General features: G+C 41.0%; 3 protein-coding genes and 1 pseudogene across 3 annotated transcripts; 2 read left to right on the top strand and 2 right to left on the bottom strand.

Moving 5' to 3' along the window:
• The first annotated feature begins 2,550 nt into the window (after positions 1-2,550).
• On the top strand, positions 2,551-9,213 carry LOC132027547 (bromodomain-containing protein 8-like). Its single transcript, XM_059416349.1, has 6 exons — positions 2,551-2,556; positions 2,626-2,777; positions 5,893-5,982; positions 6,080-6,148; positions 7,944-8,121; positions 8,866-9,213. Exons 1-6 carry the CDS (start codon positions 2,551-2,553, stop codon positions 8,914-8,916), a joined length of 546 nt encoding a protein of 181 aa, XP_059272332.1. The 3' UTR covers positions 8,917-9,213.
• An 822-nt stretch (positions 9,214-10,035) lies between these two features.
• NME5 (NME/NM23 family member 5) lies at positions 10,036-33,668 on the top strand. Its single transcript, XM_059416605.1, has 6 exons — positions 10,036-10,087; positions 11,136-11,310; positions 19,033-19,238; positions 20,156-20,256; positions 28,648-28,766; positions 33,475-33,668. The coding sequence occupies exons 2-6, from the start codon at positions 11,182-11,184 to the stop codon at positions 33,553-33,555; spliced, it is 636 nt and encodes a 211-aa protein (XP_059272588.1). The 5' UTR covers positions 10,036-10,087; positions 11,136-11,181; the 3' UTR covers positions 33,556-33,668.
• Positions 33,669-34,294: 626 nt separating this feature from the next.
• Positions 34,295-49,554, bottom strand: LOC132027546 (high mobility group protein B1-like; annotated as a pseudogene).
• Positions 49,555-55,018: 5,464 nt separating this feature from the next.
• Positions 55,019-59,376, bottom strand: WNT8A (Wnt family member 8A). The gene is made up of 6 exons (XM_059416348.1): positions 59,309-59,376; positions 59,175-59,208; positions 58,809-58,947; positions 57,525-57,650; positions 56,682-56,824; positions 55,019-55,564 (listed from the first exon to the last, which is right to left on the bottom strand). The coding sequence occupies exons 1-6, from the start codon at positions 59,374-59,376 to the stop codon at positions 55,019-55,021; spliced, it is 1,056 nt and encodes a 351-aa protein (XP_059272331.1).
• Between the last annotated feature and the right edge of the window lie 1,572 nt (positions 59,377-60,948).

The raw sequence follows: 60,948 nt of genomic DNA, 5'->3' as shown, positions 1-60,948 counted from the left end.
TACTGTACTCATTCTGAGAAGTGAGTTGGCTATGACTGGAAGAATGCCACAGATGATTTTAAAGTATGTTTTGAGGATTCAGTGGTTGATTAAAAATGTCTATACACTTAGCAAAATATCTCTTATCCCTCAAATGTATTGTCTTCCAGTTGAGATTAGGGGTGATTGGGGATAGAAGAATTTTGTTCAACCAGCTATGTTCCTATTCCTTTCTTCTGGAGTATGAGGAAACTCAAGAAAAAATTACTGGGTAATACCTCTGTTACACTGTTTGACATGAGGTTTTTTCATTTTATTCCTAATGACAAACATTTCATCTCCTGATGTCTCTCCTTTCAGTTAGCTTTTATTCTTTGTAATGGTGAGTAGAAAGAAGTTTCTGATCCCTCAACTTTGTACTGAAGATTGGAGATGAAAATGCCTTAGAAACAGCGGTATGAGTGAATTTAATGCATTCTTCTGTGTATTTACAGATGGGGCGTGAGTGGGTTTGGTTCGATTCGGAGCAAGACTGTCCCAATGACTCTGAGCTGAGCAACGACTGCAGGTCCCTCTTCAGCTCATGGGATTCCAGTCTGGATCTCGATGTGGGCAGCTGGAGAGAAACTGAGGAGCCAGGGGATGAGGAACTAGAGGAAAGCAGCCCAGGGAGAGAACCTAGTGAGCTGCTTATGGGGGACGGAGGCAGTGAGGAATCTCAGGAAGAGGCAGAGGAAGTCAGCCGTCAGAATCTCCTCCACTTTCTGTCTGAGGTAATGGGGAACCGTTATTTCCAAAGTTGGGAGAGTCTCAGCTTCCTAAGAGAATGCTTGCCCAGATAGACATTTCTACCACTCTTAATATTGTTTACTAAAATGCAAGCTCCAAAGTGGCAGGAACTAAGTTAATTGTTATGTCTCTAGGACTTCATGCTAATACACAATATGTGCTGAATATGTACTTTTTGACCGAATGTTCTAAGATCCCAGTCATAAGGAGCCCAAGGTCATAGGAAGTGGACTGCCCTATGAATATCTGTTGCAATTCATTTTTCAGAGTCATGGGAGGTGACACCCGAGCTCTTGGAAGGTTATAACATTATGACTTCAAGGCAGTATTTTACAGTGCCCTTATTACCCTGGTTTAGGGCTGAAGGCCAGAGATAAACCGAATTGGATAGTTTATATTTATGTGGCAACTTCACACATTCAGGAGAACCTAGGTTAAGATAAATCCATATTATGTGTTGCTACTTCTTTCTGCAAAGTCTGTGGAGGAAAAATTTTCAAGTTTTCTGGACTACCACTCCCAGTTGATCAGAGTTGACACTTGACATGAAAAATTAGAGCACAAGCTCTTTGAAGAGGCAAGAAATATATCTATCTTGTTTACTATTAGGTTCCTAGCAACTAGTTCAGTATCTGGGTATCTGAGTTATTTTATACATCTTATTTATTTATTTTTTTAAAAGATTTTATTTATTTATTTGAGAGAGAGCACAAGTCGGGGGTGTGTCAGAGAGGGAGAAGCAGACTCCACTAAACAGGGAGCCTAATGTGGGGCTCAATCTTAAAACCCTGGGATCATGACCTGAGCTGAAGGCAGACGCCCGATCCACTGAGCTACCCAGGAACCCCTTTTTTATACATTTTAATTGATGGAATGAATGAATTAATCTGTTTGCATCTCAAACTGAGTCATAGTGGTAATATAATCATGTAATGTTATTGATATATAAATAATGGTTTCCAGTGGTGTTCTTATGCATACTATGATTGCAGGTAGCTTATTTAATGGAGCCATTGTGCATTAGCAGCAAAGAATCAAGTGAAGGTTGCTGTCTTTCATCTGGTACCAGACAACAAAGGGGAAGGGAAATGGAAGCTATTGAGAAAGAAGAGTCATGCAGAGAGCCTGAACAGTCTTCAGCAAGAGTAGACCCCTTGGTATTTGAGAAGTCTCTGGGAGAAAATGGAAGGCCAGAGGTGGCTTCAGCACCCTCAGATATTTGTGTAATTCAGCCACTAACCACGGAGAGTGAAGAGGTGAGTGAGTAACTTAAACCAGCTGGCTGATTGGTCCTCTACCCAGGGAGGCAGAACACATAGTTACTGCATGCAGGCTAACCCCAGAAAGTTTGGGTTCCTGGGGGCAAATCCAGGTTTCAGTGCCCTTAACTATAAATGTTTTTTCACTGTAAATGGAATAGTGGTGCTCTCTCTACCTTAGATTTGCTGTGAAGTTGAAGTGAGACATTTCATGTAAAACACTTCGCTTAGTGCCTGGCTCACAGTGAGCAATCGATACACTTTAGAATGTCATTATGTTGAATATTAGGCTAGCAACTCCAGGGCCACAAGTCATACTGACAGTTTTAAAAGGATACAACATCCATCTAGAAATTAGTTTATTGGTCTTTTATTTTTTCTTGGATACAGAATCATAGTTCTCTGGCCAAATTGTTAACAAGAATTCATTGACTAAGGTCTGGTTAAGTTATCTTTCTCCAATCTCTTGTATAGCTTTATGTAATTGACCCTTTCTACCTTAAAGTCAGCCTTCATTTACCCCATGCAAGTAAAATTACCTTGCAGATAGTAAATCTCTTTCTGAAGATTTCTTTGTTTCTTGGCATTCCCCGGGGAGGTTCAGGAAGAATCCAAAGAGGAGGACCAGGGTGAAGGGTATGTGTCAGGGGTGGAAGACCAGCCCTCTTCAGGTGAGTGTGATGATGGCTTCAGCATTCAGGAGACTCCTCTGGTGGATATCCTTTTCAGCCGTGCTACCTCTTCAAAGTTGTAAGTATGGATTTTTATCCAAGATTGTTAAGATTCACACTTTTACTTCTGTTTATGCCTACTTGAATTCATTACCATGAACATGGATTACTTTTGTAAATTAATAAAAAGAAATTAAAATTTGGAGAACACTAGGAATAGAACTAAATATAACTTTATTGTATAAATAGAAGTCTATGTTTTCCTCTTATGAAACAAATCTGTTTCAGGCGTCTGGCTGGCTCAGTCAGTAGAGTGTGTGACTCTTGATCTTGGGGTTGTAAGTATAAGCCCCATGTTAGGCAAAGAGCCTACTTTAAAAAAAAAAGTTTCATTGACATTGAGAATCTCATTCATAAATAACCTTTCTCTATTTTTTTAAAAAGATTTTATTTATTTATTCGAGAGAGAGAGAGCATGCGTATGTGTGAGGCAGGGAGGATCAAAGGGAGAGGAAGAGAGAAACCTTATCAGACTGCGCTCAGCACAGAGCCTGATGTGGGGCCTGGTCTCACAATCCTGAGATCATGACCAGAGCCAAAACCAAGAGTTGGACGCTTAACCAACTGTGCCACCCAGGTGCCTCAATAAACTTTCTCTTTAATTACTGTATTTATTCAGGAAACATTGCCATTCAGATTGTCCCTCAAGTCTAATACTGAAACTGTACTTCTTTCAAAAATACTTAAACAACTCCTTGTAACTTGTAATTAAAAATTATTTTGAAGTATTGATCTCCTTTGTTTCCTTTTTTTTTTTTTTAAAGATTTTATTTATTTATTTGACAGAGAGAGAAAGATCACAAGTAGGCAGAGAGAGAGTGGAAAGCAGACTTCCCACCGAGCAGAGAGCCCGATGTGGGGCTCGATCCCAGGACCCTGAGACCATGACCTGAGCCGAAGGCAGCGGCTTAACCCACTGAGCCACCCAGGCGCCCCTCCTTTGTTTCTTTTTCACAGATCCTAGGAAATTGTTTGTATAATTGTCTTCTTATAAATAATTATGAAGCTAAAGAGTACACTGTGGAAACTTAATTTTTTTTTTTTTTAGTAAAGGGAATTTTTTTTTTTAAGATTTTATTTATTTATTTGACAGATAGAGATCACAAGTGGCAGAGAGGCAGGCAGAGAGAGAAGAGGAAGCAGGGGCTCCCTGCCAAGCAGAGAGCCTGATGTGGGACTTAATCCCAGGACCCTGAGATCATGACCTGAGCCGAAGGCAGAGGCTTAACCCACTGAGCCACCCAGGTGCCCAGGAATTTCTCTTTAAATCAGAAAAAAAAAAAAAAAAGTTTTTGTTATGGTAGTAAATAGTTCCTTTTCTGGGCCTGGTCTTGTAACTATATACTGAGAGAAGATAGCATGACGTATTGTTTTTTTAAGTAGCAGATTTCAAAATTCTGTTATGCAAGTAGAACATAGCTTAATACCTACGTTGTTGAAGAATTGCTTCCTTTGCTTTTCTGTAATGCCCTGTGTAAGTATGAACAGAGGGCATATATGATGACTTTCCAGAAAACAGGAAATCTCTAATCTGGGACATTTTATCTCATGACATTTTAGTACCTTGAATGGCAAAATCCATGTTCTTATTTTAGGATTTAGGATAAACATGGAATATTTATTAGAAAGCAACAGATAATAGAAATTGAGTCTCCTTGGCCAAATGACTTAAGGGAAATAGAAAGCTGAGATTTTGTGTTATAATCAGGCAAGCTTAAAACTACTTTGAAAGATAGACGTTCTCCAGGCTCCTCTTTTCTTGGTTCCCCTTAGTTGGTACTAACTCTCAGGAAAAAATAGAAGTAGAACCTGTGGAGCACCACTCTAAGCCTGCAGGTGCTTTCCGTTCCCATGTTTTCCTTGTTGCCTGGCATGCATTTCCAAATAGGTGGAAATAAAGGTAAGCTAGGGATTATTTCTTAAAATATTGCAAAGGTGATAAATTATGATCATATAATGGAAAGTTATAAGGCAGTACCTTTCATATAATGGAAACTTTCATATACCTTTCATATAATGGAAACTTTAAGGCAGTATTTTTCATATAATGGAAACTTAATACCGTTTGTGTGGATATATGAACAAAAATGCCCTGGTACCAAGGAACTGTTCCTCATTCTGGTCAACTGACCAGAAACAAAGGAAGAGGTTTGTTTTGGTCTTTAAATGCCTTGTTCTGATAGGGTTCTGGATATAAGGACAGTTGATTTTTGTGTATATAATTTAGATGCAGATGAGATACCATATCCTGAAACTGCATAGTTGTTTGGAATTGTTCAACTTGGAGAAAGATAAAATGAGATGTGAGTTGTGCTTGAATGGACACACACCGTATGGTATATAAAACACAAAGAGGGTATGAAACTTTAGGTGTAAGAAGAACCCATTTTGAGAGATTAATGCAATATATTAAGTAGGAAGTATAACATAATGTTAAACTTTGGAATAAAGAGAAAACTTGTCAACTGGGAAGATTATAAGATGAAATAAAACATTGGACAGTAGCACCTAGAAGAAAAAATAACTAGACCATTTAGCCCAGAGAAGGAAGGACCATGAGGAAAAATGAATTTTTTTTTAGGTATTTTGTTAGTGAAAAGGAGAAATATGTAAATTGTATAGAATTCAGATGAAACATAAGGGAATTCCCTAAGATGTATAACCAAGTATTTCCTTCTCAGGAAATGTAGGAAAAATACTTATTACTGTAGCATGTTTCTGCATAAACATAGGACCAGATTCATTTCCAAAATACTTAATACTATGAAATACGTGAGCACTTACTATGTACCCCACACTTGGGGAGCATCAGTGAACAAAGACTACTTTCATACACCATTTTTTAGAGTCACAAGTGCTGAAGAGCAAATCAGCAAGAGTCCAAAAGACAGAAGCAACTGTAGATTGATAGTAGAAAATAACTATTTCATTAGGTAATAGTGACTGATAAGAGAATATTTGTAGTGTTTGGGTTCTCTTATGGAAGGATTAAATATGTTTTAATTTCTGGTGTTAGTTCCTTCCCATATTAAGTAGGAGCACTATATAATGAGGAAATCTCTTTACCTACCTGGGAGAAACAGAATACCATATGTGAAGTTACTGTTTCCTTTCTGTCCTGTTTTATCGTATAGGTGTGATATAGGCCAGAGTGACCCTGTTCAGGATCACTTGTTATTTAAGAAGACTCTCCTGCCAGTCTGGAAGATGATTGCCAGTCACAGGTAGGTCTCTAAGCCACTCTTGGCCTTCACAGTCCCTCCTCTCATTTGAATGACTTTCCAGAGTTTCTTCATTCTCTCAGAGTTTGTTCCTTAACAGGTTCAGCAGTCCTTTTCTGAAGCCTGTGTCAGAAAGGCAGGCCCCAGGATACAAGGACGTGGTGAAAAGGTCAGTGGAAAAGGGGTCAAGAACAGTTGGTTGCTTCTATATCTGTCTTTTCCAAACTTTATTTCTGATTCACCCATCTTTCTTTCTTCCTTTCTTCCTTCCTTCCTTCCTTTCTTTTGATTTTATTTTTAAGTAATCTCCTCACCCAACATAAGGCTCAAACTCACAACCCCAAGATCAAGAGTCACATGCTCCACCAATTGAGTCAGCTAGGTGCCCTGATCATTTCTTTATTTCTTTTTTTTTTTTTTTAAAGATTTTATTTATTTATTTGACAGAGAGAAATCACAAGTAGATGGAGAGGCAGGCAGAGAGAGAGAGAGGGAAACAGGCTCCCTGCTGAGCAGAGAGCCCGATGTGGGACTCGATCCCAGGACCCTGAGATCATGACCTGAGCCGAAGGCAGCGGCTTAACCCACTGAGCCACCCAGGCGCCCTCATTTCTTTATTTCATTTAGATTACTTACAAACTCAAGATATATTTTATATATGAACAAGTTTGTAAAGTAATGGTAAGCTTGGTCTTCGTTTGAGAAAGAATGCAGGGAACAAAAGGATAATAATAGGCTTTTTTTTTTAGTATTGATTTTTTAAAAATATTTTATTTATTTATTTGACAGAGAGAGAGATCACAAGTGCACAGAGACACAGGCAGAGAGAGAGGGGGAAGCAGGCTCCCCACTAAACAGAGAGCCCGATGCGGGGCTCAATCCCAGGACCTTGAGATCATGACCTGAGCCGAAGACAGAGGCTTAACCCACTGAGCCACCCAGGCGCCCCTTAGTATTGATTTTTAAGTAACATCCATTCATTGTAATCTCCCATAGCCTTTGATAGCTTTTGGTAATATCTTTTGGACCAAAGCTTTAAAAAGAACACTATAATATTCATCAAGCCGTTATAAGTATGCTAAGGCAAAGATGGTAATACAAATGGCAATTATAAACATTGAAAGCACTATTTTGGATTTTTATAGCATAATTCATTAAAAATGCTGTCATAAACCAGTGTTTTAATAGAGTATAAAAGATCAGGAAAGCACCTTTGGACAATGAAAGATTCATTCTATACGTGAGGAAAGGAAGGCTCAGAGGTGCTCATGACTTGGGGTGATCAACAGTGAAGAGCAGAGCTAGAACTAAACCCTAGATTCTTAACCTCCTAGTTCAGTCCTCTTTCTACACTGTTATGTCTTCCCTTATATACGGACTCTCTGTGTCTCATTAGTTATTTATCTAAACATTCACTTGATTCACACTCTTTTCTAAAAAAGAAGAAAAAAATTCTTAGCTTTTGAGTATATAGTAAGAGCAGCAGATTAAACAACTTGTATAGGACTACACATTGAATAGTCAGTAACTCCTCTGTGACAGACTAATCATGGGTCTCCTTACAACTTTGGTATGTGGGGCCAGTGCCCCTCCTACAGGGGTAGAGTATAGTGGCCTCTGGCCTCCAGAGCTTGTGGCCTCTGGAGTCAGGCTGCTTCTAAATTGGAATTCAAGCTGTGTGACTTTGAGCAAGTACTTAACCTCTTTAGCATTGATTCCCCACTGCCAGTTGGTGATAATAAAGGTACCTAGCTTTTATAAGTTTACTGAGAGGGTCAAGTGAATTAATATACAAAGTACCTTGTACTTGGCAAGGTAAGCACTTGGCCTATTGTAAAAAACCAAATGTTAGCTGCTGTTGCTATTTTATTATTTGGTGGGAATTAAGAGCTGGTTCTCTAAGAGAGCATGTTAGGTCCCACATAAAGGTTTGATTTCCTTTGGTTTCTTTTGGACATCTGCAGACCCATGGACCTAACTAGCCTGAAAAGGAATCTGTCTAAGGGACGTATTCGTACCATGGCTCAGTTCCAGCGGGACCTGATGCTGATGTTCCAGAATGCTGTGATGTACAATGACTCTGATCATCATGTGTACCATATGGCTGTGGAGATGCAGCGAGAAGTCTTAGAGCAGATTCAGGTACTGTATGTAGCGAGCTGTAAGAAAAAGGAGTACAACCTCTGGGATCTGATTTCAGAAAGTCTGTGAGAATAAGAGCGATATTAAGGTGACCTTGTGTTCTCAGAGTTTATGTTTTGTTTTGTTTTTTTAAAGATTTTATTTATTTGACAGAGATCACAAGTAGGCAGAGAGGCAGGCAGAGAGAGGGGGAAGCAGGGTCCCGGCTGAGCAGAGAACCCAATGCAGGGCTCAATCCCAGGACCTTGAGATCATGACCTGAGCTGAAGGCAGAGGCTTAACCCACTGAGTCACCCAGGCGCCCTCAGAGTTTATGTTTAGACATGGTTAAAGGCCCTGAGGTATTGACATTGTACCTACTGCTTTGGAAAACTCTAAGCCTCTGTAGGACCAGCTTTCATAGATAGTGAAGTAAACTAGTATAGGAAGATAGGCAGCAGTGGAAGAGTCTCAAGAGAGATGGGGATAGATAAGTAACTGGAGCTCCTGTTTCCAAGGCCTCAAGTCAGAGGGTTTAACATGCAGACCAAAGCTATACCTTTTGATATTAATGTATGTTCACACTGTCCCATCTACAGGGGTAAGACATGGTAGGCAGAAGACATTTGGGAGTTTCTTTTCTAGGAAGGAGCATATTTAAAAGGAAAAAAAGCATAGTCAAACCTCATTGCAGAAAAAGAAAATTGCGTTCAAATCTTCGTAGTTTTTAAGATTCATAGCTTGCTATCTGCCTTGACTCTGTAGGTGCTGAGTATTTGGTTAGACAAAAGAAGAGACTTAAATAGTTTGGAATGAGAACCAGCCAGCTATGTGGATGATGGAAAACGTCTGGATAACCAGGAGCTGCTGTCCTGACCTTTTCTGGATTTGGGACCTTTTACTGAGACTCAGAGAAGATCCCAGTACTTGTTTACCAGTTTTCTGTTGCTTTTCTAGTAAGAAAAATGTGTTAACTCACAACCAAGAAGACAAAGGTGTCTGTGGACATAATATAAAACGGGGAAAGCTGAAATCTGGGGTTATGCCATAAATGTTCCTCACTTCTTTGTTCCAAAGGCTTGATTTAGATGTAACTAAATTAAGCCTCTTATAACTGCTCTATAAATAAATGTTATTTCACAAGTTGAAGATTGCTTTTTTTTTTTTTCAAAGATTTTATTTATTTATTTGACAGAGAGAGATCACAAGTAGGCAGAGAGGCAGGCAGAGAGAGAGAGAGGAGGAAGCAGGCTCCCTGCTGAGCAGAGAGCCCGATGCGGGACTCGGGACTTGATCCCAGGACCCTGAGATCATGACCTGAGCCGAAGGCAGCGGCTTAACCCACTGAGCCACCCAGGCGCCCCCCTGAAGATTGCTTTTTTAATGATTACAGAATCTGGGAATAAAGGGGACATCTTGTGTAATGACCGTAAGGTATTTGACGTGGGTTTCTTTTTTTTTTTTTTAAAGATTTTATTTCTTTGACAGACAGAGATCACAAGTAGGCAGAGAAGCAGACAGAGAGAGAGGGAGAAGCAGGCTCCCCGCTGAGCAGAGAGCCCGATGTGGGGCTCGATCCCAGGACCCTGGAATCATGACCTGAGCCAAAGGCAGAGGCTTTAACCCACTGAGCCACCCAGGCGCCCCTTGATGTGGTTTCTTATATATGCTATCTGAAACGGGATGGTGGGGGATGAGGGGAAAGTGTCTACAATTTGTCTCATTATTTATAAAGATATAATTTAAGCGTCCTTTAAATGGCTAGGAGGGTAAAATAAGATGAAAATGTTGGAAAATGTCTAGTGCTCGAAGATTGGCAGGGGGAATAAAGACAGGTGTAGGCTTGCTCCTTCCCTTGATTAAAAAGAACCACCCAGAGTCTGTTACGCACTGTGCTGGGATTGGCCCTCTGCAGCCGCCGTCCCTGAACTGTGCTTTTGGTCTCCTAGCAACAAGCGGCGGTTGCCGGGCAGCAGTTGGCTTGGGGGTGAGTGCGCAAGTGAGGGCTGTACTCGGGACTGCGAGTGAGCCTGGAAAGGCCCTGGGACCTGGGGTTCCTGCTTTCTAACCAGGCCTGATCCTGTGTGTGGACTTCCAGGAGGGGTGGGGACCGGAGGCGGCTTACCTGCCCTGGGTGGAGAGTTGCTGCAGAGAGGCTCACCCGGTCTTCAAGACCTTCAGACTACCCCTTGGCCTCTGGACCTCAGTGAGAGTGCTTAGGAAAACCAAGGGCACGAATTAGAGGTAGAGTAGAGGGGCGCCTGGGTGGCTCAGTCCTTAAGCATCTGCCTTGGGTTCAGGTCATAATCCCAGGCTCTGGGCTCAGGGGAGAGTCCGCTTCTCCTTTTCCCACACCCATGCTTGTGTTTCGTGTCTCACTGTGTGTCTCTCCGGCAAATAAATATCTTAAGAAAAAAAAAAAAAAAAAAGACATAGGGATCAAGCCCCCACATCGGGCTCTCTGTTCCACAGGAAGCCTGCTTCCTCCTCTCTCTCTGCCTGCTTGTGATCTCTGCCTATCAAATAAAATCTTAAAAAAAAAAAAAAGACATAAGTAGAAATTATGTTGTTCTTAAAGTTCATTTATGAACCTAAAACCTAACCCCTAACCTGGGGCTCAAACCCAGGAGACCCAGAGGTCAAGAGTTACGTGCTCCTTGGACTGAGCCAGCCAGGCACTCAGAAGTGATATTATTGAGACACTGCTCATAGAAAAAGATTCAGCAGTTTGTAACTATAAGTTAATAACATCAAGCGCCTAGTAATATATATTTTTAAAATATTTTATTTATTCATTTGACAGACAGAGATCACAAGTAGGCAGAGAGGCAGGCAGAGAGAGAAAGGGGAAACCAGGCTCCCCACTGAGCAGAGAGCCCGACGCAGAGCTCCATCCCAGGACTCTGGGATCACGACCTGAGCCGAAGGCAGAGGCTTTAACCCACTGAGCCACTCAGGCGCCCCAAGCGCCTAGTAATATTGTTTTTAATCATGGTTACATTAAATTTGGGGTGGGACGATGCATGTCGTTGCAGTTGATACCTGTGGAGAATCTACTAAATTGTACCCTGAAAAGACAGAATGGAGATGTCAATGCCCCCACCTCAGATATATGTAGAAAAAACTCTGGCTATTATCAAACCGGATATTGTGGACAAAGAGGAGGAGATACAAGATATCATTTTCAGATCTGGATTCACCATTGTTCAGGTAACTCAGGGCATGATGATCATGTTTCTTTTTCTCTCTTTGCTCATGAAGAAAAAAAAATGGGGGCGCTTGGGTAGTTTAGTGGTTGGGCATCTGCCTTAGGCTCAGGTAGTGATACCAAGTCTTGGGATCTGGCTGCATTGGGGCTCCCTGCTAAGCAGGGACCCTGTTTCTCCCTTTCCCACTCCCTCTGCTTGTGTTCTCTCTCTCTCTGTCTCTGTCAAATAAATCTCTTTTAAAAAAATTTTTTTTAGGGGCACCTGGGTGGCTCAGTGGTTTTAAGCCTCTGCCTTCAGCTCAGGTCATGATCCCAGGGTCCTGAGATCTAGCCCCACATCGGGCTCTCTGTTCACTGGGGAGCCTGCTTCCTCCTCTCTCTGCCTGCGTCTCTGCCTACTTGTGATTTCTGTCTGTCAAATAAATAAATAAAATATTTAAAAAAATTTTTTTAAATGCTTAAATATGTTAACCTATTTAGTGTCTTAGTACTGAGTACTAAACTTAGGTTTATTTTAACTTTACGTATTTATTTTTAAAGATTTTATTTATGTGTCAGGGTGAGAACAAGCAGGGTGAGCAGCAGACAGGAAGCAGGCTCAGGAAGCAGGCTTCCTGCAGAATAGGGAGCCAGATGTGGGACTCTATCCCAGGACCCCAGGATCATGACCTGAGCCAAGGGCAGCTGCTTAACCCACTGAACCATCCAGGCATCCCTTATTTTAATTTAATTTAATTTTTTTTTAAGATTTTATTTATTTATTTGACAGAGAGAGATCACAGTAGGCAGAGAGGCAGGCAGAGAGAGAAGGAAGGGAAGCAGGGCCCCTGCTGAGCAGAGAGCCCGACGCGGGACTCGATCCCAGGACCCTGAGATCATGACCTGAGCCGAAGGCAGTGGCTTAACCCACTGAGCCACCCAGGCGCCCCCTTATTTTAATTTTAAAGTGTAAAAGTTATATGTGTTAGTTTTAATTTTTTTCATACTTCAAAAGGATATAAAATGAGAATTAAAATTCCTTTTCCCCCTCTGCTCTAACACTCAAGTCTCAGTCTCCAAGGAAAGGCATCTTCTTAATGCTTTCTGTTCTTACAGGATTTTTTTTTTTTTTTAAGATTTTATTTATTTACTTGACAAACAGAGATCACAAGTAGGCAGAGAGGCAGGCAGGGGGCAGGGGGTGGGGGAAGCAGGCTCCCTCCTGAGCAGGGAACCTGATGCAGCGCTTGATCCCAGGACCCTAGGATCATGACCCAGGTGGAAGGCAGAGTCTTTAACCCTCTGAGCCACCCAGGCGCCCCTTTGCGGGATTTTTCTAAGCATTTACAAACATTTCCTCCCCCATGAAATAGGACAGTCCTCTTCCCTTGACTTCTTTACAGAGTTGCTCTGATAGCATTCCATGTTAGTATGTATGGCTGAATTGCTCTCATTCTTCTTCGGTTCTGTGTAATATTCCCCTCTGAATGAATGACAATTTATTTACTTGTTCCTCAACTGATGGACTTTAGACTGTTGGTATTATTTTTCAATTACTAAAAACATTTAATGTTTTAAAGCCTTATTCTGCAGTTGGTAGAGGTTTGAAAATGTATGTAAAAAGAGCCTTGTTAAAGATTATCAAATATAATGAAATATTATAAATACTTTTTGTATCATCCCTATTTGAAATTACAGGGTTTTTCATTCTCATATTTGTATAGTGTCATATTGTCTATTTTGTCAGTGCTTTTAAAAAGAAAACGGGGGTGCCTGGGTGGGTCAGTTGGTTAAGTGTCATGGTCTCAGGGTCCTGGGATCAAGTTCAGAATTGGGCTCCCTGCTCAGCAGGGAGTCTGCTTCTCCCTCTCCCTCTGCCCCTTCCTCCTGCTCACATTTTCTCTCTCCCTCTCTTCCTCTCTCTCTCTCTCTCAAAAATAAATAATAAAAAAAAAAAAAACGTTGTCTTCAGGAAAAATAAGGGATTTCAGCTGAACTTAGAAGGATAGGTAAAGGCTCAGAGTAAGAATGATAACAAGAAAGTTTAAGGAAGTAGTGCAGGAATGTATAATGAAATATTTAAAAGACTCAGATAAAGAACATTTTAATAAGTTTTTAAAAAGATTATAAGATTTTAAAAATATTATATTTATTTATTTGACAGAGGGAGAAAGCGAGAGAGGGAACACAGCAGGGAAGTGCGAGAGGGAGAAGCAGGCTTCCTGCTGAGCAGAGAGCCCAATTCGAGGCTAGAGCCCCAGGACCTGAGCCTCATGAGCTGAAGGCAGGTGCCTAACCAACTGAGCCACCCAGGTGCCCCTTTAATTAATATTGCTAGGATTTTTACCCTTAATCAGGGTAAACTCCAAACAGATCTAAGATTTAAATATTTTTAAATTAAATGATATAAATTCTAGGGGCACCTGGGTGGCTCAGTTGGTTAAGCCTCTGCCTTCTGCTCAGGTCATGATCCCAGGGTCCTGGGATCAAGGCCTGCATTGGGCTTCTTGCTCGGCAGGGAGCCTGCTTCTCTCTCTGCCTCTGCCTGCCACTGTGCCTGCTTGTGTGCTCACACACTCTCTCTTGCTCTGACAAATAAATAAATAAAATCTTTAATACTTAAAAAAAGGAAAAAATGATATAAATTCTAGAAGAAAAGGTGCATGAATTTCTTTTATTCTTGGAGTGGGACAGCTGTTTTTTACTGTGACTTATCTCGGAGCCATAAAAGAAAAGGTTGACAAGTCTGTAAACATAAAAAACTTAGCATAGCCAAGTAAATATCATAAAGTTAAAATGTGAAAGCACATGACAAACATGGAAAGAAAGATTCTCAATTCATAACACAAAGGGCTAATCTCCTTTAAATATATAAAGAGTTCCTAGAAAAAGATTTTAAAAATCCATTGAAAATGGGTAGAACAGGGTTGCTTGGGTGGCACAGTTGGTAGGGCATCTGTCTTTGGCTGGGGTCATGATCCCAGGGTCCTGGGATTACCTCCCCCTATCCCCCATTGGACTCCTTCCCAGCTGAGGGGGAGGCCTGCTTGTGTTCCCTCTCTCTCTGTCTGTTTCTGTCATATAACCCCTCTCTTTCTCTCTGTCTCTGTCATAGAAATACATACATACATACATCTATCTTTAAAAAAAAAAAAAAGAAAGAAAAAGAAAAATTTAAAGAAAATGAAACAACACTAAGGTGTGCCTGGCTGGCTCAGTTGGTGGAGCATGCAACTCCTGATCTTAGGGTTGTGAATTCAAGCCCCACATTTGTTGTAGAGATTGCTTAAACATAAAATCTTAAAAAAAAAAACCCAAACACTAAAATACTATCTAGCAAAATCATAAAGGTAAACCCTTATGGAAGGGAATCTTGCAGTTATCAAACAGTATTATAAATGCATCTACCCTTTGACTCAGCAATTTTTTTTTAAGATTTTATCTGGTAGAGATCACAAGTAGGCAGAGAGGAGGGTGGGGGAAGCAGGCTCCCTGCTGAGCAGAGAGCCCCGATGCAGGCTCCATCACAGGACTCGGATCATGACCTGAGCCAAAGGCAGAAGCTTTAACCCACTGAACCACCCAGGTGCCCCTAACTCAGCAATTCTAATGATGGAATTCCTCCTGTGACCCATGTATTATGAAGTGTCATATATACAGATTATTTTTTGCAGCATTTTTTTCCACTTTTAAAAATTTAAATTCAATTAATTAACATAGAATGTATTATTGGTTTCAGAGGAGGTAGAGGTCAGTGATTCATCACTTTTATGTAATACCCAGTGTTCATTATATCACATGCCCTTCTTAATGTCTGTCACCCAGAGCATTATTCATTTTTGAGCAAAAGATTGAAAACAACCTAGCATTCAGAGATGGTTTGAATAAGGACTCCTGAGTGGCTCAGTTGGTTGAGCATGTATCTCTTGATCTTGGGGTTGTAAGTTCAAGTCCCACCTTGGGTGCAAAGATTACTTGAGAAAAAAAATCTTGGGATACCTGGGTGGCTCAGTCAGTTAAGTTTCAGCTTGGGTCATGATGGTGAGGTCCTGGGATCAAGTCTCACATCTGACTCCTTGCCGAGTAAGAAGCCTGTTTCTCCCTCTGTCTGCCTCTCCCCCTGCTTGTGGTCTCTCTCTCTCACAAAAATAAATACTTAAATATCTTTTTAAAAAACCTTAAGAAAAGAATTAGTTAAATAAACTGATGAAGCCATAAAATTGAATACTCTGCAACTAATTGTAAAATGAAAAAAGAGGAACCTCTTCATGTCCTGTTATGGAAAAAAAAAAGGTGACAGAACTGTGTACAGCAATCTTTTATGATAGAGAAAAGCAACATATTCATAGTCATGTTTGCCAGTATTTGCAAATGAAACACTGGGAAATTAAAAAATGGTTGCCTATTGGAGAGCAAGGAAAATCAGGGTGGATTAGGACAGGGATAGGAATGTAATTGTTCAGTATATACTTAAAAAAAAGATTTTATTTATTTATTTGACAGAGATCACAAGTAGGCAGAGAGATAGAGGGGAAGCAGACTCCCCGCTGAGTAGAGCGCCCCATTCGGGGCTCGATCCCAGGACCCTGAGATCACAACCTGAGCCGAAGACAGAGGCCCAACCCACTGAGCCACCTAGGTGCCCCCATAGTATATACTTTTTTATAGTGCTTTGAATATTTTATCCCCGTAAGTATACAACCCATTACATTTGGGGGAAAAAACAATTAAATGAAGTATACAAATAAGACGAAGCTATTCTATTTAAATTTTTTTAGAAGTCCATCTTTTTAAAATAATTAGTGAAAACCTTAAGTAGTTCATGTTAAATATGCCTAAGAATCACAAATACTGACACATCTTAATTTTAAATAATAGAAAAATAGGATTATATTGAATGAGATGGTTTTGTAACTTCTCAAATTTCTTTTTCTTGATTATATGAATTTCATTATAAGAACAGATACAAGCACTGTTTTGCAGTAGCTGGTCCTTGAATGTTAATTAGCATAAATCCTAATGTTTAGGGGCACTTGGGTAGCTCAGTGGGTTAAAGCCTCTGCCTTTGGCTCAGGTCATGATCCCAGAGTTCTGGGATCGAGCCCCACATCAGGCTCTCTGCTCAGCAGGGAGCCTGCTTCCTCCTCTCTCTCTGCCTGCCTCTCTGCCTACTTGTGATCTCTGTCTGTCAAATAAATAAATAAAATCTTAAAAAAAAAAATACTAATGCTTAACACTTTCCCAAGTCAGCAGTAAATTTCGTACCAAAGAAAGTTTTGGTATGTTGCATGCTTCTTTTTTGTTTTAATTGTGATAAAAATATACACAACATAAATTTTACCATTTTTAAGGGTATAGTTGAGCAGTATTAAATACATTCCCTTTATTGTGCAGCCATCACCACCATCCATCTCTAGAACGTTTTCATCATCTGGAACTGAAACTCTGTTTTTAGTACTCACTAACTGTTTACCCCTCTTCCCAGTCTCTGGGAACCACTATTCTGCTTTTTCTGTCTCTCTGACTTTAACTATTCCAGATATCTCATGTAAGTGGAATTGTACAATATTCTTTGTATCATATACTTTTAAAATGGGCTTTTTGTAGTTGGAAGTCTATTTCTTAGGCTTTCTTGTTGCTTCTAGAGAAAACCTGAAAAATGACGCATCCTTTCAATAGGTGGCAGTATTTCCTTTGTTACAAACTAATGGTTGCCTTTTCTGATACAGCTTAGCTTTGTGAAAATATTCACCTGAATTCCAAAAAAATTTTACTTGATCTAATTTTTTTAAAGATTTTATTTATTTATTTGACATAGAGAGAGACAGAGATCACAAGCAGGCAGAGAGGCAGGCAGAAGCAGAGAGAGAAGCAGTCCCAGCACTGAGCAGGGAGCCTGATACGGGGCTCGATTCCAGGACCCCAGCCGAAGGCAGCGGCCTAACCCATTTAGCCACCCAGGTGCCCCTACTTGATCTAATTTTTTAAAAGATTTTATTTTTAGGGATGCCTGGATGTCTCAGTGGGTTAAGCTTCTGCCTTCAGCTCAGGTCATGATCCAGGGTCCTAGGGTGGAGTCCCACATCAAGGTCGAGCTCAAGCTCCTTGCTCAGTGGGGAGCCTGCTTCTTCCTCTGCCTGCCCTCCCCTTGCTTGTGCGCATGCTCTCGCTCCCTCTCCTAATTTTAAAGAAAACAATGGAATTACTGATTCATTATCAAAATTTTTTAAAGATTTTATTTATTTGAGAGAGAAAGGGAGACCGAATGAGCAGGGTGGGGGGAAGCAGACTTTCTGCTGAACGTCAACCCTCACCCCCACCCCTGCCAGAGTGGGGGGAACTTGATGCCAGGACTCTGAGATCATGATTAGAAATGAAGTCAAACACTTAAGGGACTGAGCCACCCAGGTACCCCTCATCAATTTTAGTGTAAAAGGAGCTCTTAATTTTTATAATTATTCTCCATTAGACAGCATATCTGTAGCAGGTGGCTTCCTTTCCTTGTTAAGGGGCATGTGATAAGGGCTTACATTATAACAGATGAAATTTTTATTTTTATTTATTTTTTTTTTCAAAGATTTTGTTTATTTATCTGACACAGAGAGAGAGATCACAAGTAGAGAAGCAGGCAGAGAGAGGGGAAGCAGGCTCCCTGTTGAGCAGAGAGCCTGATGCGGGGCCTGATCCCAGGACCCTGAGATCATGACCTAAGCTGAAAGCAGAGGCTTTAACCCTCTGAGCCATTCAGGCACCACGACATTATTGCAATATTATTAACTCTTTTCTCTATGCTGTACTTTTAATCTCTCTGACTTACTACTCATTTTGTAAGTAGAAGTTCCTACCTCTTAATTCCCTTCATCTTTTTACCCCTGCCTCCTCCTAACATTACCTCTGCCAACTGTTTTCTGTGTTTAAGAGTTTGTTCATTCGTTTTGTTAGATTCCACATATCAGTGAAATCATGGTTATTGTCTTTCTCTGACTTATTTCATTTGCTGTAATGCCCCCTAGGTCTGTCCATACTGTCACAAATGGCAAAATCTCATTCCTTTCTATGGCTGGGTAATATTCCATTGTGTATATATATACCACATCTTTATCCACTTATCTGTAGATTGATCCTTGGGTTGCTTCCATGTCTCAGCTACTGTTTTTTTTTTTTAATTCAAGTTTTATTTATTTATTTGACAGAAGAGAGAGACAGTGAGAAAGGGAACACAAGCAGAGGGATTGGAAGAGGGAGAAGCAGGCCTCCCACTGAGCAGGGAACCCAACATGGGGCTCGATCCCAGGACCTGAGGATCATGCCCTGAGCTGAAAGCAGATGCTCAATGACTGAGCCACCCAGGCACCCCTCAGCTATTGTTAATAATGGTACCATAAATGTAGGGGTGCATATATCTTTTTGAATTAGTGCTTTTGTTTCTTTGGGTAGATACCCAGTAGTGGAATTACTGGATCATTTGGTATTTCTATTTTTAGTTTTTTGATGAAACTCTATACTGGTTTCCACAGTGGCTGCATGAGTCTATATTCACATCAACAGTGCATGACAGTTGGTTAAATACCTTTGAGAAGTTTATTTATAATCTACATTTAACTTTATCTTTCCATTTCTTCATAATAAAAAAATCTCAATTTTATTGAGATCAAATTTGTATTAATTTCAAGTTATTAATTATTTAATGACTTATTACTGAACTGTCATTTGAAATACTTTTGTTGACTTTGTTTCTCTTATAGAGAAGAAAACTGCATCTCAGCCCTGAGCACTGTAGTAACTTTTATGTGGAACAGTATGGGAAGATGTTTTTCCCCAATTTAACAGCTTACATGAGTTCTGGACCACTTGTTGTCATGATATTAGCTAGACATAAAGCCATCTCTTACTGGAAAGAACTTTTGGGACCAAGTAATACCTTAGTAGCTAAAGAGACTCACCCAGACAGGTAACTTTCCTAGGGGGAAAAGTGGAATCCAAGTATAAAAATGAGAAGAAAACAACAACTACAACAACAACAACAAAACCCAAAGTGATTTCATTGTAATAAGAATATCTTTACAGTTGAAATTTTCCTAAGACAACTTTTTTGTATTTTTTGGTTGGGATGGGGTGGGGTCAGTTTTACATTTTAGCTATTTAAGTGTCCATCTTAATAGCAAATATCCCAAAAGGTCTCAGGGAATGTTGATTTGTATTTGATTAGACTAATTCTTCTCCTCCTTGAATTAAACTGCCACCTAAGTAGGATTTTTCATAAGAATATTGGCATGGCTTTTTAAAATAATATTGTTTATAGAAGGCCAGAGAAACAATATTTTTAGCATTATCATTAAAGTTTGGAAATTCAAGGACATTGAATTCTTGCATTTTTTAATATACTTTGCCTTTTCACTTCTCACAAAACAACACCTCTTCTTCACCCAGAGAACTCCTATTTCCCGGTGTATCCTATTGCAGATTTTTTTTTTTATTTTTTTTATTTTTTTTTAAAGATTTTATTTATTTATTTGACAGAGAGAAATTACAAGTACACTGAGAGGCAGGCAGAGAGAGAGAGAGAAGGAAGCAGGCTCCCTGCTGAGCAGAGAGCCCGATGCGGGACTCGATCCCAGGACCCTGAGATCATGACCTGAGCCGAAGGCAGCGGCTTAACCCACTGAGCCACCCAGGCGCCCCTCCTATTGCAGATTTAAATATATTTGACCCTCATCTAGGTAGATTTAAGCTAAAATTCAAAATAGATTAAAACCTCCACATGTGAGAAGTGGCAATGCTTTTGTAAAATTCCTAAGTAGAATGCATATGTAAAGAGTAAGGAAAGGATATCACACTGAATGGTCATCATCTCTAACTTACTTTTAGCCTAAGGGCAATTTATGGCACAGATGACCTAAGGAATGCACTTCATGGGAGCAATGATTTTGCTGCAGCAGAAAGAGAAATTCGATTCATGTTTCCTGAAGGTGAGTTGCTGATGAGTAATTTAGTCAAGTGCTTCTCACTATTGTTTGCTTTTTCTTTTATTTGGGTGATGCACCTGGGAAGGAAGATAACAGGGTTTTTCTCCAGTATATTTTGTCATATTTTGAAGTTACAGTTACTTACAAACTTGAGGCCAAGAATGGAAAATTCATTATTTTCCTTAGAACTAACTTGTGTCCTGTAGGGCATCTGTTGAGAGGAGTTTACTTTTTTCTTTCTTTTCTCTTAGACTAGCCATGTTTAGGGTTTCTCTTCTCCTTTGTTGCAATTCCTTAGGTGCTCCCTAATGCACCAGTAAAGTTTGTTACCCATGAAAAAAAGACTCTCCCTTGGAAATTATGATAGATTTCCCACTTTTTCTAATACTTTACTGTTTGCCTAATGAATGCTTACGCAGTTATGAAATTCATAGGTCTCAGACTGGTTTTTTGTTTCCATCCTGTTATGGAAGTCATAAACCTTTTAGAACTGGGCATAGTAAGGAACAGCATTGAGGTTTCTAGTTTGTTATCAATATTTTTAGATCCAGAAGAAAATTTGGTGATTTCTGATGTAAAGAAAAAGATGCAAAGCATTGGGAAGCTTTGAATTTTTTTTTTTGGCCTGTTATTTTTCTTTTGAGTCATTTAGGCTTATTCTTCAGTATTTTCTACTGATGACTTATTCAAAGAAAACTGAAATCTGTCTTGGAGATTTAAAAGTCCTGACTTTTTTTTTTTTTTTTTAAGATTTTATTTATTGAGAGAGAGAGCATGAGCCTGGAGGAAGAGAGGGGAGGACAGAGAGAGCAAGAGCGGAGAAGGAGGGAGAAGCAGTCTCCCCGCTGAGTGGGAAGCCTGCCAGATCATGACCTGAGCTGAAGGCAGATGATTAACAGACTGAGCCACCGAGGCACCCCTAAAAGTCCTGATTCTTTATTTTTTTTTTTAAGATTTTATTTATTTATTTGACAGACAGATCACAAGCAGGAAGAGAGGCAGGCAGAGAGAGGTGTGGGGGAAGCAGACTGCCTGCCGAGCCTCTAGAGAGCCTGACACAGGGCTCGATCCCAGGACCCTGGGATCATGACCCCAGCTGAAGGCAGAGGCTTTAACCCACTCAGGTGCCCCAAAAGTCCTGATTCTTAAATAAAAACTGAGTTTTGTTTTGTTTTTTAAAAAACTGATTTAAAGGTTTTTTTTTTTAATTTTCATTTTTAAATTTTTAAGAAATCTTTGTACCCAGTGTGGGGCTTGAAGTCATGAACCTAAGATCAAGAGTTGCATGCTCCACCCACCTAGTTAGCCAGGTACCCCACAAAAACTGTTTTATAGCTATTTGTACACAAAAGGATTTACCTACTTAAATATTTTATTTGTACTGATCTAATTTCTTTTTTTTTAAATTTTATTTATTTATTTGACAGACAGAGATTACAAGTAGGCAGAGAGGCAGTCAGAGAGAAGAGGAAGCAGGCTCCCCGCTGAGCAGAGAGCCCGATGCGGGGCTGATCCCAGGACCCTGGGATCATGACCTGAGCCAAAGGCAGAGGCTTTAACCCACTGAGCCACCCAGGCGCCCCATTATTGATCTTATTTCTATCACCTATCCCTTCCACTAGATTTTCTTTAGAATTGTTTATTGTGGAAATTTCAAATGTAATCGAAAGTAGATAGAATAGTATAATGTACTCCTGATGAACCTATCACCCAACTTAAATAATTGTGATCAGTCCTATTATATCATCTATAACCTCTGCTTCTATTTCTAATGCTTCCATATTATTTTAAAGTACATCTCAAACATGAAATGTGTTTTTAATGTGATAGTACTTTAGATTTAGTCCTCTTAGTGAATTATATTTTTCCTCTGACTCCAGACATCTAACTTCTTTCTGTTTTTTTCTCTTCTCATCAGTAAAATACAAATATTAGTAGTGCCTGTCTAGCTAGGGATATTGTTAGGGTGAATATATAAATGCATGTAAAATTCTTAGAGTGTTTGGCGCATATGTGCTCCACTATTAACTGCTATTACTGTTTTATTTTCTCTAGTTTTTGTTCGTTTGTTTTGTTTTGTTTTAGAAGCTTTTCTTACTCATAGGGTTATATACCTAAGCTATTCTCTTAGATTACCTTTGCTTTTACCTATTGATTTGTCTTCTAGACATGAGTTTAAGAGACATAATTAGACATTTGAGAAGCAGAAGTTGTGGGATAAATATAAATGATTAATTACCTACCACACTGCAGATCTTCTACTATGATAATATAAAGATTTTTGAGTAAATTCTCACAGTTTAGGATATGAGCTCTCTCTTGCTTAGAGGTCAGTCAAGAACTAAGTGTAAAACCCTATAGGATGTTTCACTCAAAAAAGTCACAAAGATATTTAGAGTTCCTAACCCTTGAAAAATGTAGCACCCTTACCTCTCCCTTTCAAAAGAGATGGCTAATTCAAAGCTTTGCTATATTTTATTCCTTCAACAAATTTATTGAATTGCCTACTATGTGCCAGAAATACAAAGATGAATATTTTAACAAAAGAAGTACAATTCTTATACACTGAAAGGCATAAAACATTACTGAGAGAACTGAAAGGCTATCTAAAATAAATAGTTGTCCCAGGGGTGCCTGGGTGTCTCAGTCGGTTAAGTGACTGCCTTCAGCTCAGGTCATGATCCCAGAGTCCTGGGATGGAGTCCCGCATCGGGCTCCCAGCTCCATGGGGAGTCTGCTTCTCTTCTCACCTTCTCCTCGCTCATGCTCTCTTTCACTGTTGCTCTCTCAAATAAATAAATGAAATAAAAAATAAAATAAAATAAATAGTTGTCCCAGTCCCATGTTGATGGATCAGAACAGTCAGTATTGTCAGGATGGTGGTTCTCTCCGAATTGATCAATTAATTTAATGCACTTCCTATCAAAATCCATACATTCTTTTATGTAGAAGTTGGCAAGCTGATTCTAAAATTTATCTGAAATTGAAATAGATTTAGGCAAGGTAAAACAATTTTTAAAATGAAGAAATAGGTTGGAGAACTTCCACTAATCTTATTTCAAAATTTACTATGAGACCACAGTAATTAAGACAATATAGTACTAGACATATAGATCAATGAAACACAATTGAGAATCTAGAAATAAATCCTTATATTTATAGTCAGTTGACTTTCAACAAAAGTGCCTAGACAATTTGATGGAGAGAGGGTGGTCTTGTCAACAAATGGTGCTAGGACAACTGAATGTCCACATGTAAAAAGAGAGAAAGAACATAGATCCTTGTTTCACACCCCCATACAAAACGTAGCAACAATGGATCATAGACCTAAACATGAGAGTTAAAAATAGCTAGAAGAAAACATGGAAAATCTTTATGATCTTGAGTTGGACAAAGGGTATGCATATGATATCAAAAGCGAGATGAATAAAAGATAATATTGGGGGCGCCTGGGTGGCTCAGTGGATTAAGCTGCTGCCTTCGGCTCAGGTCATGATCTCAGGGTTCTGGGATAGAGTCCCGCATCGGGCTCTCTGCTCAGCAGGGAGCCTGCTTCCCTCTCTCTCTCTCTCTCTCTGTCTACTTGTGATTTCTCTCTGTCAAATAAATAAATCTTTAAAAAAAAAAAGATAATATTTGTAAGTTAGACTACATCAAAATAAAAAGTTTTTATATTTCAAAAGCCATCATTAAAAGTATTGAAAAGATTAGCCACAGACTGGTAGGAAATATTTGCAAATCATATAAAATAAAGGACTTTTATAGGATTTATAAAGAACTCTTATAATTAATTCAATTTTTAAAAGGCAAATAATTAAAAAGCAGGCAAAAGATTTGAATAAGCATTTCATAAAAGATACACAAATGACTAATGAGCACATGAGAAAGTGTTAAAACATAATCACTGGGGAAATGCAAATTAAAATCACAGTGAAGGGGCGCCTGGGTGGCTTAGTGGATTAAACCGCTGCCTTCGGCTCAGGTCATGATCTCGGGGTCCTGGGATCGAGTCCCGCATCGGGCTCTCTGCTCAGCGGAGAGCCTGCTTCCCTCTATCTCTCTCTCTGCCTGCCTCTCCATCTACTTGTGATCTCTCTCTGTCAAATAAATAAATAAAATCTTTAAAAAATAAAATAAAATAAAATAAAATCACAGTGAAATACCACTGCATACCCACTACAATGAATTATAATCAATGGCAAGGATAAAGAGATACTGGGATCCTCACACATTATTGTAAAATGATAAAGCCACTTTGGAAAACAGTTCGTGGTTTTTTATTTTTTTTTTTAAAGATTTTATTTATTTATCAGAGAGAGAGAGGGGGAGAGAGTGAGCACAGGCAGACAGAATGGCAGGCAGAGGCAGAGGGAGAAGCAGGCTCCCTGCCGAGCAAGGAGCCCAATGTGGGACTTGATCCCAGGATGCTGGGATCATGACCTGAGCTGAAGGCAGCTGCTTAACCAACTGAGCCACCCAGGCGTCCCTTGTGGTTTTTTAGAATGTTAAACATATGCTTACCATGTAACTCTGTTGCATTTCCGCTCCTCTTAGAATTTACCCATCCAAGAGAAATGACAACATAAATCTACATAAAGACACATGTGAATGTTTATAGCAGCATTATTTAGTATAGCCAAAAACTGGAAACTCAACTATCTATTAATGGTTAAACAAAATCTTGGATAGCCATACTATAGAATACTATTCAGCAATTAAAAAAAAAACTACTGATACATGCTCTACAGCATGGACGAAACTCAAAACAATGCTGAAAGAGTCCAGGCACAAAAGACAACATACATGATCTGTTTATATGAAATATCCAGGAAAGGCAAATTTTTAGAAATAGAAGCTCAGTGCTTGCCAAGGGCTGGGGTGAGAATGGGAAATTGCAAATAGGCACAAGGGAACATTTTGGGGTAGTAAAGTGTTCTAAAACTGGATTGCACATACACACACATACACTAAAAATTTATTGTATACTTCAGTGGGTAAATTTTATTATATGTGAATAGGCCTCAATAAATTTTCTTAGTAAAATTACAAAAAATAGATGAGGTCCCTTCTCCCTTGGAGTTTACATCTAATGTTCAGAAGATAGCCATTAAACAATAATTACCCAAATAATTGCACAGTTACAATGACTGTATAATTAGTTACTATATGGTAAGTGCTATTCAAAGCAATTTTAGGGTATTATAAGAAACTATGATAAGAAAGGCCCAACTGACAAAGTGACATGAGATCCAGGGAAGAACATTCTAGCATATTGAACAGCATGTCTCAAGTCATGAGCAAGAGAGAATGTGACACATTGTATAAACAAAGATCAGGGGAAGATAAATATGAGGTTGGAGATGTAAGTAGAAATTGCATGGTATAGGGGCATGATAAAAATGACTTACCTGGGCGCCTGGGTGGCTCAGTGGGTTAAAGCCTCTGCCTTCGGCTCAGGTCATGATCCTAGGGTCCTGGGATCGAGCCCTGCATTGGGCTCTCTGCTCAGCAGGGAGCCTGCTTCCTCCTCTCTCTCTCTGCCTGACTCTCTGCCTACTTGTGATTTCTCTCGGTCAAATAAATAAAATCTTTAAAAAAAAAAAAAAAGAAATTGCATGGTATAGATTCCTGTGGGACTGTAAATGCAATGAGGAACCAATGACTTTTTAAGGATGGGAATGGCAATAATCAATTTTCATTTTTATTTTTATTATTTTTAAAAAATATGTTATTTATTTATTTGACAGAGATCACAAGTAGATGGAGAGGCAGGCAGAGAGAGAGAGGAGGAAGCAGGCTCCCTGCTGAGCAGAGAGGCTGATATGGGACTTGATCCCAGGACCCTGGGAACATGACCTGAGCTGAAGGCAGAGGCTTTAACCCACTGAGCCACCCAGGCACCCCTTTATTTTGATTTTTTTTTTAAGATTTTATTTATTTGACAGACAGAGATCACAAGTAGGCAGAGAGGCAGGCAGAGAGAGAGAGGAGGAAGCAGGCTCACTGTCGAGCAGAGCGCCCTATGTGGGGCTTAATCCCAGGACCCTGGGATGATGACCTGAGCTGAAGGCAGAGGCTTTAACCCACTGAGCCACCCAGGTGCCCCTCATTTTTATTTTTTTAAAGATTGTATTTATTTGAGAGAGGGAGAGAGCACAAGCGAGGGGAGGGGCAGAGGGAGGGAGAGAAGCAGATTCCCTGATAAGTGGAAAACCCAACACTGCTTGACAGGGGGCTTAGTTCCAGAACCCTGGGATCATGACCTGAGCTGAAGGCAGACGCTTAATCTACTGAGCTAGCCAGACACCTCTCAATTTTCATTTTTAAATATTACAAAGAGCCTGGGTCCAGGGTACAGTAAACATGGTCAGTGTGGTCTTAACTTTCAAGGAACTTACAGAGTAGAAGAGACAGATGACAAATATTTGTGTAACCAAAATAAAACAAAATTATTACAGTGATCAGTACAAAAAAGAGTGCTGTAATGAAACTAATAGGAAGGGAAACTTACTCAAGTCCTTTAAGACATCTAACTTTTTCTGGCATCCTGATGAAGGACTCTCTCATTGTTAGTTGTCTCATTGGGACTGAGCCCATATACTAATCACACAGAAATCTGTCTTCCCACCTCTGTTTCCTTGGGCCAGTGATGATTTATATCTGAAGACATGAGACCAGCAGCTTCACATTCTCATCTTTATCAAAAGTTGCCCATTGATGACATATAAAAATGAAAATAGTCTGTCAGCTAGGTCCTGCTCACTCCTTTTGTCCTTCTCCCTTCTATCCCACTTGGGCCTCTTGTCCCATGAGCAAGTGGTCTATTTCCCTGCCTTCCATAGAAGTGCGTCTTTCTTCCAAAGAGCAGTCCCTTTGCCCTGGAAAACTCATCTATTAATAAAGCTATTTAAAGGAAAAAAAAAGTTGCCCATTGAATGAGGTCAACCTCAAAAGACTTACTAAGACTTATAAAATACATTCTTCCTGGTATAAAATAAATTCTTTGTTGTACTGCAAGTCTGGTTGACACACATTAGTATTTGAATAAGACTAAAATTTGAATAAGACTAAAATTTTCCTCGATCTTAAAAAATTTATTTAAAAACCTGAAAAATAAGAGCAGGAATGTGGCACACAAAAACAGTTTTTATGTGTATATTCAGTAGTTTATAAGGGAGCGAGAACTATGTGTTATTCACTGTTGTATCTATGCCACTTTGTAAAGTGCCTGCCGTTATGTCGGGAAGAATTAATTTGTTGAATTAATTGCCTAGATTTTACATGTTCTTCATATATATATTTATTTATTTATTTGTTTGTAAGTGGCAAGGATCAGCGATCCACTAAAAGTAGATAGATTTATTTATTTATTTATTTATTTATTAGATTAACATATAATGTATTCTTTGTTTCAGGGGTACAAGTCTGTGAATCATTGGTCTTACAAATTCACAGTGCTCACCATAGCACATGTTCTCCCCAATGTCCGTAACCCAGCTACCCCTATCCTCCTTCCCCCACCCCCAGCAATCCTCAGTTTGTTTCCTGAGATTAAGCATCTCTTATGGGGAGGGTATGCTCTGCCTCTCAAATTCTTCATTCATATTTTTCTTTTTCATGACATTGTCCATTGTAATATTTACTGTAAAAAATATGGAAATGCAAATGCAGACAAGGATGTAGTAGAAAACATAATCAGAATCCTATACACGATCAACCTTAGCGGAGTTTTTTGGGTTTTTAAATTTTTTTGCTTTTTTAAAAAGATTTTATTTATTTATTTGAAAGACAGAGATCACAAGTAGGCAGAGAGAAAGGCAGGCGTAGAGGGGTGGGGAAGCAGGCTCCCTGTCAAGAAGAGAGCCCAGGGGCACCTGGGTGGCTCAGTGGGTTAAGCCGCTGCCTTTGGCTCAGGTCACGCTCTCAGGGTCCTGGGATGGAGTCCTGCATCGGGGGGCTCTTTGCTCCTTCCTCCTCTTTCTCTACCTGCCTCTCTGCCTACTTGTGATCTCTCTCTGTCAAATAAATAAATAAAATCTTTTTAAAAAAAATAAAAAAAAGAAGAGAGCCCGATGTGGGGCTGGATTCCAGGACCCTGAGATCATAACCTGAGCTGAAGGCAGAGGCTTAACCCACTGAGCCACCCAGGCGCCCCAACCTTAGCATTTTGATATATATTTTTTTGCCAGTCTTATGTGGTCTTATTATTTCTCTGTGTGTGCTTGTGTGTTTTTGAACACACTGTGTATGCTATGTATCTAGTTCTGTTTCCCTTTTGTTAAAAAAACAAAACACAAACCTTTATAAGTATCATGCCACTAAAATTTCTTTCTTTGTAATGATTATATTTCATCATTTGTGTTAGTTTTAATGGGAATACATTTGTATTTGCAGTGATTATTGAACCCATTCCAGTTGGACAAGCTGCTAAGGATTATTTAAATTTATATGTAACACCAACTCTGCTTGAAGGACTCACAGCACTTTGTAAGGAGAAACCAGCAGATCCTTTTGTAAGAAATCTTTTTATTCACAATAAAGAAATTGTCTATAGTTTTCATATTTAAAACATTGTATTTTTTTCACAGAAGACGTATTTGTTTACATCCCTAGATACTTCAATATTGCTCAGTCAGGTGGAAGAATAGTTGGGTGGGAAGAACTAGGATGGTATCTAGGGCCAAATGTCTTCCTTGTTTCTTCCTTATCGGTACTCCCACTCATTTGAAGACTCAGAGATAATCAAGGAAGTTTGTTTCATTCATTTTTTTAAGTAACCTATATACCCACCATGGGGCTTGAACTCACAACCCCCAAGATTGAGAGTGGCATATTTTTCCCACTGAGCCAGCCAGTCACCTCAGGGAAGGTTATTTTAATATCAGCCCTGACAAAATAGTATCTCCAGCCTGTGTTACCATTCTGAAAGGGAATCCCCTTTGGAAGACAAAAGATTTAATCTCTCATACTAACTTTGTCACTTTTACCAAAAACAAAAGATAAGGTTATTATTATTATTTTTTATATTATGTAATCTCTACGGCCAATGTGGCGCTTGAACTCATGATCCCTGAGACAAAGAGTCACACACTCTACTGACTTGAGTCAGCTAGGTGCCCCTAGCTGATTATTTCTTTAATAACTCCTTTTCATTGTGACAATAACATAGTTTACTTAGTAGGAAACCTGATATTACCGAAAAATATAAAGATGATAGGGGCGCCTGGGTGGCTCAGTTGGTTGGACGACTGCCTTCAGCTCAGGTCATGATCCTGGAGTCCCGGGACCCCGAGTCCCGCATCAGGTTCCCCGCTCCATGGGGAGTCTGCTTCTCCCTCTGACCTCCTCGCTCATGCTCTCTCTCACTCAAATAAATAAATAAAATCTTTTAAAATAAATATATAAAGATGATAAAAAGATACCCCTGGTTCCATTTCTAAACATGGTCTTTGAAGTCATCTTGCCTAGATTCAACTCTGACTCCAGACATCTAACCTCTGAGTTTTTCTCATCAGTAAAATGCAAATAGATTAGTACCTGCCTATGTAGTAGGAGTATTGTTAGGATTAAATGTATAAATTTATGTAAGGGCACTTGGGTGGCTTAGTTGTTTAGGCATCTGACTCTTGATAATAACTCTGCTCTTCATCTCAGGGTTGTGAGTTCAAACACCTCTGGAGCCTACTTAAAAAAACACACACACGGGCGCCTGGGTGGCTCAGTGGGTTAAGCCGCTGCCTTCGGCTCAGGTCATGATCTCAGGGTCCTGGGATTGAGTCCCGCATCGGGCTCTCTACTCAGCAGGGAGCCTGCTTCCTCCTCTCTCTCTCTGCCTACTTGTAATCTCTCTCTGTCAAATAAATAAATAAAATCTTTAAAAAAAAAAAACACACACACACACCAAGAGATATGAATGCATGTAAAATTCTTAGAGTGTCTGTTGCATATGTGCTCAAATATTAACTGCTATTATTTTGTCTTTTCCAGTCCTGTTTTTTCTTTTTTCTTTTTTTTTTTTTTTAAAGATTTTTATTTATTTATTGAGAGAGAGGTAGTGAGAGAGAGTATGAGCGAGGAGAAATCAAAGGGAGAAGCAGACTCCCCATGGAGCTGGGAGCCCGATGCGGGACTCGATCCCAGTACTCCGGGATCTGACCTGAGCCGAAGGCAGTCGTCCAACCAACTGAGCCACCCAGGCGTCCCAGTGTTTTTTCTTGACTCAGGTTTTATTTTTTTATTTCTATTACTATATATAAACATATATCCCATAAATATTACTATATTTAAATATATATTTTATAGAGATTATTTTAATAGCTAAGTGATTTCTTTTATTACCCTTATCATACTTCTTTTGCTATTTGAGTTGTTTGCTATCATAAATAGTGTAACAGAAACATCTTTGAGTATAAGGCTTTTCACACAGAGATTATATCATTTGGAAAGAGATCAAAAAGTACAGGGGTGCCTGACTGGCTTACTATTAGAGCACATGACTTAATCTCAGGGTTGTGAGTTGAAGTCTCAGCTTGGGCATGGAGCCTACTTAATAAAATAAAAAATAAAAAAAATTAAAAGGTAGAATTATAATTCAAAACATGAAAATCTAAAAAAACGTTGCCCTTGGGACCCCTGGGTGGCTCAGTCAGTTGGGCATCTGCCTTTGGCTCAGGTCATGATCCCAGGGCCCTGGGGTCGAGTCCCACATTGCGCTCCTTGCTTGGTGGGGAGCCTGCTTCTCCCTCTGCCTGCCGCTCCCTCTGCTTATGTTCTCTCTATCTCTCTGACAAATAAATAAATAAAATCTTTTAAAAACATGTTGCCCTTAACTTTCTTTTCTAATTAATTTTTTTGAGTAGGTAATATTTAGAACAGTTTTTTTAGTAAGCAATATTTAAATATGGTATGAAATTCAAAAGTTACAAGAAGATATATCATGAAAATAACTCTCATTCTTATTTCTGTTCCTCAGTCATTCAGTTATACTTCCTGGAGTCATTCACTCTTAGCAGTCTCTGTATATCCTTTCAGCAGAGAAAATCTGTACATATATAAGCATATATATTTTTACTTAAAAACATGTACATTTACAAATGCTAGCTACTAAATATGCCATTTAATTCTTTTTACCTTATTTACACAATATATATTATGAATTATTAAATAACACCACAACCAAAATTGCCCTGTTTTAAAAGAACAGCTCATGGCATTCTCTTGAATTGATGTTTTACAGTTTATTAATTAGTCACATATAGATGGTAGTTTATGTTGTTTCTATGCTTTTATTACTATGACCTGCCAACAGTGAATATCTTCATTCATATGTCTGTATACAATATATCTATGAATAAATTCCTACAAATGGAAATACTAGTAAAAAAATAATTTTTTTTAAAAGAATGTTTTGATGTGTTTGATGTGTGCGTTTTAAATTTGGGTAAGGGGGTGCCTGGGTGGTTCAGTGGGTTAAGCCTCTGCCTTCTGCTTGGGTCATGATCTCAGGGTTCTGAGATCGAGCCCCACATTGGGTGCTCTGCTCAGCAGGGAGCCTGCTTCCTCCTCTCTCTCTGCCTGCTGCTCTGCCTACTTGTGGTTTCTCTCTGTCAAATAAATAAATAAAAATCTTTTAAAGAAATTTAAATTTGGTAAGTATTGCCGAATTTTGTAGTGGTTATACCATTTATACTCTGATTAAAAGTAGCTGAGAGGGCACTCCTGGATGTCTCAGTCAGTGGAACATGTGACTCTTGAGCTCCAGGTCACAACTTCAAGCCCCACATTGAGTGTAGAGTTTACTTAAAAAAAAAAAAAGGTGGGGTGCCTGGCTGGCTCAATCAGAAGAGCATGCGACTCTTGATCTTGAGGTCATAAGTGTGAGCCCCACCTTGGACATAGAGATTATGTAAATAAATGAAAAACTTTAAAAAAAAAAAGGAAGAAGAAAGTCAGAAAATTCTCCAAATTTATTTTTCGTTTTCATGATTGTTTTGTATATTCAGAGCCTCTTGATATTCCATTAAGTTTGAGGACTGACTTTAACATTTTTGCAGAAACATTTTTGGGAATTTTGTAAGGATTAGATTGAATCTGTAGCTCACTTTAGGTAGTAATGACATGTTAACAGTATTAAGTCTTCCAGGGTACCTAGCTGACTTGGTCGGTGGAGCATGGGATGTTTGATCTCAGCTTTGTGGGTTTGACCCCCATGTTGGGTGTAGAGATTACTTAAAAAATAAAACCTTTAAAAAAAGAAAAAAAATAGTATTAAGTCTTTGTATCCATGAACACCGGTTATCTTTACATTTACTCGGGACTTTAAATTTCTTTCAGCAACATTTTATAGTTTTCAGTATGCAAGTTAGTTAAATGTACTCCTAAATTTTTTTTTAATGCTACTGGGATGGAAATGATTTCTTATTTTCCTTTTGGGTTGTTTATTGCTGATATATAGAAACACAAAAGATTTTTTAAAAATTTTTATTTTTTTTAACATGTATTATTAGCCCCAGGGGTACAGGTCTGTGAATCGCCAGGTTTACACACTTCACAGCACTCACCATAGCACTTACCTTCCCCAGTGTCCATAACCCAACCACTCTCTCCCTACCCTCCCCCAACCCTCAGTTTGTTTTGTGAGATTAAGAGTCTCTTATGGTTTAGAAACACAAAGAATTTTATGTTAATCTTTTAACCTACAACTTTGCTGAATTCATTAGTTATAATAGCTTTCCTTGGGATTTTCTTTAAAATAGGATCATGTCAACTGTAAAAGGAGATAGTTTGACTTCTTTTCCAATTTGGATCTATACTTGACAATCTTGCATAATGTAAAACTTAGTGTTTCAGTTTTTTGTTTTTTACAGTTTATTTATTTATTTGACAGATGGAGATTACAAGTAGGAAGAGAGGCAGGCAGAGAGAGAGAGAGAGAGAGAGAGAGAGAGAGGAGGAAGCAGGCTCCCTGCTGAGCAGAGAGCCCTATGCTGGGCTGGATTCCAGGACCCTGGGATCATGACCTGAGCCGAAGGCAGAGGCTTTAACCCACTGAGCCACCCAGGCGCCCCTGTAAACTGAATTTTAAATTGATATATATTTATACTACTTATAGTGTGAGTTTGTATATACAGTGTATATTTATATCATTCATAATATATATTTATAATCTATAGTATATGTATTTAAATGTTTATTACAAGTTTTTTTTTCTGTTTTCCATAGAATTGGCTAGCTGATTGGCTACTGAAAAATAATCCCAACAAGCCCAAGCTGTGTCACAATCTGTCTGCAGAAGAACCTTGAAGTTCCTCAAAGAACAAATCACTATCTTACTGTGAAAGACATGCTTCTACTTTAAAACAAACCTTCCTAAGGGGTTTAAATAACTATGTGCGAAATGAGTTGTTTTTAGAAATATTTTAAACAAATGACCGTGTTTTATGCATAAGATAGCATTACCTAAGGTAAAATATAGCTTTAGGGTATAATTTTTGTTCTCTAATAAGAAAATTGATTTTATTTAGAAGTATTTAAAATGTTAATGAAACAAATGTATGTTTTTTTTGTGATCATAAATGGGCATCCAGTTAGGAGAACGGTTAATTTATATAAGACACATTAGAAACAACTGAAGATGAAAAGACTATGTGCCAAGAAAAACCTGCTTTCAATTCCTGGGCCTCTTGACACACAGGCAAAGGTAGTGGCCACTGAAATGCCACTAGGACAGGGTAGCTGAAGACACATTTGATGGTGTGTTTACTATATAGAAAAAGACACTACAGTTGAAAAACAAGTCTCACACAGTTCCATTTCAGTTTTTTTTCTTCAAAAGGAGTGAGTTGTGTATAGGGAGGTTAAATATTTTAGAGATGAGAAAAAAATTAGAACCCACTTTATCATCATCATCTTCATCTTTATCATCCTCCTCTACTTCTCCAACTTCTCATCCTCTTTTTCTTGTTTTCAGCTTTGAGGACTTTTTTTTTTCTTGCCACATAGACTTATTTTCGTATTTTGGTATTTCAGCAATTTATCTATTTTACCTGTTTTTCCTTGGCTTAGCAGCCTTCTTTTCCTAAGGCTTCTTGTCATCTACAGCAGTGTTACTCCATGTCTCTCCCAGTACATCACCAGTGCATAAGCCAGGATGTTCTCCTTGGATCTGGGGGCAATAATCAACAAGAAAAAGACTCAAGGTAGCCTCTGCGGTACATCAGGATTCTTGGACTTTGTTTTTATTTCCCCTTTAGGAGGAATGTAGGTTTCCTTGTCTGCATTTGCCATGTCTTCAAAATTACCTTTCTCTTCTGTAGACATGGTCTTTTACCTCTCTGAGCTCTTTTGGTAGAACTCTGAGAAGGTGACTAAAGCATCTGGTTGCTTCTTGTGGTCCTCCTGGAAAGTTTGCACAAAGAGTGCCTATAATGGCATTTTGCTTCTTGCTCTCTTAGGATCTTCTTTGCCTGTGTATAGTTATTTTTTTCAGTGTGACCCAGAGTTACCCAGTGCACTTCTGGCTCCCACCTGCCCTAGTCCTGTCTCTTTGGAGCTCAGAATACTGTAACAGCTGTTGTCAGCTTAGGGTATAACTTTAACAGTGATGTAATATTAAGTAATAGAAGACTGATAAAAGATGTTGCTGTATTATTTTTTTTAAGTTAGCAAAGTAAGACATGGAATTTTTTTTTTTTTGTAGGTCCTACATGGGGCTTGAACTCATGACCCCAAGTCACATGTTCTACCAAATGAGCCAGCCAAGCACTCCAAGACACAGAATTTTATTTTATTTTATTTTTTTTAAAGATTTTATTTATTTATTTGACAGAGAGAGATTACAAGTAGGCAGAGAGGCAGGCAGAGAGAGAGAGGAGGAAGCAGGATCCCGGCTGAGCAGAGAGCCCGATGCGGGACTCGATCCCAGGACCCTGAGATCATGACCTGAGCCGAAGGCAGCAGCTTAACCCACTGAGCCACCCAGGCGCCCGAAGACACAGAATTTTAGTTTTGATGTTTTCCTAAGCATATATTATATATCTAGATGCATTTATAATACACAGTTCAGACAGTTTAGTTTAAAAAGTTTAAGTATATATAAGTTTAAGAAGCAACTAGAAAAATTTAGAAGATGGTATGATCTGCAGGAGAGATCCATCTTCTTAACATATTGGTGTCTTGAAAAAAAGGGACCATTTTAGACTTAAAGAGACTTAAGATACATAATCAGAACCAATACTAGTTTCTCAATTGGACCCTGGTTTATTTTACTTTATTTTTTTAAAGACTTTATTTATTTGTTTGACAGAGGGAGACACAGCAAGGGAGGGAACACATGCAGGGGGCCTAGGAGAGGGAAAGCAGGCTTCCCGCCAAGCAGGGAGCCTGATACGGGGCTTGATCCCAGGGCCCTGGGATCATGACCTGAGCTGAAGGCAGATGCTTAATGACTGAGCCACCCAGGCGCCCCTTGACCCTGGTTTAGACGGAAAAGCTGCAAAGGACCTTTCTGAGACAACTGGGAAAATTTTAATCCAGATTGAGTATTAGATGAGATGAAAATGTATTGTCTTGGGAAGTAAAGATTGTTAACTGGAAAAAACACGTTATGAAGCAATATGCACAGCATGATCTCCTTGATGAAAAAAATACATATATGTATATATGTAGGGTATGATATGGAAGGATACCCATCTGTTACATAATTATTATATAATCTCTGGAAGGTGGGAATATGCTCTTTTTTTTTTTTAAGATTTTATTTATTTATTTGACAGAGATCACAGGTAGGCAGAGAGAGGAGAGGGGATACAGGCTACCCGCTGAGCAGAGAGCCCCATGCGGGGCTCAATCACAGAACCCTGGGATCATGATCTGACCCTGAACCACCCAGGGCCCTGCTCTTTTGTTTTAATTTTTGTTTAGCAGGGCACCTCGGTGGTTCAGTTGGTTAAGCATCTGCCTTCAGCTCAGGTCATGATCCTAGGGTCCTGAGATTAAGCCCCACATTTTCAGGCTCCCTGCTCAATGGGCAGTCTGCTTCTCCCTCTGCTGCTCCCCACTGCTTGTGCCCTCTTGCTAGCACTTGCTCTCTCTCAAAAATCTTTTAAAAAATAAATTTTTACTTAGCTGTATTTAAAATTTTTCTGCAGTGTTCATGTTCAACTGCTTTTGCAATTTTTTCTAAGGTTTAAAAAGATCCACTCAAGCATCCAACTCTGGATTTCATCTCAGGTCACGCTTTGAGGGGCTTGGGATCAAGTCTGCTTGAGGATTTCTCTCCTTCTCCTTCTGCCCCTGTTCTCCCTTTCTCTCTCTCTCTCTTTCTGAAATAAATAAATCTAAAAAAAAAAGAAAGAAAGAAAAAGGGCACTTAACCAACTGAGCCACCCAGGCCATCCAATTTCTGGACGTATTCCTCCTGAGACTGATATGCTTGCTATATTTCAAAACAGCTTTGGCATCAGTATTGGGAAGACAAACCAAAATCTTAGTAACAAAGATAAGTTGTAGATTGTTATATTTTGAGCAGTGGCCAAGAGCACATAGGAAAAGGCAAATCGTTTTTACAATGAGATTTAGGTGTGAGAAGTTCAGGTGGTCATTTCCTCCCCAAGAGGTATACTCTTGCCTAAAAAAGAGGCAGCGTTGTATATGGCAGAAAAATTCCACACCGGAAATCAGCTCCAGTTTCCAAAACTACCATTTGTTTTTTAAAAATGGGGTGGGGAGGGGGTGGCGCCTTGGTGGCTCAGTTGGTTAGCATCAGTCTCTTTGATTTCCACTCAGGTCATGATCTCAGGGTCTGGAGATAGAGCCCCATGTTGGGCTCCACCCTCAGTGCAGAATCTGTTTCTCTCATTCTCCCTATCCGTCTACCCCTCCCTCCACTCGTGCTTGTGGATGCACACACACACTCTCTCTCAAATAAATAAAGTCTTTTAAAAAATGGAGGGGGAAAGAGAAAACAGACTCATTTGAGATACATTTTGGAGATGGAATGGACAAAAATACATGCACATGGAAAGATTTATAGTTAGCTATTACATTCTTTAATTTTAGACACATTTGAGGTAATTATTTCATGGGTCACAACTGCAAAGGAAAACAGGAAGACTGCCTTCTTGTTTACTTCCTGGGTAACTGGAGAGGGGAGAAGACCATTTTCTGATGTACTAAAAGAGGTAGTACCAAAGTACTATTATGCACACATTTGTCCTTGTTAAGTACCAGTGATTTCATGCATGTCTTTCACACTGAATGATAGTATGGTATCCTTATTAAACAAGATAGATCACTTAATTTATTTCCTTTCTCCAGGACTCAAAGAGACCAAAGAAAAAAACAAGCAAGCATGCAATTCTTAATGACTTGGAACTAAACAGTTCAGCTATTTCTTTACTTCTGTACACATGTAGATCTGGGATGGCATCTAGAAGCTCCCCATGCCTGTTACTGCTCTTACACTTAGCCAGGAAACATGGTACATAATGTCTCACCTGGGCGTACCTACCTCAGCTTTGTTTGGGGGATTCTGAAGCGCAGAATATTGCTTGAAGGAGAAAGTCCAGGGCAGTCGTGTGTTGGTCCTGGCAGAAGGGTGCCACATATGAGCATGATCTGAAAGTGTCACAGATACTTTGGACAAGAATTTACCCAGCTCAAAAATACTGCTACTTCTTTTATGCAGTTAACTCTTCCTAAGAGTTTTATGCAGTTAACTCTTCCTAAGAACTATTTACATTAAGTTTTGACTTTTGATTCAGAGATGGCTCAATTCTTTGTTTGCTCCTTCTCTGACTTCAGATGCTTTTCCTGGATTATTTTTGTTAGTCCCCTCACTAACAACAGTCCCTATCCTAACTTTATGCCTTTCCTTTTAGATTCCCTACTTGCTTTCCAAAAGGTAATTAAATCTCAGAAACTGGAGCACCTGGCTGGCTCAGCCAGTTAAGTGGCTGCCTTGGGCTCAGGTCATGATCTTGGGGTTCTGGGATTGAGCCCCACGTTGGGGTTCCTTGCTCAGCGGGGAACCGGCTTCTCCCTCTCCCTCCGCCTCTCACTCCTCCTGCTCCTGCTCTTTCTCTCAAATGAATAAATAAAATTTAAAAGAAAAACAAAAAACAAAAAACAAAAAACAAACTCTTGGTCTTAAGAGAGCCTTTAACAGAGTTTACTTCTAAAGGTAGAATCCAGGGATTTCTGGCAATTTCAGATAGAAAGTGCAAGTGAGATAGCTTTCGCCCACCTCACCAAAGGACATGACTAAAGGAAAAGATCTCTGTGTAGCAGTCATGCTTAGCTTTCCTATTAAATTAGACCCTTGAGGAGCACCTGGGTGGCTCAGTGGGTTAAAGCCTCTGCCTTGGGCTTGGGTCATGATCTCAGGGCCCTGTGATTGAGCCCGCATCAGTCTCTCTGCTCAGCAGGGAGCCTGCTTCCTCGTCTCTCTCTGCCTGCCTCTCTGCCTACTTGTGATCTGTCAAATAAATAAATTAAAAAAAATTAGACTCTTGAGTCCATTGGACTAAGATGACTAAATAAAATGATACTGTCTATTCCTTTCCTGCTTCCAAGGTGACCCCAAAATTCTCTCCCATCCAAATCAAGGGTTGATGACACTGCTTTGATTGATGCCTTTTGTTCCCAAACCAAATTGTTTTTTATAGCCCACCCCCTGCCAGCACTTTCCAAAGTGCCACTGCCATCAGCTCCAGAGGGAGCCTCTTCCTCAGGCTTCCTGGCCAGCAGCTGTACTGTGGTGGCAAGGAGCAGGGAATGGGAGGAGAAAGCAGCTTGCAGACAAATGGGCAGCTAATCTGACCAACAGCCCCATCACTAGAACCATAAAAAACTTCCTCCCCCCACCCCTTGTCTCATCTGCATTTCTTAGCTGAGGTGGTGGAATGTTCCTTGGAAGAATTATGGCTTCAGTATGGTCTGTCAAATCAGCCTCAATTTTTTTTTCACCCTTTTTGTTTCTTAAACCAATTCTGTTTATTGGGCCCAATATCATCAGATCACTACAGACCTTATAGATATTAAAAGGGCAGGGCACCCAGATGCCTCAGTTGCTTAAGTGTCTGATTTAGACTCAGGTCATGATCTCTGGGTCCTGGGATCAAGTCCCATGTCAGGCTCCCTGCTCAATGGGGAGTCTGCTTCTCCCTCTCTTTTGTTTCTCTCCCCGCTTGTGCTCTCTCATGCTCTCTCTCTCTCAAATTAAAAAAAAAAAAAAAAAAATTTAAAAAGGGCAATAGGGGAATATTATGAGTAATTTTATGCCAATAAATTCAACAAACTAGATGAAACAGACAAGGCCCTTGAAAGACACAGATTAACAACAATGTGTCAATCAACTACAATTTCTAGATCCTTCTTTAAACTTTCTATTTTTAGTCTCTCCTATTACTCTCTCCGTGTTCAGCTTTTTATTATGAAGCAGCCATGTGGAACTTCCTCACATTCTCAACTGTTCTATGAGGATCTGGTTACTTTTCAGGACAAGTTTTGTAATTGGGGGATAGAGAGGGTTAAACTATTTTACAAGAATAAACATCTCAGGGGTTAATATCTTCTATTAGGATTATAAAATCCTGATCCTTCTAGGTGGCCTTCTAGGTGGTGTTGAGGCCTGAATGATGACCTCTCTGGACTTTATCTAGTGTTTTTGGTCCTTGCCAATGTGAGAACATTTCAAGGAGTCTTTAACGTATATATGTGGTTAGAGCCTCTTGCACCATAAAATGGTTAGAGGAGGACCAATATAAAAGAGCCAGTCTGCAATGAAGCTGAAGCTTTGGAAACAAGCACAGCCTTTTCAGTGGTGCTTGCTTTTATAATGTGTCATTTAGCAAATGGACTGTGAAGAATTAGTCATGCCAAACTTCTAACCATCAGATGACCAGCTATAGACTAAACATCCCAGTTGAAAATTTTCAGGCTTTAAAGTTTCAGTCTTTCCATTCGAAGTTCAATTAAAATAAAATCCTATGTCTAACAGAACCCCCAAGTTCTAGGTAGTTTAACTTCTTTGTACCTTTCAGAGATGCAAGTTCAATACACAATTGGCAAACCATTATGAATGTCCTTCATGCCCCTCAGGGATGTAAGAAAATGTAATATTTGAAACCATTGTTTTCTCTGTGCTGAGAAATACAATATAGTCTAAGTAAAAATATCATATTATCACTGGTAAAATCACATTGTTACATCCCTCTTTCTATTGCTATTATGATAGGTCCCAACCTGAAGCCACTGTTGTATATAGAAAGCCAGACGTTTTGTGTAGCTTCCTGTAGGTCTGGGCGTCCCTACCTGCCCTCTCCTCTCCACTCTTCAGGAGCTACCTGACTCTGAGGGCTTGGCCCTGGGCTTTCCAAAGCCATCTGGCTGGCCTTTTCACTGGATTCTGTGCCCTTGCATCTTCTTAGGCTCTTCTTCCTCTCACAGCTCCATTATTTTCAAAGTCTTTGTCTTTTTTCTTGCTCTCATCATCATTTTCCCTTTATTTTTATCAGTGAGTTTGGTATTCTTGATCTCAAGCTGCTATGAAGATTCAGGTATGTTGATCATATCTCAGTAAAATTCAAAGAGTTTGAAATTTTGAAGAACAATACAGACTGAAGGGATTTAAAATAGTGTGCTCATGTGCTTTCTTACTGTTCTAGCTGGCCAGGGGACTCAGGCTGAATAGACACTGTCCATACTGAAAATGGGTTTCCTACTTCCATTGGGGAATTAGGTTTGAAATTCATTGTCTCGATTTTGTGACAATCAACAAATATTTATTGAGTATCTTGTGTATACCTAATATGGTTGAAAAAGAATATTTCTTATTTGTTGGTCTGGTATTCAGGGCTCCCACACTCTGGCCAGTGCTTATCTTTCCCACCTTATTCCTGAGCCTGCCTTTATGGACATTGCTCTCTTTAGTGTGGTCTATTGACTTAACTGGTTCATTCCTAATTCTCTACATTTGCTGCAGTCAGTCCCTTCCTTTACTCCTGCTCCCCCACCTCGCAAATACTGGATGACTCTCCTACTCTTTCTTGGTTACACAATTCCTAGCGTAGGAGGCAGGTTCTATAATTTTGCTCTAAAACGTGCTTGTTTCTTGTGCCTGTGAAATACTCATGCTTAATTTCTGACTTTCCTGGCACTTAATAATATACTCCTTTGACATAATGTAGTGGATAATATGGTGAAATGGTTTAGGGCTTGGCTTTTGGAAACAACAAAGCAGTTTTGTATCATAACTTCTTAACTTCCGAGTTCTGTGACCATGGGAGATGTTGCTTAACCTCTGAGTCTGTTTCCTCATCTGTAAACTGGGAAATGATAGTACTGACCTGACAGCACTGTTGAAAGGATTAAATGTGATATGTAAAAGTACCCAACAGTACCTTGGAGGCACAGAGTGAGCACTCAGTCAGTATTGGCGATTATTACTTACCTCAGGTATTTTTTTTAAATTAAAAAATTTTAGGGGCGCCTGGGTGGCTCAATGGGTTGAGCCTCTGCCTTCAGCTCAGGTCATGATCCCAGGGTCCTGGGATGGAGCCCCACATCCCACATCGTCGTTGTCATTGGGCTCTCTGCTCAGCAGGGAGCCTGTTTCCCTTCCTCTCTCTCTCTGCCTGCCTCTCTGCCTACTTGTAATTTCTGTCTGTCAAATAAATAAATAAAATTTAAAAAAATTAAAAAAAAAAACAATCTCTACTCCCAAAGTTGAGCTCAAACTCACAACCCCCAGATCAAGGATCACATGCTCTACCAACTGAGTCCACCAGGAGCACTTATGTTCCCATCATTGATGAAAGAACTATCTATTGTGACCTATGATGTGCCAAGCACTATGCTAAGCACCCCCATCTATTATCTTATTTAATTCTCACAATAATCTTGAGGTTAGAATGATTTGATCTAGAGGCCATATCTAGGAATTTTTAGAGCCAGTGATTTGAACTCAATTATATTTGGCCCTAAAGCCTTTCCATTACTTCCTGGTGCTTTTTCACAGACATGGAAAACCTTGTTTTTCTCATAGGGCCAGCTAAATGTTGTATGCAGAGAAGTTCATCCATTTAATGGATTTATGTGAATAAAAGTGAATGGATCTTGGAACTGTACTACATTGATGCTGTTACTTTTGGGGGCCTACAATCACAAGGTTTTTTTCCTTTATTACTTAAAAAGTGTCTCTAAACCCCTTTGCATTTTCTGTATTACCAAAGGCATTAATGTCTTTATTTACATTTAACCACTACTCATTCTTACCTAATACAACCCCTTCATTTATAGCTGATGCAAATGAGGTCTGGGGTAGCTAAGAGACATGCCCAAGGTCACAAATCTAGCTAAGGCTGATGATCCAGGTTCCTGGCTCACATCCAGAGTGCCATATATTATGCAAGGAGCCCCTTCGGAAGAAGAACTTGAAAAGATTGTTATCAGAAGCTGTTAACAACTTCCACCTGCAGCCCTTTTTATGGTGTTAATTTAACAGTAACCTCTTTTAAAATATAATATACAAATAAGCTTCCTTCAGCACAAAATTCAAATTACTGGAATCTAATCATAGGGTATGTATCTGAAGAACATCTTACCATTGCTGTTTCACAAGCTCTAAGTTTCTAGAAACGAAAACTAGTTCTAATTTATTCTGTATGGCAATTGGCATGGGACATCATATGAAGGCAGAACTGTCAGGAGAGAGAAATGTAGGGGCTCAGAATAGAATTTTAGAATTTCAAAAAAGTTTTGTGCATATCTAATGCATTTGAATCGAATCCCCTTCTTTTTATAGTAAGGAATTTGAAGCGCAGAAAGTGATTTGCATGGCGTTATAGTAAAATCTGTGAAAAAATCAGCAGTGCTTTTCCCATAATATCAAATTGCCTCCCTTGATTACTTGAAAATTAAAATTAAATTGTGTTGACAGTCACAGAGATGGCAAGAATAAATCCTTTTAGAAAAATATAAGATGACCAGGGAACTAAAATCAAACATTCCCTTAATCTCCCTGGGAACATGAACCCCCATGTTATTCAGGTAACTTCCCCTCATGTACAGATTCTCCTGGCTTTTTGATAGTTCTTTGTGTTACTGGCAGAACTGTTTGTTCACCAGAAACATCAGAATTCAGTACGAGACAAAAATGGAATTATCTCAGCTAAATGGGAACTTTGAAAAGCTCCAGATTGTGATCTATTCTAAAGTGTCCTCAGTTTTTAACAACTTCTGAGCATGGAGAGGAATCAGGATGGGTTTGGGTCATCCTCTAGGAAAATCAACAATTTCTTTCTAACGTTTTAGCCATAGAGGCAACAAAAACATCTCGCTCTTCAGTATAGTTTTAACAATATTTTTATCTTCACTGTGTTCTTTAGGTTGTGGGTTGTGTTGGTACGCCTATGAAAGCCCAGAACTTGGCGGAAATTTTGTATTGTCCATTTTTCAAGAAAATTTCATTCTTCCCCGTTTGCACTCATATAGATCATATAACTCCTATAGGTCAGACTTCTTCTGTCATACCGTACTACCCTTCCTGCGTCTAGAGAAATCAGAACTGAAGAGGAGGATCATGACACAGTGGGGAATTGCATCCATACCCTCAGCCCACCCCCTGTCCTTCAAACTCTGGAGATTATTCAGAGTCAACCCCAGGACACTGGTGAGTGTGGGAAGCTTTTGGAGGGGTGAGGAGTGGGAGGGCACCAGGGCCCTGAAAGATCTTACGAAGTTTCCTGCCAAGCTGGCCTAGGATTAACCCATCATTTCCCAGCCAGAGCTATCCCAGCTGTCTTGCTTTCCTGGGGCCTCTCCTGTTAATCTATGGAATTGACCAACTGAGTTTGACCGTGACTGGCTTTGTTTTGCAAAACAAAATTGGTAAGGCAGGCCTCATGCTGATTGACTGAATGGTGTCATCAATTCAATTCAAAGGGTGCCACAAAAGCAAGGAAATGAAACTTCAATTTCCTCCTCATGTTAAATGATAGCTTATCATACCAATTATAACCCGTATGCAGCTCAGGGCAAAGTATTTTATTGCTTTTATTGTGAACAGCAATAAACCACTCTCACTTCCACTTTTTCCTCTAACTCCCACCCCCACCCCACACCTGATTAAGGCTCCTCGGAAAGGACTGTTCTCTATTGTCAATGGTCAGAGAACCAAAGCCTTGTTTTTTAACCCCCACCAACCTGTCAAGATTTTACCTTTATTCTAGCTAGGAAGCACCAGATTTGCTTGAAAATAGAAACAAACAACCAAGGAGAAGTGGGGGAAAAGCTATTCTGGCTTCAGAGCTCCCTTGTAATGTTCAGCTCTTCTCCTTCCTACTTGAATGAGCTTTGCTTCTGCTCTGGATGAGGCAGACATCTTTTGTTGTCTTTCCCTGTATTCAGTGCCCCTGTACACACCTGCTCTAGAAAGATTATCATAACACATTTATGGGCACAAGTGTGCTTTCCTTCCCGATTGGGAAGGACTGTGTCCCCTCATGTTTATGTGCCTGACCCACAGAAGACATTCATTGAATGAAGAGATTGAAAGAGGCCACCCACAAAATTCAGCTCATCTATCTCTCTACCTGCCAGCAAGTCTGGCAGCAATTCCCAGATTCCAAAAGAGATTCAGTTGCTCAGGTTTCTCACTGGCCACTTGTGGACATCAGTGGGAGAGATGTGGTGTTGAACAGGGAGCCTGCTTCTCCCTCTTCCCCTGCTGCTCCCCCTGTTTGTGCACACACACACACTCTCTCTGTGTCAAATAAATAAATAAATAAAGTCTTAAAAAATAAAGTCTATTTATTTATTTAATTTTATTTTTTTAAAGATTTTTATTTATTTATTTGACAGACAAAGATCACAAGTAGGCAGAGAGGCAGGCAGAGAGAGAGGAGGAAGCAAGCTCCCCGCTGAGCAGAGAGCCTGATGCGGGGCTTGATCCCAGGACCCTGGGACCATGACCTGAGCTGAAGGCAGAGGCTTTAACCCACTGAGCCACCCAGGTGCCCCAAAGTTTATTTATTTTTAATTAATCTCTACACCTAACATGGAGCTCAAACTCATGACCCTGAGATCAAGAGACTTGTGCTCTTCTGACTGAGCCAGCCAGGAGCCCCTGTGCTCTACAACATGTTTATTCAGATGAAGCCAAGTTAAGGTAACTACTAGAGAATGAATGAAGAATAGTGAGAAGAGGAATGGATGACCTTTTCCTTATACCTGGGCATAAGTGGTAATGATATGTTTGTGAAACCTCATATGCTCTTCTCTTTCCCCCCCCTTTTTTTTTAAGATTTTATTCATTTATTTGAGAGAGAGACTGAGAGGGATAAAGAGAGGGAGTATGAGTTGGGGAGAGGGAAAGAGAGGGAGAAGCAGACTCCCCATTGAGTAGATAAGGGAGCCCAACGTGTGGCTGGGCTCAATCCCAGGACTCTGGGATTACAACCTGAGCCAAAAGCAGACACTTAACCAACTCTCCTTCCTTCTTTTTATCTGAAAAATTTGGGTTGGTGCCTGGGTGGCTCAATTAGGTGAGCATCTGACTCTGATCTCAGCTCAGGTCTTAATCTCAGGGTCGTGAGTTCAAGGCCCACATTGCACTCCACGCTGGGCATGGAGCCTACTTAAAACAAAACGTGTGTGTGTGTATTTTTTTTAATTTCACATGGCACATCCAAGCCCTCCCCCATCATTACCTATCTGAGTTATTATTTTTTTAAAAGACTTTATTTATTTATTAGACAGACAGAGATCACAAGTAGACAGAGAGGCAGGCAGAGAGAGAGAGAGAGAGAGAGGAGGAAGCAGGCTCCCCGCTGAGCAGAAAGCCTGATGTGGGGCTCGATCCCAGGACCCTGGGATCATGACCTGAGCTGAAGGCAGAGGCTTTAACCCAATGAGCCACCCAGGCGCCCCTATCTGAGTTATTATCCAGCTGGTTGCTCCTGATAATAGTATGGATCCTTTCCAGAGCAAAAGACCAAGGAGTTGCTTGAACTCAGAATTAGGAGACCTGAGGTCTATCTTCAGCTTGACCTTTACGTCTAGACAAATAACCTTGGGCAAATAACTTCCCTCTTCCGTAAGGTGAGAGGATTATAGGAGATGACTAAGGTCTTCTCCATCGCTAAGATTCCATGAACTGTTTAATGTCAGAAGAGCACTAATTACCTACCCTATGCAGAGTGTTGTGAGAGGTTTATGGAGGCAGGGAGAGGTAACATGGTTCTACCTCCAAGTGGAGACTTGTCAGCTCTATCGTTGAAACAGAGAAAATCCATAATGACTAGATATCATAGGCAGTGATATTTAGATCCTATCCAATAAAAGGCAGGCAATTTCAAGGAGCAGGTAATAAACCTTAAGAACAGAATGTTTGGAGTTGGATAGTCAGTAGTTAGGGCAAAAGTATTTCAGGGAGGAAGATGGCCTTCACTGGGACATAGAAGTTGCATGGGAATACTATATGTGAGGAACTATCATCATGTGGTCTAGCTGGGGCTGAGGAAACAAAGGATGAAACTGGAAAAGTGAGTTAGGAGCAGTTACTTGTGGGAAGGACAGTGGGCTGGAGGAAGAAGGGAATAAAGCTGATTATTCATGTTTTGGTCTATTGACTTCTAAATTGTTTGAATTTTTATGAGAATATATTTATAGAAAAAATGTTTAAATGTTACTGTAGGATAGTGTCCAGTTTAGGAGACTTGAAATGTCAGGCCAAAAAATTGAGATTTTATTTTCTAGGACATTGCAAGGGATTTTTCTTTTGTTTTGTTTTGTCTTTGAGGATTTAAAAATTTTAAGTATACTCATTTTAAGTATACTTTAGAGTATTCCTCCTCAATGTGGGATTCAGACTCCTACCCAGACATCAAGAGTAACATGCTCTACCAACTGAGCCAGCCAGGTACCCTTCTTTGTTAGTTTGTTTTTACTTTTATTTATTTATTTTTAAAAGATTTTATTTATTTATTTGACAGAGAGAGAGCACAAGTAGGCAGAGAGGCAGGCAGAGAAAGAGTGGGGAAGCAGGCTCCCTGCTGAACAGAGAGCCTGATGCAGGGCTTGATCCCAGGTCCCTGGGATCATGACCTGAGCCGAAGGCAGAGGCTTTAACCCACTGAGCCACCCAGGTGCCTCTGTTTGTTTGTTTTTAAATCAAATGATGAACTGAATGTGGTATATAAGATAAATATTATAACAATGTGTTAAATGGAGAGTCAAGAGCCAAAATATCAATTGTTGAGTGCAAAGTTTAGTAGAAAATTTAGGTACAAGATATAACAGTGTTAGTCAAAACTGGAGGCAAAAGTAATGAAGAGGAGGGTATAGATTTGGAGGCCAAACCTAAAGGAAGATGACTAAATATGAAAAGTTGAGCAGAGGGAGGAGTCAAGGAAGATTCAGGACAAGTTTCAGTCACTCACAGTTTTTCTATGGCCTGAAATTTCTCCATGGAAACAGAAGTCATAAGAGAAAATCAATGTTGTCATCCCAGTAGAAATGGTTGGTGAAGCATTAGACCTGTGGTGCCTTGAATTTGCACAGAGATGGGGATTTAGCAGTCATCAGCAGAGAAACAGAACTGGAATTTTGGAGTAGATCTCCAGTGGTGGGGTGCCTTGGTGGCTCAGTTGGTTAAGTGTCTGCCTTGGGCTCAGGTCATGATCCCAGGGTCCTGGGATCAAGTCCCATGTTGGGCTCTCTGCTGAGCAAGGAGTCTGCTTCTCTCTCTTCCTCTGCTGCTCCCCCTGCTTGTGCACATACTCTTTCTCTCTGACAAATAAATAAAATCTTTAAAAAAAAGAAAAGAAAAAAAAGGCCTCCAATGGTGAGAGCAGAGAAGCAAGTGTGTCCTGGTTGTCAGTTTCGTGTTCTTGCCCTTGCACCATTTCCAGCTTTGACAATTGTGGTCCCAGCTGATGGAGGTGGGAATCAAGACTACTTCGCTGAAATGACGGGGGTTAGAAATGAACTCAGGCCATGAAGAAATAAATGGCAAGTAGGACCTGATGAGGCAATCAAAGCTCTGTGGCAGCAGAGAATAATAAAAAAGAGTGTGAGAGAAAACCAGTGAGAAACTGGAGTAATTAGGGTTATTTAGCTTGGAGAAAAGGAGAGTTTGAAGGCCTGAATCCATAATGAGAGGTCCTGGAGGTTTTAGTAGGCTTAAAATATAGCAGTGCTGATTCAGGTTAGACATGCAGCAAATGTCCTGATAAGTAGTTTATCACAAGAAGGAAGGACTGACTTCCCCCTCTCTCTTGGTCTTTCTTTTGATCTTTTCTTTTCTTTAAAGATTTTATTTATTTGTTAGAAAGAGAGGGGACAAGAAGGGGGAGAGGCAGGCAGAGGGAGAAGCAGGCTCCCCACCAAGCAAGGACCCTGAAATCATGACCTGAGCTGAAGGCAGATGCTTAACTGACTGAGCCACCCAGGCACCCCAAGATTTTATTTGTTTATTTGAAAGAGAGAGAGAGAGCGCATGAGCCAGGGTGGTGGTGGGGCAGTTTGCATGCAGAGGGAGAGCAGACTGCTTGGAGCAGGGAGCCCAATGGGGACTTGATTCCAAGACCCGGGGATCATGACCTGAGCCAGAGACAGATGTTTAACCAACTGAACCACCAGATGCCCCTCCCTTGATGGTCCTTCTTTTCTTTACTTTTTTCTTTTCTTTTCTCTCTTTCTTTCTTTCTGGAGTTTATTTGAGAGAGAGAACAAAAAGAGGGGGAGAGAGAGAGAGAGAATGCAGGAGTGGGGATAGAGGGGTAGAGGGAGAAGGAGAAGCAGGGAGCCTAGTGTCTCAGGGCTCCATTCCAGAATCATGACCTGAACCCAAGGCAGATGCTTAACTGACTGAGTCACCCACACGCCCCTCTTGATGGTCTTTCAAGCAGAGTGTTCGATGTTCTACTCTTCAATAGGCTTTTGATTAGGAGCTGTTCTGTTAAGAAGCATGTGGCTGAATCAAGTCATCTCTTATGGACTGCAGGAAGTCCTGGTGAAGAAACGACAAGGGACCTCAGTACCTCAACATGGGTCAGTTCAGGAACCTGAGGATCTGGGAGGAATGTGGGAATGAATCTGGGCTCCTGGTGCACCAGCAGGCCTTTTCCCTTACCCACAGGCCTAGTTCCCTTACCCTAGTCTCCCTACCCCCTCACTGACTAAGTGCAGTCTGAGGCTTCCTGGAGCCCTGGCCTAATTTCCGTAATACTTGCATTTGTCATCCAACATCACTTTTCTGATGACAAGGGCAGTCTGGCAGGTGGACAGAGCATGAGCCATGGACAGTGTTCAGGGCCTTGGAACCTAGTGTTATCTCTTCAGTCATCTCCTTTGGTGACACTGGGCAAGACACTTTGTTCCTCTAAAACCAGCTTTCCTCCCTTTTGTTAGGGAATGTAGCGGGGATTAGCTGGTTTAGAGCTGTAGTCCTACTCAAAGGTCTTTAACTTCTCCTGAAGCTTTTGCTCTGGTTCTTGCTTTCATTTCATTTCCCCCCAACCCAAACATCTGTATCTAGGCCCTGAATCTCTCTCTGGCTTTTCTGATCAATGATTATAAGTAGTTTGTGATCTGGGGCGAGAGATTTGTCTTTCTCTGGATCCTGTTTTTCCTTCCTCTACCCTCTAAAATAAACACTCCTTCTTTACATTCCTTTGAAACTTTGACCTCTAATATAGACCATAGTTGTTAGCCTTTTTCTTTGAGTACCACCTAGCCAACCAGGATTCTGTCGTCCCAGGTCTGCAGGAGTCAGGCTATCTTGCTTTATCATTCTAAGGAAGGCCTTTGCAAGTCAAAAGTTAGGTTTCTCCATTCTAGAGATGGGCTGAGAATTTAACGCTCCTGCATGCGCAAGAGAGAGGAAGAGGACACCTTTCACTGCATATGAATGGTAGTCATTCTGCAAAGCTGTCCTGACAGTTAGGAATGTCACCCGAGATTCCCGGGGCTCCCAGAGCCGGAGTGATGTCGGGAAAGAGTATAGATTTGGGTGATAGGGGCCCAGAATTAAAATCGACCTCCTTGTGTTTAATTTTAGGTTGGGTGCTTAACTTATCTGAGCCAGTTTTCTCAGTAATAAGAGGGGAATAATTGTAACGCTTTAATTGGCTTGTTCCCAGGATTGAAGCATATAATATATCTTAACACTTGACCCTTAGTAGGTGCTTCATTACTTCCCTTTCACCCTTGCTGTTACAACTGCCCACTGGCAAACCCTGAGGAGACTGGCAAGGGCCCATAGGAGCTCTAGGAACAGACCTCACAGTTTTCTTGGGAGTCCCTAATTCTCCGCATGACAAAGGTCAGATGGGAAGGAGGAGGAGGAAGAGCAGGAGGAGGTGAGGGAGGAAAAGGAGGTGGGAGGAGAGGAGAAGAAGCTTTGGAGGGGTCTGGCAAGCAGAAGCGTGTTCTCCTTTTAAAACAGACTGAGAGGGGCACCCGGGGGGCTCAGTGGTTTAAGCCTCTACCTTCGTTCGGCTCGGGTCACAATCTGGGTTCTGGGTTTGAGCCCCGCATTGGGCTCTCTGCTCAGCGGGGAGTCTGCTTTTTCCTCTGCCCCTCCACTCATGCTCTCACTTTCTCAAATAAATAATTTAAAATAAAATAAAATAAAATAAAAATAAAAGCCTGAGGAAACACAGGCTTCTACTCTCCAGGCCATGTGAAGCGTGCCTGCATTTGAAATACAGGGATAGGCTCATGGACCGGTTTCCCTCATTGAGCTGATTCTTTTTTTCAACAGGTTTTCAGGATCCACCACAGATTGTGGGCCAATATTGCCATTCTTGGGCCCTGAACCTATTGAATATAGGACTTTTACTGTTCTGTCACCTCAATGATAGCCAGTTTGTTAAGGATGAGCCAAAAGGGAAGGAGGGTAGGGTTGTAACTAGTGAATCTGAATAACACTGCAATGCGTTGGAATGAATCCCTGACAGGAAGGTGATGGATGTAGAGAAATCTGAATTCCTTTAGCTTCTGGCTCAGGGTCTATGTAGGCAGATTGGTTGATGTGATTGATTGCCATGAGGATAAGATGAATGAGGATGGAAGAGAGCTGGAAGGAGTGGGACTACGAGCTTTTTGGGGAAGTAGGAATTCTTTCCATGGAATTCCCAATCGCTCTGGGCTTCATTCGTTGAAAGCCTCAGATATAAACCCACAGAAGACATAAGTCATTCTCTTCTTGAATCATCATGTTTGTACAGGATAGTCAAGAGATAGTTTTGTGTCTAAAAATCCCCCCTAGGATTATTTGGGAATGTCGGCAAGGTCTGGGGGCTGTTGCAGTGGGAATGTCCAAGCGTCAAGTACCTGGGTCCTTTGGTTGGAGATTCGGTGAGGAACGAAGGGAGAAAATCTACTTTGTTCATTTCCCTAGCACAGTGTCACAACTTCAGGTTTCTTGATGGGCACTTTGGCATCTTTGTGAACTGGAGGATTGACCTCAAGGCCACAGAATTACAATTTTTGTTTCTCTTTGAGCCCCAGGTTAATAATCTTTTCTTTATGTTGCCTATTTCTTCACCATAATTCTTGTGCTTAGGTAGTGCCTCGTCCCCCTTTCCACTACCATGGCACACAGACACTTCCTTTGTCACTAACTGTGGTGTCTTTCTGTAAGCTTCCTTAGGAGAGAGGTAGAATAAATCTTCTATTTCCTTGACATAGGCTGCACTTTAATGAATTTCTCCTTTTCTCTGGCATCTGTGGGAGTTGTAAATGCACCAGAAAGAACAGAGACCTCAGGGAGCTTTCAAGGTAATTGCTTATATTTCTCTTGGGATGCCATCTTCCTTAGTGAATATTTCACTTTTCTTTTCACTAAAAAAAAAAAGAGGGGTTATTTCCTGTTGGCACTTAAAAAAATAACTATTTTTTCTAAAAGTATTTAATGACAAGTATTTTTTTAGCATTTATTTATCTATTTGTTTGTTATTTATTTATTAGATTTTATTTATTTCTTTGACAGAGACAAATCACAAGTAGGCAGAGAGGCAGGCAGAGAGAGGAGGAAGCAGGTTCTCTGCTGAGCAGAGAGCCTAATGCGGGGCTTGATCCCAGGACCCTGAGATCATGACCTGAGGTGAAGGCAGAGGCTTTAACCCACTGAGCCACCAAGGCGCCCCTTTAATATTTATTTTTTAAAAATATTTTATTTATCCATTTGAGAGAGGGAGGGGAGCGGGGTCAGAGGCACAGGGAGAAGGAAACTTCCCACTGAGCAGGGATCACGCTGTGACGCAGGGCTTGATCCCAGGACATGACCTGAGCCCAAGGCAGACACTTAATTACTGAGCTATCTAGGCTCCCCTATTTATTTGTTTTTAAAGGGGCTCAAACTCACAACCCTGAGATCAAGAGTTACATGCTCTACTGACTGAGCCAGCCAGGTACCCCAGTAACTCATTCTTTTTGATAAGAAAAATATTTGTTTATTGTAGAGAAATGTAAAAATGCAGAAAAACACAAAAAGGAAAACTAATTACTCTATTTGGTATTACATGATAGCAAATGTTTTCATATTTTCTTAAGTAAGCTCTATGCCCACTGTGGGGCTTGAGCTCATGACCTTGAGATCAAGAATGGCATGACTGACCCAGCTAGGTCCCCAGTATTTTCCTGTTTTAAAAAACAAAATTGGGTTATACTGAACATACTGTTTTGTAATTAACTTTTTTCACTTAATAGATCATGTATGTTTTTCATGTTGCTAAGTGTTTCTCCAGAATATTATTTTAATGGTTGATATTCCATTGTGGGGCCATGATTTAACTAGTTTGCTGTACTGTTGAACATTTAAATTAAAAAAAAAATTTTTTTTTAAAGATTTTATTTATTTATTTGACAGAGAGACAGTGAGAAAGGGAACACAAGCAGGGGAAGTGGGAGAGGGAGAAGCAGATCTCTCGTAGAGCAGGGAGCACTACACGGGGCTGGATCCCAGATCCCAGGACCCTGGGATCTTGACCTGAACCAAAGGCAGAGGCTTAACGACTGAGCCACCCAGGTGCCCCTTTAAATTGTTTTCTAATTTAAAATGTTAGGCTTGAGGGTGTTTCCACACTCTTGGTGACCAGTCATTTTACTTGTTTATTCAACATATCTGAAATACCTCATCCCTGCAGGGGTGCTTGGCTTTTGCCCAGAGGGGAGATTCCCAAGGCTGGGATGCTCGAAATTTAGGAGACCAGTTGTTGAGCCCCTAGGGGCTCCCCGCCCAAGATTGCCAGTGGAAGATGTAGAATTGCAAATGAGGAAGGTAGAATCCACAACTTTCCTAGTCTCTTGCCCAGGTCCTCCCTGAGGCATACAGACACCCCAGGAAGCCCAAGTTAAGAGAGCAAACACACTTTGAATATGATTCAAGTTCAAAGGGCTTCCTTGTCCCTCAAGTTTCTTAGGTTGCATTAAAATACCACCTTTTAAATCTGGGAGTATGGATAGTTTTCCTATTGGCCCAGTTCTTGGTTCTCAATTATATTATCTCTCAAACACATATCCAAGGGGGTTGGATACTTCCAGTTTTCCCCTTAGCCTTGTGCATATTTGGAATATACAAGCAGGGTTTCCCATTCTTTTTTTTTTTTTTTTTAGATTTTATTTATTTATTTTTCAGAGAGAGCATGCACAAGCAGGCAGAGTGGCAGGTGGAGGCAGAGAGAGAAACAGTCCTATGTAGGACTCGATCCCATGACCCTAGGATCATGACCTGAGCCTAAGGCAGCGGCTTAACCCACTGAGCTACTTGGGCGTCCCTCCCATTCCCTTTCTTAAACTAAGGTTTCCAAAGAGAGAAATAAAAGGTCTCAGATGGATGGATATATATCCTAGCATTTATTGCAAAATGAAGTTGAGTTCCCAATCTGGGAAAATAACAAAACAGAGTCATTTGACAGCTCTTTGGGGAAAAAAATCCAGTCTTTGGGCAAGGTGGTGGAGGGACTTATCTAGATAAGTCTAGATACACTGGGATCATCTGCCCACTTACTATGACCATTCTTTTTCCATGGTTACGAAGGTGGTTTCTGATCTGGGAAAATCCTCAGCTTATGTTGGGTCCTGGTTTCCCCAGAGTTTTGTGGGGAGATTGTTTTTTTTTTTTTTTTAAAGTAAGCTCTGTGCCCAATGTGGGGCTTAAACTCACAACCCCAAGAATAAGAGTCACATGCTCTACCAACTGAACCAGTCAGGCACCCCAAGAACTTTTAAAAAGTGCATACTCAGACGAAAAATCCAATACTCCAAAAAACCTCCCACTAGGGATGTCTATGGTCTCTGCCCCACTTACGTAGGGGTATAAGTGGTACATGTAAGTGGAACATGTAGCTGGTCTTTCTGCAGCTAGCTAGCATCAGGTTGCTCCTTCAGAAGTCCAGACAGAACTCAAGTTTTTTGCTTCCATTCCCTCTGAAACTTGACAAGTACTTTGAGGGTCCCTCTGGATAAGATCCCCCCAAACCAAACTCCCCTCTAGCAAGCTGCAGAAGGACAGGTGCAAAGACCAGGAAATAACTTGCAGGAGAGAGGAGATGGGGTCTGCCCACATTAGAAGGCCAGGCTCCAAACTCAACTCTGCCCAGAATGCTCTGGGGGCAGGTTATACCTGGACCTCCATTTCCCTGGAATTGCAGGTATGAAGGGCGCTACAGACCAACTCTGTGATTTTCCAGTTGTTCTCGAATTCACTCTCTCTGAGAAAGCAACATGCTACCGAGCGAGGGAATCTGTGTGGGTGCTGTCAGGCGCTGGCCTTGCGTCCAGACCACGTGTGGCCCGGGGAGCTGGAGCAATAGTACCTATTCACCACACGCCTGCACTGGTCACACCTGACTGTACAGCACCACTGGAATTTGCAGTTACAGCTGCTGATGGCCTCAGTTCTTCTCTCTTCCACCTGCAGGCCGCACTCGGTACATAAGCGTCCACAGCTGCGCTGCTCCCACCGGGATGCGTTGCGGCTGTTCTGCAGACACTCCCGACCTTCTGTGCCAGAGATGCCCAGGCTGGAATTGCGGGTGCAGTAATCTGGCGACTCCTCTAGAAAGATCAGCTCTGCCTCTGCACTGGGAAGGAAGGCCTCAGCAGGTGCCCAGCGGCCCTCAGCGCTGTTGCCAGCCCTCAGCTGGCGCTTATCCATCTCAATTTTCAGGGCCCGGTCATACTTGGCCTTCAGGTAGTCCCCCATCTCCCGGAAGTCAGCCAGCTGCAGCCAGCAGGTCTGGATGCTGCAGCTCCCGGAGATGCCATGACATTTGCAGGTCCTTTTCATGATGGCTCGCACTGCCTTCAGAGAGAAAGAGAGAGAGGAGGACTCTGGGTAAGGAAGATGGAAGGCTAGCAATTAAATGGGATATTTTAGAGCTGTGCTGCTTAACTTTGGAGGAGCATCAGAATTCCCAGGGAGGTCTGTGAAAAACACTATTTCTGGGCCCCACTTCAGATCTTCTCAGTTGGAGTATTTGGAGGGTGTAAAGGCATTGGTTAGGGTAATTTTAAAGTGCCCTTGAGTATTCTTTGGGAAAATTGGGCAAATGTTGAGGAAGTTACAGGAATCAGGAAACCCAAGCTCTAGGCACAACTCCATCACTTGTGTAGCTTGTTTCTCTCTCTCACTGGAATAAGAATGATCAAGGGTACTGTGGAAATTAAGAAAATATGATCTTTGGCACTATTATTGTCTTCAAGGTAGGGGCTGGTGAGGGTTTGGATTTGTCCTCTCCCAGAGGGAAGGAAGCTCATGCAGTCTGAACCCCTATCCCTAAAGCAATTACTCATGTGTGTAATTGCCTTGAAAACCTCTTCCCTTGCTCTGGTCCAGGTCATGCAGGTATAGGTTCAAAGGGAAATTTTTATGCTCTAAGCTTTAAATCTAACTTGCTTCCAGATTTGAGTTCAGATTACTCCAGAAGTCTTGGGGCAGAATAGACCCTCCAGAGAAGCCTTGATCAGTCCCAATCCCTTGAAGTCCAGACAGATCTTAGGATACAGGTTAGATGATAACCACCTCCCCATTAATTTCCTAGAACACACAATTGAAATGGTTAAAATTTTAAGTCATGAGAGCAAGGCTTTGGTGTACTGTATTGTTCTGGGTTCTCAGAAACTTGCCTGTGGAAGGGGCTAAACCACAAAGATGAGTGATAAGATTAAAGTAGAAGATCTGAATTTATGGCCTGGTTCTGATGCTTTTTAGTTCTGTTGCCTTGTCCAAGCCACTTGGCTCAGCCTGAACTGCCTTTGTCATCCAGAGAAGGGGATAGCCATCCCAGTCCTGATAGGTGGTTTAAGGATGACACATGGGTATGAGACAGCTCTTGGTAAGCTGTAAGTTGTAAGTGTTCAGATGTGAGGTCCTTGCCAGTACTGACCCTGATAGTTCACTCACGGACTCCTATACCTACCAGTCTGCCTGCCCTGTTGTTGTGAAGATTCATCAGGGCTCTAGCGTCCTTTCCCTTTTCCAAGCTGTCCACAAAGAGTTTGGAGATCCTTTCCCCAAATTCCACATTGTCGCTGCAGCCTCCCCAGATCCAGCCATGACCTCCTGCATGTAAGGAAAGATTAAGTTCTACACATATTTCCCTGCTAAGTTTCAGGAGGAGTCAAGGTTACTTTGGCTAACATAGCTAAACCATCCCCCAAGAGCTCTAGAAGCGTCTAAAGCTGCAGGTGAGACCAGGAAGTAGAGGTGCTCAGAGTGGATGGGTGAGGTCCTTTTCACAAAGACAACTGCCTACCGTTCAGATACTTTCCATCTCCAAGCAATTAGTCTCTACAGGCTCAGAAGTGTAGGCATACTGAGCCGGGCCTAGGTGATCTTAGAAGTTCATTGTAGCTCAAACATTCTGGAATTCTGCATCATTACCCTACAGTAGTCTTGTAGAGCCATCTCCTCCCTCTTTGATGACAAATCCGAGTCTTCTAGATGGTCTGCAAATAACTGAGTAGCTCTGGATACTCAGTTAGCTTTACGAGGTAACTGGGTTAGCTTTAAGCTCTCTGGTCTTCTCATTCCTAGAGGTCTTGTTGGCTTTAGAGCTCAGTGTTACTTGGTGATCCTAGATTCATGGACCCAGCTCATCTCTTGGAAGTGTATAGGTCCAGGAGCTCCCACCAAGAAGTTGCTGCCAGCATCTAGGGCTTTGAGGGACCTGTGTGTCCCTTAGCCTTTTCCTGGAAGATCTTAGCCTGCATGTAGCTCTGCCTTCCTCACGTCTTCACCCACATCAGAGAGTACAACTTACCCGTTTTTCCATTTTTCGACTCATCGCAGCCACAGTTTTCAAAATCGCCCATGCTACAGTTCTTGGTGATGGTGTACATGACTCCTGCAGAGCTGATGGCATGAATGAAAGAAGTCTCCCTGGTGGCTTTGGAGAGAAAGAGGGGACTGGAAACTTGGACCCTGATGACCCAAAGGAGAGGCTGTGGAAAAGTAATTGTTTCTCTCCCTTGGTCCCTGCCCCTTTGGGTTTAAGAGGAGGTTCTTCTCTTTGAGAGAACAGTGTATGTCTTTCTAATATCCTTATGTCTTTCAGGCAGACATGACTATCCCCATGGGGATGGGGATGGTAAAATCCACACAGACAGTGATGGGACCAAGGGCACTCTCTTCACTATTTGTATTGGGACCAAGACCCTGCTTTCATGAAATCCTGCCTGGCCTTCTGTTCATTAGCTACTGCTTCTGTGCCTTTGGGCAATGGGGTCTTAGGGCCGTGGAGCTGGCTTAGGAAAGAGAGAAGGGCCTTTTCTTCCTTCTGACATGAATCAGGAACTATGTAATAATCATAATGATCATGACTACCATTTACTGAACTTGTGTCTTACCAAACTCTTTAAAAAACATCATCTCATTTCATTTCTACACACTCCCCATTCTGTCTGCATACCCCATAGGAAGACGCTTCTCTTTATCCACATCTTTACTCTCTTCCCCCTACCTCTTCTCAGGAACCTCTCTATTGTTTGTATATAAATGGCCTTTATGTGAACTACTACATACAATTATAAAGAGCTGCAAGGTGCACACACACACACACACACACACACACACACACCCCACATGACCCAGCTCAGTGTGATCTTTCAACTTCTCTGTTGTTGGGATTTTATGACAGCTGGGCAGATGGGAAACTCCTTAGGGGCTGCAAACACAAAGCCCTTGTTTTTATTTCATGCAACTCAGTGCAAGGTAGGTGTATACAAATACACAAATATAGGCCTACATTTAAAAAATAGAGAAATAATTACATTTGTATGGAAATAGTGTTGTTTTCACCTCATTCGACTCTTACAGTACACCTGGTGTACTAAACATAGCTGGCTTTATTGACCCCATGACAAAACTGGGGTTGAGAGAGGATGTAACTCACTCAGGGTTTCACAGTAAGGAAGTGGCAGATGAGCAGACCACTGATAAGTTTTTCATTTCACTGTGCATAGAGATGTCATACATACAACACATACACATACTGTAAGCTCACCTCCATGCACATACACCCCTTTGTGCAGGTGCACAAACTTACCACTTCTCAGCCTGTTGTGCGTGGAGAGCTGGAGAGCATTTTCTGGGCAGTTCCAGCGTTCCCAAGCAAATTGGAACTTACACTCCTCAATGCCACTCTGGGCACCCAGGGCCACGCTGGTCGTGTAGGTCAGGTAGGCCTGGCAAAGGGAAAGGGCTATGAAGGTCAGCCCTGGCTCTGCTCAGTTCTTTTGGGGTTTGGGGGAATAGGCAGGACTCAAATGGGTTAGCTCTCCAGGAAGGAACAATTATGGGTTCCTCTGGGTGGGGGACTTCTGGCCCTGTCTCCCCTCCCCTCTTTTCTTTCCCCAAAAGAGTTCCCTTAGGAACCTGGATGGGTAAAAACAGGAGCCAGAGACCATCCTACCTTGGGACCTGTTATCAGGAAATTGTTCACTGACCTATCAAAAAGAGAAAAAGTGAGGCAGTGGTGAATGGGGATGAGATAATGGGGGTTTCCTCAGTGGGGAGTGGGGAAGGTGGCACAGGGGAAGGACTTACCAGGCAGAGGCACTGAAGGTGGCATAGCATATGCCCACAGCTACCCTGAGCATAAACAGGTCTTCCATGTCCTTGCTCACTCCCAGAGGACCAGGTCCAGCCCAGGGCCAACTCCAGAGAAGTGAGAAGAGGGCAGGATCCTTCTCAGTATTTATGTGGGGGAAATTCTGAATGGCCAAGGGGGAAAAATCAACAGCTCTTCTCATTTGTCCCTTACTGGCAGGGCTGCAGGAGGCCCTGACCCAATGGGGGACCAGGAAGGAAGGACTCAGCCCAAAGCCTCCAAGGAAAGCCCCGCCTCACCCCGCCCCACCAGCCCTTCTTCCCTCCCAGGCTGACAGAGGGGCTGAAGCCTTTCGCTACCCTTGAGGTTTCTTTCCTCTATAAATCAGACTTGTCTCTTCCAGCTCCATGGCTCATTTCTCAGAATCTTGTAGCCTGGAGCAGATGAGGTTCCCAACACTGAGGGTAGGTCAACAATTCCTCAGAGCTACAGTGTCCTCATCTGTCACTGAGACCCTCACTCTCTGTCCTGCCTTCTTCCCCAAGGTGTTAGTAATTATAGGGGAACCCTATTTGGGGCACTCTCCTACTCATTTTACCAAAATAAGTGAATACATCTTACCCACCTTCTTCCTTGGTGACTGTAAAGTTATGGAATCATGGGACTGTGGGACAGAAACACTTCAGAGGACCTCTCTGTAATAGGCCCTTCTACCATGTTCTAGCAAAGTAAGTTCTGGTAAATTTCCTTCATTCATAGTCGGTCTTCATTTCATATGTGAGAATCAACCTTTGGGTCACCCAGGGCTGTATTTGAAAAAGCTAATGCCTTTCTGATCCTGTTTTGTTGCCAGGACATCAGCTCCTTAGGCAGGAATCTTTATTTTCCTTTTTTTTTTTTTTTTGTTATTATTATTATTTTTAAAGTAATCTCTGCACTCAGCTTAGGGCTCAAACTTGTGATCCCGAGATCAAGAGTCTCATGTTCTACCAACTGAGCCAGACAGGTACCCCAGGAATCTTGTTTTAGGTTCACTTAAGTGCTTGAAAAGATGCCTGGATGAACAAACAGATGAATAAAAGAAATTGCGATCCATAGTAGGGACCCGAGACACCATTCAGGTAAGATTCTTGGGACTGCAGTGAAGGGGTGGAGATCGTCCTCTTTTCCTGGGCAGGGGAAGGCAGCCCAGAGAGACTCAGAGGAAAGTACAAACAGGGGTTCACCATCCTGACTCATTAGTCTGTGACTATGGATGTCCAGATCACATCCCAGCTTCCCAGGGCCTGATTTGGGTGAGAAAGGGAGCTCAGACATCCCCCACTGAAGGAGTTCCAGGGACCAAGGAGTCCTCAGGCTTTTTTACTTATTAGAGCAGTGCACTCAAGCTTGGACTAGGATTGGCGTCAGTCTATAAGCTGTTAACTGTTACCTAAGTACAGAAGGGCAAGTGTTTAGAAATATTTATAACAACTTGATGTAGAAATTTTATGTATTTATTTTATTAATTTTAAAAATGAGATTTATTTATTTAAGTGGGCTCCACACCCAGCATGGAGCTCGACACAGGTCTTGAACTCACAATCCTGAGATCAAGACCTGAGCCAAAATCAAGAGTTGGACATTTAATCAACTA

Source organism: Mustela nigripes, chromosome 12 (genome assembly GCF_022355385.1).
Source record: "Mustela nigripes isolate SB6536 chromosome 12, MUSNIG.SB6536, whole genome shotgun sequence".
NCBI lineage: Eukaryota > Metazoa > Chordata > Mammalia > Carnivora > Mustelidae > Mustela > Mustela nigripes.
This window is presented reverse-complemented; position numbering and strand designations above follow the sequence as displayed.

What these genes read in the sequence shown, in the direction of transcription:
- LOC132027547 (XM_059416349.1), top strand. An exon ending in TACAAGGACGTGGTGAAAAG is followed by an intron (nt 6,149 to 7,943) that starts GTCAGTGGAAAA and finishes GGACATCTGCAG; the next exon opens with ACCCATGGACCTAACTAGCC. An exon ending in AAGTCTTAGAGCAGATTCAG is followed by an intron (nt 8,122 to 8,865) that starts GTACTGTATGTA and finishes TTGACTCTGTAG; the next exon opens with GTGCTGAGTATTTGGTTAGA.
- NME5 (XM_059416605.1), top strand. Translation starts at nt 11,182, where the DNA reads ATGGAGATGTCAATGCCCCCACCTCAGATATATGTAGAAAAAACTCTG. An exon ending in TCGATTCATGTTTCCTGAAG is followed by an intron (nt 20,257 to 28,647) that starts GTGAGTTGCTGA and finishes TTGTATTTGCAG; the next exon opens with TGATTATTGAACCCATTCCA. An exon ending in AGAAACCAGCAGATCCTTTT is followed by an intron (nt 28,767 to 33,474) that starts GTAAGAAATCTT and finishes TGTTTTCCATAG; the next exon opens with AATTGGCTAGCTGATTGGCT.
- WNT8A (XM_059416348.1), bottom strand. Translation starts at nt 59,376, where the DNA reads ATGGAAGACCTGTTTATGCTCAGGGTAGCTGTGGGCATATGCTATGCC. An exon ending in GTCGAAAAATGGAAAAACGG is followed by an intron (nt 56,825 to 57,524) that starts GTAAGTTGTACT and finishes CCTTACATGCAG; the next exon opens with GAGGTCATGGCTGGATCTGG. An exon ending in ACAACAGGGCAGGCAGACTG is followed by an intron (nt 55,565 to 56,681) that starts GTAGGTATAGGA and finishes TTCTCTCTGAAG; the next exon opens with GCAGTGCGAGCCATCATGAA.